This window comes from Ictidomys tridecemlineatus, unplaced genomic scaffold, assembly GCF_052094955.1.
Source record: "Ictidomys tridecemlineatus isolate mIctTri1 unplaced genomic scaffold, mIctTri1.hap1 Scaffold_237, whole genome shotgun sequence".
NCBI lineage: Eukaryota > Metazoa > Chordata > Mammalia > Rodentia > Sciuridae > Ictidomys > Ictidomys tridecemlineatus.
Window position 1 is genome coordinate 90,415 of NW_027522047.1, and position 72,089 is coordinate 162,503.

Below are 72,089 nucleotides of genomic sequence, written 5' to 3' on the forward strand. Positions count from 1 at the left end.
AAATTTAATAGATGTATGTTTGAATTTGGATTCTTGACCTATCAAGTAGGAGACAAATTCCTATATGTTTGGAAGGGTTCTGTACAAACCATATACTACCTGTGTACAGAAACACTTCTCAAAAACTCTCCTCTTCCTCCACTGAATTTCCTTTGTACCATTCTTCAAAATCATTGAACTCCCAATTTTTACCCCAAATGCAGATTGCAGAATCACATCGGTTACACAGCCACAATTTTACATAATGCCCTATTAGTAACTGTTGTATTCTGCTACCTTTCCTATCCCCTACTATCCCCCCTCCTCTTCCCTCACACCTTCTCTCTCTACCCCATCTACTGTAATTCATTTCTCTCCTTGTTTATTTTGCCATTCCCCTCACAACCTCTTATATGTAATTTTGTATAACAATGGGGGTCTCCCTTCATTTCCATGCAATTTCTCTTTTCTCTCCCTTTCCCTCCCATCTCATGTCTCTGTTTAATGTTAATCTTTTCTTCCTGCACTTCCTCCCTGCTCTGTTCATAGTTGCTCTCATTATATCAAATAAGACATTTGGTATTTGTTTTTTAGGGATTGGCTAGCTTCACTAAGCACAATCTGCTCTAGTGCCATCCATTTCCCTGCAAATTCCATGATTTTGTCATTTTTTAGTGCTGCATAATATTCTATTAACCAGCTTTTTAAAACATTATCACCAAAAGACCTGACAAGAAGGAGGAGGAAAAATTTATTTGCTTCACAGTTTCTTATGTCAGTCCTTAGACAGCTGACTCTATAACTCTGGGCCCAAGATGAGGCATAACATCATAGCAGAAGTATGTGGTGGAAGTATCCAGTTCAGAACATGGCCACCCGGTAGGAGAGAGAGCAAGCACCAGTCACAAAGTATAAGCCCCAAAGGCATGCCCTCAGTCACCTTCTTCTTCTAACCAACTTCTACCTGTCTAGAGTTACCCCTCAGTTTATCCATATTGGTGGATTAAGGAACTGTTTATGTTAAGGTTCTTACATCCCAATCTGTTTACACCAAAACTTTCTTTCATTGTCTCACACGTGAGCTTCTAGTGGACACCTCATTTTGAAATTATAACACCTGATACTGGACTTATTCAAATACAATTTGTCCTATGATGAGAAGGTTCCATGGAACCCAGACTGAGAGCAATGAGAATGGTCCGAGGAGTGGACCTAGAGGTGACTAATGGGATGTGGTTGGATAAAGTGTTTCATTTTTCAACTGATGGTTTGGTGTTTGAGTTTTGCTGAAGTCCCTGGTGATTGCACATCCAAACACAATGAGAGTTCAGCATCAATGTGTTTGATAATGAGGAAAAACTGGAAAAGACATAATTCTGACTTTGACACTCACATTGCCTCCTTCTACTGTGGATCAGAACAGGGACATGCTCTCCTAGGGGCCACACAGGGCATGGGAGCCTGGTGTCCTTGCTGCCTGCCACATCACTGCCACCACCACCAGGCTGTGACCTCTGCAGGACCCTTTACTGCAGTGACCTATCTGCTCCCCCTTCAGAGGACAAAAGTGAGGAAGTAGAATAAGGATGAGAGGTGAGGCCACAGGGCCTGAAATACAGGGAATAAATCCCAGCTCCTCAGGAATGATGGGAAAGGGAGGGATGGGTGTCTGTTTAGGTCACTGCCACAACATGTTCCCAACTGTTCAACAGTCAGCTACAGTGGTCCACAGGCTCGACTGACAGTCACCAATCACTCTGTCACACATCCAGGTAGTCAAGCCAGCTGTTGTCACCCCTCTAGATCCCTGGTATGGGTGGGTTATGGCAGTTGCTGCCACTCCTGCATCCCTGATAGGACTCTTGCCCACAACTTTGGAACTATGTCATCTATGAAAAGCTTGTCCCACCACAGTGCCAACTGCTGATTCTACTAGACCATGATTCAGTCCCTGCTGGTGTCTTGGTTTCCCTGAGGACTCTGCTTGACCACTGCAACTGTTAAGGGCACTAAGGTCGTTTGCTAGACCACAAGTGGCATGGTAAGTGTCCAGTACAGCACCAAGCACAATGAATGCACATAGTAGGTGTTCTATAACTGTTTCATTAGCTGAATTAAGGAAGGAAATGCACCCGTTAAAGGCTCAGTTCACGGTTGCTGGTAGGTCAAAAATAAAAACTGAGTTTCGAGAAAAATAAATATTAAAGGCCTCATTGGAGACATTCATAATCTATCTGTAGAAAGCGAATAATCCAACTTAGAAACATAAAACACAGAGTGACAAAGAGTTAGCCTAAGTACAAAATGAAGAGATGGACAAAGGAGCTTTAGGTGTGACTGGCATTGTTAGGGAAATCTTCAGGAAGCAAGGACCCAACAGGTGGCCTGAGTCAACTGGAAGGCAGCCAAACCAGGGGTTATTATTGATCCTCTGGTGCTTCTGCCTCCAGGCACAATTGTCACAGCTCCAGGGATTCTCCCCGCCCCCCTCCGCCCCCAACTGGAAGCCCATCCCAGGGACCTGTGGGGCCACACTCACTCACGCGCCCAACCGCCCAACCGCCGCCCCTACCCAGCTTGAGAGCGCCCCCTGGCGGTAGGCCGGCCTGGGTGGGCGGGGCACCCGGCTCCCCTCAGCCCGCACCACAGGGACCAACTGTCAGTTGGTCACAGTCGCCCCGCGCGCCATCCCCACCATCAGTGGGTCCGAATGGCGCCTCCAATAAGCAACTCTCCTGCCGCCCTCAGGATGGCCCGGAGCCCGCGCCGCGTCCCGGGAAGCCGGAGGAGAGCAAAGTTCTGTGGGCGGCGGCCAACTTCGTGGAAAGGGCGGCCTCAGCGCGTCTGCTTTTGCACAGCTGCCTGCCACGGGCTGAGCGCAGGGTCAGGCCCGCGGACGCCACGCCAGGGGGAGCCCGGGCACCACTAGAGCGCTACCTGAGTGGCGCCGCTCTCCCGCCAGGTACTGCCTCAAGCTCCCTCAGCGGGAGCGGGCGCTGCGGAGGAGCAGGGCGGACAGTAGGCTCCCTGCCGGCGGGATCTGCACCTGCATCTGGGGCCTTGGGTCTGTAGGCAATGCAGTGGGTCGCGTGCACGCCATCCAGCCAAAGAGAGCACAAGACACAGCACCTATTTCCTAATAGCTGACATTCTGACTGGAGTGAGAGGAAATCTTAGAGAAGTTTTGATTTGTATTTCTCCAGTTGCTAGAGATGATGAACATTTTTTTCATATATTTGTTCATTGATTGTATATCCTCTTCTGAGAAGTGTCTGTTCAGGTCTTTGGCCCATTTTTTTATTGGATTATTTGGGTTTTTTTTGGAGTTTAGCTTTTTTAAAAATACTTTTTTTTCAGTTTTTTTTAAGTGGACACAATATCTTTATTTTGTTTTTGATGTGGTGCTGAGAATCGAACCCAGTGGCTCACGCATGCTAGGTGAGCATGCTACAACTTGAGGTACATCCCCAGCCCTGGAGTGTAGCTTTTTGAGTTCTTTACATACCCGAGAGATTAGTGCTCTGATGTGTGAGGAGTAAAAATTTGCTCCCAGGATGTAGGCTCTCTGTTCACCTCACAAATTGTTTCTTTTGCTGAGAAGAAACTTTTTAGTTTGAATTCATCCCATTTATTGATTCTTGATTTTAATTCTTACATTATAGGAGTCTAATTAAGGAAGTTGGGGCCTCATCTCACATGATGGAGATTAAGGCTTACTTTTTCTTCTATGAGATGCGGTGTCTCTGGTTTTATTCCTAGGTCCTTAATCCATTTCAAGTTGACTTTTGTGCATGGTGAGAGCTAGAGGTTTAATTTCATTTAGTTGCATATGGATTACCTGTTTTCCCAGCACAATTTGTTGAAGAGGCTATCTTTTCTCCAATGTATGTTTTTGGCAACTTTGTCTAATATAAGGTAATTAGAATTTCATGGGATAGCCTTTGTGTTCTTTTATTCTGTACCATTGTTCTACCAGTCTGTTTTGGTGCCAATACCATGCTGTTTTGTTACTATTGCTCTGTAACATAGTTTAAGGTCTAGTATAGTGATGCCACCTTCTTCACTCGTCCTGCTAAGGATTGCTTTAGCTATTCTGAGTCTTATATATTTCCAGATGAATTTCATGACTGCTTTTTCTATTTCTATGCAGAATGGCATTGGGATTTTGATTGGAATTGTATTAAATCTGTATAGTGCTTTTGGTAGTATGGTCATTTTGATAATATTAATTCTGCCTGTCCAAAAGCAAGGTAGAGCTTTCCATCTTCTAAGGTCTTCTTTGATTTCTTTCTTGAGGGTTCTGTAGTTTTCATTATATAGATCTTTCATCTCTTTTGTTAAGTTGATTCCCAAATATTTTTTAAGGCTATTGTAAATGAGATAGTTTTCCCCATTTCCCTTTCTGAGGATTTGTCACTGATATACAGAAAAGCATTTGATTTATGGGTGTTGATTTTATATCCTGCTATATTGCTGAATTCATTTACTGATTGTAGAATTTTCTAGTGGATTTTTTTTGGGTCTTCTAGGTATAGAATCATATCATAAGCAAATAATGCTAATTTTAGTTCTTCTTTCCCTATGTTTATCCCTTTAATTTCTTTCATCTAATTGCTTTGGCCAGTGTTTCAAGAACTATGTTAAGTGGAAATGGTGAAAGAGGGCATCCCTGTCTTTTTCCAGGTTTTAGAGAGAATGCCTTCAATTTTTCTCCATTTAGAATGATGTAGGCCTGGGGCTTAACATAAATAGCTTTTATGGTGATAAGGTATTTCTGTTATCCCTAATTTTTCTAGTGTTTTGAGCATGAAGGGGTGGTGTATTTTGTCAAATGCTTTTTGTGCATCTATCAAGGTGATCATATGATTCTTATCTTTAAGTTTATTGATGTGATGAATTAGATTTATTGATTTCTGTATGTTGACCCAACCTAGCATTTCTAGGATGAATCCCCATGAAATTTTGGTGCATGACTTTTTGTTATGTTTTTGTAATCGATTTGCCAGAATTTTATTGAGAATTTTTGCATCTATGTTCATTAGAGATGTTGGTCTGAAGTTTTCTTTTCTTTTTCTTTTTACTTTTTCTTTCTTTCTTTTTTTTTTTCTGATGTGTCTTTGCCTGGTTTTGGAATCAGGGTGATATTGGTCTCATAGAATGAGTTTGGAAGTGCTGCCTCTTCTTCTATTTTCTGAAATAAATTGAAGAATATTGGTGATAGTTCTTCTTTAAATGTCTTGTAGAACTCGGCGGTGTACCCATCCAGTCTGGGGTTTTTCTTGGATTGTAGACTTCTGATGTTCTCTTCTATCTTGAAATTGATCTGTTTAAATTGTGTATATCATCCTGATTCAATTTGGGCAAATCATACGACTCAAAAATTTGTCAATGCCTTTGATATTTTCTATTTTATTGGAGTACAAGTTTTCAAAATAATTTCTAATTTTCGTCTGTATTTCTGTAATGTCTGTTGTGATATTTCTTTTTCATGCTGTTTATTGGTAATTTAAGTTTATTCTCTCCTTCTCTTTGTTAGCATGGTTAGGGGTCTGTCAATTTTATTTATTTTTTCAAAGAATCAACTTTTTGTTCTGTCAATTTTTTCAATTGTTCCTTTTCTTTCAATTTCATTGATGTCAGCTCTGAGTTTAATTATTTCCTATCTTCTACTGCTTTGGGTGTAGATTTGTTCTTCTTTTTCTAGGGCTTTGAGATGTAATGTTAAGTCATTTATATGTTGGCTTTTTCTTCTTTTTTAAATATTTATTTTTGAGTTGGATATAATATTTTTCTTTTTATTTATTTTTGTGTGCTGAGGATAGAACCCAGGGCCTCGCACTCCTAGGCAAGTGCTCTACTACTGAGCCAAAACCCCAGCCCCCGCAGGAGGAGTGGTAACATGCTGCCATCAAATTCTACAGTGCATTTATTAAGTTTTAACCAATTGGTAAATTCACCATCCCATGTTGCAGGGCTTTAGGTAGAGAAGCCGAGGCTCTGCTTCTCATGCACTACTGATCCATGCCTTTACCTTTCTTTGTCCACCATAGATCATGTCCCAGCAGCAGCTCTATCTCTGGCTATTTTTCAACCACCTCCAACCACTCCAGCCCTGTGTCCATACACTGCTGCCTGAGAAATCTTCAGCCAGACCCATGTACTGACGCTTACTCTATGTTCTTTTAGAACATCCTGTGGATTCCGCTGAAGAGCTTCCAAATTAGAGGCATACATTCCAGAAACTCCAAGTGGAAGAGGCTTTGTTCTGATTGCACTGTCTTGTTGGAAGGCCTCCAATTGCACAGAACCCAGTCAGAGCCTGGCAACAGAAGTCAGAGCAAGAAGATGCTGTCCACACAGCATGGACTCAGAGGTAGGAGCAATGTCAGAGCCACTCTGTAGCCACCCTGTGTTTATGTCTCTGTTTTGTATGGTTGGATCCCGAAAAGCATCTTTGTTTTCAGAGTGAATTGGATGACCCACTAGACAGTCACACTGAAGGTAGGACACTATAGAAGCAGGTCTGTATAACAGCTGGAGGACACTGCTGCTTTTGAACCTGGGGATGGAGTCTGAGTGGAAGGATCTTTATATTTTTCATATCTTAATGACCTTGTGTCAAGAGATCTGATGCCATGACTTGGAGTGTGCTGTGTTTGTAACCACGTTTTCTAGCCTTACATGGAAAGTTGACCATTGTCAGGAGAAGAGCTCATTCTCTCCTTATCACCTAAACATCCTGTGACTTGATGTGACATAGTGAAGAAGAAATCTCATCATCAGACAGAAAGCCAGACAAAAACCAGGGTTTTTCTGTGCTCAGAGTGTCCTTCTGAGGTCACTCTCGCAATGACCTTAGGCCTCCCTCTTGGCCTCACCTCTTACAGGATCCACCCCTTCTCAATCCTGCCCCCTGAGGATCCCAACACATGGACCTAGGAAGACAACCACATCCAAACCTCAGAAGGGACTGCTGTGGTGGTCTCAAACATTCACTCCACCCCCAAATCAGCGTGACAGTGCTGTTCTCCTTGTTTGGGTCAGTTTGAGATTGGAAGTGGGACCTAGTTCTGAGGGTTGAGATGAAAGGGAAAGTCTGCTGGGGAAATCTCTGATAAAGGTATAGTCACAGGAGCTGAACCAAAAGTGAAATATGGCAGATTGAGAAAATCTTCACATCCAACCACAACTCCTTTAACATGCTAGGAAAAGGAATTTTGTTTTTCTTTCTTCTTTCTCTCTTCTTAAAAAAATTCATTTGTTTTTTTAGCTATACATGGCAGTAGAACCTATTTGATGTATTTGTACAATCACAGAATATATTGCATTTTAATCCCAGTCTTGTGGATGTACATGATGCTGAGATTCACTGTGGTATATTCACATATGTACAAGGAAAGTTATGTCAGATTCATTCCACTGTCTTTCCTATTCCTATCCCCTCTCCCTGCCTTTCATTCTCCTTTGTCTAATCCACTGAACTTTCATGGCCCACCCCCACCTACAACATTGTGTGTTAGCATCCACATGTTAGAATATTCAACCTCTGGTTTTTTGGGTTTGGCTTTTTTGAGTTAGTATGATAGTCTCCAGATCCATTCATTTACCAGCAAATGTTATAAAGTCATTCTTCTTTGTGCTGAGTAATATTCCATTGTGTATATATAACACATTTTCTTTATCCATTCATCTGTTGATGGATACCTAGGTTGGTTCCATAGCTTAGCTATTGTGAATTGAGCTTCTGTGAACATTGATGTGGTTATGTCACTGTAGTAGACTGATTTTATCCTGTGGATATACACTAAGGAGTGGGATAACTGGGTCAAATAGTGTTTCCATTCCTAGTTTTTAAAGAAATCTTCAATTGGTCCAGTGTAGTTGCATCAATTTGCAGTCCCATTTATTGTCACTTGTATTCATACACACACACACACACATATCTTGGAATTATATATATATATATATATATATAATATATATATATATTATATATATATATATAATTTAAAACATATCTGAAAATATTGATACATAAGTTTATCTGCTCCCAAATTTTAAAATGTATTTATCTTGTTTGTATCCACTCACTTCTAGAAATGTACCTGAGATGATGGGTGAGCTAAGATTTGCGTGAATCTGTTATGAGAAAGCAAGATGAGGTGGTACTCAGAGGCCTACACAGTTTGCCAAGAAAACTAGGAAAAATGAAACCATCTGATAAGCTGAGGAACCTTTTAGGTTATTGTGTAACCAATATGGTCCTAAATTTCCAAACAGAAGCTAAAAGAGTTCAGCTAAAAGTGCCTTAACCACATTCATATTAATGTGAAATTGCAAAAAACCCAGCAGTGTTATGAGCGAAATCACATAATGCAAGGAGGAAAGGCATAGGAAGTCACATCACACTGCATTTTAAATGTCCCCTCTCTTCTCTTGAATGCAGTAAGGAAAATATTTCACATTGGCCAAGAGAGATGTCTAGGAAGAGCTGAGAATCTTTTTAATGTAGTTTCTTGTTTATAAAAAGAAATGAAATGGAGTAATAATATAATCTTTACATAATAAAATCTCAGGGAATGCTATTTTTTGAATAATGCATCTCCTCATCTGTTTTTTAAATCTCTTTCATTAGAGTTAATCACACAAAAATCTTTGAGGCTGCTGCTGCTAATTTAAATCTAGAGATTGCAAGTTTAATTTTTATTGTTATTTTGTTTTTTGTTAGCCTTCTATGTGCCTATATTAGCAGCTATACAGTAGAGGAATGCAAGACTCATTGCAAAACAAGTTATTTGTGATTCACATGTATGAACAATATTTAGTAACATGCTAGTTATCATTAGTATCTTTCAATAGCACTAAGAATGAGGCACATTTAAATCTTGCTCACAGCCTTACAGCAAGGAGACCCATTTATATTCTGGACCTTAACTTCAGTTGTAGGAGAACTCTAACCAACATACTTAGGGACCTCCAATCAGGAAGGTGCCTCCTTGAATTTTCTAATTTTCCTTAAACAGAGTTGCCAAAAGAAGGGGCCTCTATGATATCCTTTCCTGCTGTTGAACATAAGTTGCAATGCAGAGGATATTTGGTGAGTTTGGTTGTCAACCTGAACATGCCCTAGTTATTGTGCCTTGTCTTAGTTTGACGTATCACTTTCTCTGCTGCTGCCTTCCCTTCAGGCTCTCTAGCCCATGATGACAAAGACACAGGCAACCCCTACTCTTCACAATGCCACATCACATCAACAACACTTAGCAGAATGCCTTGCACAGAGCAGCAACACACTAAACAGATCATACACATATGTATAAATGAAGAGGATTAAAAATTCCTAGTAAAAACACCAGGCTGTAAATCTTGTTGTCTGGTGTAGATCATCATGGCTTAATGATCTACTTCCAGATCCAAAGAAAAGGAATGTGAATGAAGCTATCTGAAAAGGGGCTATTAGGCAGCACATCAAGTCTTTTTTCTTTCAAGTCAGCTTTATTCCCTGGGCTTAGATTGAAACATTATTTATGATACTCCAAAACTCAACCAGAATCTACAGGATAATTGGAGCTTTAAACTATTTTTTCCTCTTCTTCAATCAGAAATTAGATTATTATTATTATCTGTCAAACATACTTCCTTCCTCCTACCCAAACATGCAAATTGTATGCAGAGTCTGAAGACAGTCAATCAAGGCAAGGGTTGTAGAGGGAGGTGGTATTGTTGGCAAGTTATATTATGAAGAATGAGAGGCACTGTGGGAAAGTTTTATGCCTATGGTTCTTAAAGAAGTATTCATTTTCAGTATGTCATTCACTAGTTAACTCTGATCAAAGAAAAATATATTCCCCCACAAATCCACCTGCTACTCTGACAGCCATTTGTTTAATATGACAACAGAACCACCTGTCTGAGTTTCCTGTTTTATATTTTGCATAATGTACATGATTTCTAGCATGTGCCATATGGCAATTTGGGATGGATGGCATTAGAGCAATCTGATTTCTATGTGTTGCTTTCTTTGTCCCCAGGGCATATTTTGCATTTATATCCTGCAAATAACAGGAGATATGTTTCAACTCCCCACATTTATTTTTCCCCAAACACATTCATAGACTCTTGTTCAGTGCTCCTTGTCAAGAACTTTGAAAATTCCCCTTTCACAGAGTAGGTGTGTGGGAATCATTGACAGAGCTATCAGAGTTCTTTGTTTTCAACTTGGGTCTTTGTTAAGTCAGAGGGGGAGGAAAAGAAAGCTCTTTGGGTTCGTTATGATTTAATCTCCTCACTCTCTTTAATGAAATAAATATAGCTGATGAGTGGGTTGGTCTTGGCATTCCTTCAATATGTGTAGAAGATACACTTGTACATACACACACACACACACACATAAATACACATTATAAAATGACAAAGGGAAGAGAAGGGAGGAGTACTTGCCAACCTATTCAATTCATAACTACTGAGACAATGCCAATCATAAACTAGGACGAGGACATAAGGTGAAAGCACAATGATTCAATGCATGACTTTGTATGAGTTATGATGTGTGTATCTTGTTCTTTGAGAGAGTAGGGGATGTGTCTTTTACATTTCTTCATTCAGAACACACCCTTGTAACTTATTAAACCTTACGGGGAGAGTACTTGGTAAATATGGTTGACTGATTCACTCTACATTGAGTCATCAAAAGAAGAGTGACATCCTATGCAAACATTTATACAGTGATGCCCACACATATTTCAACCAAGATCCTTTCACGTCCTAAAATGCTAACCAAGAAAGGTATGAAGGATTGGAATTTTATCCAAATATAATCATTAGGGTGGCATTAGAGGGTTATTTAAAAGAAGTAAAACAGATTTTGAAATGATGTTTAAAGAAAGTAATTAATTTGGGAGAGAATGAACAAGTCAACATTCATCAACTTAAGAAAAAGTTGAGTTTCACGTTAGTAAACTGTTAGAGAGTTCAGTTGGCTAGAACAATAATATTGGACTAGTCCTATTACAGATTTTATTTTATGAGATAAAATTTTAGTTAGCTTTACTTTAGAGAGAAACCTGCCACAGCCTTGAATCTGTGCTAATCTAACGATGCTTGCAGATCCAATGGTCCCATCCCTCTCAGGCAAACACCCTGTGATTCAGCACACTACCCAATTCTCATTGCTTAGGACTCAGGGGACAAAGTGAAATTCTGCTACCCACTTAAGTCCCAGGCTGCAACTCCAAAAACTAATCCACAGTTAGGATGTCATTTTAAAAGTGAGAAGAGCTGGGCACCTTATGTGTTCTGCAAATCATCAAGAAAATCTCCTCTCTTCCAACCCAAAGAAAGAAAGAAAATACTTGGAACTTAATTATGCTTACAACACAGCCCAGTAACTGAAGTGGTAATTCAAAGGAGCAGCTTTGCAATGACTATTCATCATTGCTCATCATGAAGGAACACCCTTAGCAAGGTCTATGAACACTGAGTGTGTTTATTAGGTCATTTACTGATGAAATGAGACTGTCATTGCATGAAATTATCTACTAGCATATAAGCCATGCAAAGCTATAAACATGGTACTTGTTGTGGTCATGCCAAAGAATGATTTTGGGGCTACCTGATCATGCCCTAGGTAACATATTTCAAAGGGGCTTAAACCCAGGGGACTACCTAGACAGTTTCAGCTAATATGGCTACCAACTGTAACAGGCATTTAAAGCTTTCTGAGATAATAATCACAAAGCCTAATCTTAGCCTTGGTCCTGGTGTGCTGTGTAAATCCAATAGACCGGTAGAGTGGTGGCATTTCTGTTCTGACAAAGGAATGATAAACATCCTAAAATGACTTTGACAGGATATAATTATATGAAGTATTTAAACAAACTCTGGAAAGTACACAGGCACACACTTACCACCCACCTGTATTTGGCATTACTAAGTACCCTCCTAAATGGCCAAAGACACCAGTTGTCCTTAGTTCTGTCCTTGTGGGGAGTGATGCCAGATTTTGGATGTATGGCGTTTTATTTTGGGGATGCATTGTACTAAAGCTGCGATTGTTTCCATGGGGAAATGTCCCAGAGTGATTCTTGCCGTGGCACTCGGCTCTCTCAGACACTCCCAAAGAAACCATGATTGAGCTCTGCACTTTGACTTTGATGTCCGACAAAGGGTTGAAGAGGGAGGACTGTGTCAGGAGTTCCTTGTCCAGCAGGTCCTGTAGACAGATGGGACCACTGTATGTTCGGCTCACTGTCAGGTCTGGTTGCATGGCAGAATTCAGGAGTAGGGAGTTACCTGGGTAAAAAATATATATATAGTGATCTGTCACTCAGAAACTATGACACCTCCATTACCCTTTTACAGCTGCCTTCTCTAACTGCAGGCCCACCCTGAGAAATCAGAGTGGCCACAACAGGTTGGTTCTTAGTGACCAACACCTTGAAACTCTGGCCCTCCTTCCAGTCCATTCTTTCAATGCTGCCAGACTAAATCCTTCACCTTCTGAGATCCTTACATGCTTGATTTGGAGAACAAATATTTCTGGCACTCTGGCAAGTAGCTCAGGTATTGTTGTTCATGGGATTTTAACTGGCAAAAAAGAGCTAAAAAAAATTAGATGTTTTGCAATCCAGTTCAGAGCAAAAATAACACCTGTTCATTTTAAATGGCAAGAGATGACACAGCTTGGTGACTAGGTAGTGCCATTTATAATGAAGCTGCTTGGTTTCAGCATATTTTTTGTGGATTTCTGGGCACTTTCTGGATCTGCAGGAGGACATGATGTGTCCTCAGAGCAAATGGTTCAGGGGACCTCATGAATCACTTTATGTCTCAGTAGCCAATTCACTTGAACATTGCATATGTCACCGAGAGGAAAACAATACTCCATATGGAAACAAAAAGCAACTCAGATTCTATGTGGGGAGCAGCTCAGAAGAGTCTCTTTTCTGTCTGAAAACAAATGAAAAAAAACAAAAAACAATCTTTACAATAGCATGAGAAATTGGACTTTGTCATCTGTTGGGAAGCACCAATTTTTCTAAGCCAAATATTAAAATGAAATGCTGTGATATATTTTTGTGATGAAGTAATCTCATTTATTAGTAAATAACAAAATAACCCTCAGTCCCAAACCTCCCACCCATATCAGTCCATCAATGTGACATCTCAAATTGAAACCCAAACCATATTAAACAATTTTCCTTTGGGGCCTGACAGAAATGTTTAAAGTATGGTATTTTTGAAAATGTTACCATTCTAGGCCATATTGTATGAGCCTCTATTGTTTTTCCATTTTCATAATCTGTAACAATGCCAGCAGGAAATCTATAACCCTGACTTTTGCCACCTCTTATTCAGATGCTCTAAGATTGCAAAATCACAGAGAAAATGTACAAATGGGATGAAATAATGCTGCAAGATCTAATGTCTCATTGTGGTGTATTTCTTCCAAGCTTGGAGCTACTGTGCCAAGACAAAGGCCAATCAAGTCTCTGTGTTTTGTAACAGAACCACATTGAGTTCTATAGCTTAGGAACCATGTTCTTGTTTATGGTCTTCAGGCAAGAAGTGGGAATGCAGAATGATACCATGTCTGCAAAGAGTTGGGAACTGATGTTTCCTTGGAGACTTCAAGAATTATATGCCCAAGTCTACCAAGCCCTCACCTATTGAAACTTAAGTTTTGGTTATTCTTGAAAGACTCTCTGAGCTCATGTGAAGCAATGAAATGAAAAGTATTTCCTAGAATTAGGTAGCACAGATGTGGAGAATGCTTGATAATAAAAGTACGTACAGGGCAGGGGATGTAGCTCAGTGACAGAGTGCTTGCCTAGCATGCATGAGGTCTTGGGTTCCATCCCCAGTCCTGGGGGGGGGAAAAGTATATACATATGACATAGTCCACAGTTGAAGAATGGGCACAGTTGAAGAAGGAAGTTGGGGTGGGCAGGGGTGAGTGATTGGCCCTGATCAGACTTCCATCTACTCTTTGAAAATATATTTTCAAGTTCTTAGTCCACAATAAGAATAACATTCTATTTCATGGGGCTGGGAACTGAAACCTGGGCCTTGTGCAAGGCAGGCAGGTGCTCTACCACTGAGCTGCACCCCAGGGCATTAACAGTCTCATTGTTTCCCTTTCTGCAGCACCAGATATATTGTTCAAGAACAGATATGCCTAAGACACTGCAGGTGAAAGCCACATAGTATGCATATGAGGTGTATCATCACGAGGAATATAGGGATAGTAGCAGCTACCAAAGGATTCTTTTCTACATCATTAGTTTCATGAGATCCTTGATCAAAAGTAAACAAGGTGGTCAGACAATTTGTCAAGGTAATGTATTCATTTAGAGAATGACAATACAAAATTCTCTTTCCTCCCCAAATGTGCACAGACTAGGCAAGGACATTTTCACTTGGTGGTCATGAAGCAGGATGGCAGCCTGTACTGAAAGTATCATCTTCCAGAACCATGGTCACTCCATTTATGAGCACTTGCCATCCATGCACCAAGGGATTATATGGGTTGCCTTTCCTATCCTCTACTATCCCCACTTCCCTCCCCTCCCATCTTCTCTCTCCAACCCATCTACTGTAATTCATTTCTCTTCCTTGTTTTCTTTTCAATTCCCCCTCACTTCCTCTTATATGTAATTTTGTATAACAATGAGGGTCTCCTTCCATTTCCATGCAATTTCCCTTTTCTCCCCCTTTCCCTGCCCCCTCTCATCCCTATTTAATGGTGGTCTTCTTCTCATGCACTTCCTCCCTGTTCTATTCTTTGTTGCCCTCCTTATATCAAAGAAGACATTTGGCATATACACCTGACTTGTTTAGTTCTTGATGTCAGATGGAGAGACACTTCTCTTTCACAGCAGTCGGCCACTGCAGGACTTGTGTGGTCCCCATATGGAACAAGTGTCCACCTTGAATCCTTTGGTACTTTGGGTAAGTTTTAGTTCCCTGATGGGCCAGTCCAGGTGGTGAGTTCAGTCCTATGGCAAAGGAGGTGGGGCCTGCAAATGAGAAGGAGTAGAAAAATCAGAGAAAGACACTTCCAGGAAAAAGAACATTGGTTCATATTATTCTCTGTTGGGAGCTTCCATCTTGCCCTCTGTCATAGCTAGCTGCTCAGGTATATTTATTCATAGTTCAAAGCTAGTTCAGGGCAAGTATCAACAAAATTCAACAAACCTTTGCCTAATTAAAAATGGTTAGCTAGTTAAAATCCTTCAAGGAAATGATGAGAGGGACAAAAACCAAGTTCATCATCTTATTAAACTCTTCTTTCTTTCAGACCTTTAAAAAATTGAATTTAATATTTTTCAGTAATTTGGGGGGGCATTGAACTTCACTGAACTTCCTTTAATGAAGGGACAGGGTTAATGCTGAAGATGAAATCAGAAATGGAAGGCACAGGGTTAGTGTTTAAGAGGAAATCAAATATTTTGAAATATCTGATGCCTAATGGAGCTCTGGTTTGAATAACATTCACAATAATAAATTTAAGTTTATCCTCAGAGAAGTCATAGTATTTGGAAACAGTGTTGATTTAGTTTTTTGCTAAGCACAAATAGGACTCAAATATCGCATTTTGAATATTATTACAGTTTGTTAGTTCCTTTTAAAATGTACTTTTCATACTAATTTTAAATAATCGGTAACAATATCTCTTCTTTGCATTTCTTGCTCTGTATTTATTCCATGATTAATTTCAACAAGTTATTTCATTGTCATGGTCCTACAAGACATTTGGCACACATGGTTACTGAATGGATGGTAGCATATTTTGAATGCCTAATTACAAACTCTGCATAAAGCAGTTTATAAGCCTCTTTTCAGCAAGTCCATGTTGTAAAGTTTGTTGAGTATACAGGTTAATCATTATGGATTTGGAATCAGATTTGTAATCACCTCTGCTCTTTCTTACCACTGAGTGTCTTTGGAAGAAAAGTAATGAAGCTTCCCTCCGTAAAGCTCATTTTATGAACATGTAAAATGGGACTCATAATGTCTAGTTCAGAGAATTGTGAAATTTACATGAAATGATGTGATGTTTTGCACAGAGTGTATGACACTATAAAGGTTCAATGTAATAGAAAAACTCAAAGCAAAATATTTTATGCTACAATTGGTATGCATTGCTCTTGAGAGAACAAATAACTGGACATTACCATTGGAAGAACAATCATTCCTACTTAAGTACTCTGATTGAAAATGAAAACTGTTGGAGAGTGGATGTAAAAGAGCAGCGTCCTTATTCCCTTGGTGCTGCAGTGCTCTACTTTCAACCTGTGATGGGCTGAGTTCTCTGATGCTTGGTACTTACCCTGAATACTGATCCTCTTCAAGGACAACTGCTATATTTGATAACAAACACCCCACCTGAGGATCAGAAGGCCAAACCCAATGTGACTACTCATGTCCCACATGTTAGAAAGGTCTTCCTCCAATTGAAATTAAATGGAATGTTTTTGAGAAATAGAAAGCTGCTCTACTCCAGGTTCTTCAATGTAGAGAATGTGAAGCAAAGCAAAGCATAGTGTACAGAGTCATGGAAACGGGCACCTCAGGGTTCTCATTAGAGCACGCATCATGGAACAGTTTCATGGTCAAAGTCATAGTGCTATCAAACTCTTGACAACTTACATAACTTCATTGCTGCCCTGTTTCTGGACTGGTCACATTTCCTCCTGTAAAGCCCAATTCTACTTTCATTCATTCTTACATTAGTTCGAATCCACAGTTATTTATTATTTATACTAAATTTAGATGTTTTTTATTCTGTAGGATTTTTAAACTTTAGAAATGTCATAAGACTCTTAAGAGAATCCCGATATGGCCTTTCTTATTGATCTAACAAATCTTGTTGACCAATTTTGTTGAGCAAACAGCTTTTTAAGATTTTAACACATCATTAATGAGAGAGAGAGATCTATATTATAATAGTTGAAATATTCATAGACACATGTGAAATATTGAAGTCAGTATATTTGCAAATGAATGCAAAATTTTCTTCCTAGTCGGGGAGGGAAGAAGACTGAAATTGCCTGGACAAACTTTATTTCCTGCCTCTCCATGACAGTTATTTGGAATGTCTAGGAGGAGTCACAGACTTTTCACATTTTGCCACAAAACATAAAATAGAATTTGAAGAGATAAATTTCTTTTCCCTCACACTTTGAAATGGAAGAGAAAGACATTACCATAAAAATAAACATAACTTTGACAGATTTTATTATAGCAATCTAAAAATATTATTTCCTTATATATTTAGATCAAAATCATAGGGAAGCACCCAAATATATAGTAGTAAATAAACTAAAATGAAATTTACAATCCACAATTAATTCCTAAGTACTGATTTGACAGATGAACTGATGAAATCTTATTAATCTGTTTTTTATTCAGTTTAGTAGTATTATCTTAAGTTTATTGAGCAGTTATTCTTGTTTTCAGACTGGAATTAAAGAGATGAAGCTAATAAGATGTAAGATCTATGAATTAGTTTATAAAACACACCCATATTTATTAAAAGTGAAGAATGTTAACTTTTCTCATTTGCAAGTTCTGCTTTAGTTCCCCAGATATAAAAAAAAAATCATAAAGGGAATAAATGACTCATGGCGAAAACATCTAATAAAAATTGTGATCATTCTTTCAAGAATTCTTTTTCCTGACACATGAATTTTTCATGTGGTAGTACTCTTTTTGTGCACTTTACAGTGGAATGGAATTTGAGCATGATCATTCTTTCAAGAATTCTTTTTCCTGACACATGAATTTTTCATGTGGTAGTACTCTTTTTGTGCACTTTACAGTGGAATGGAATTTGAGCATGAGTATCTTTTCTTCTATTCCGCAGTGACCAGTAGTCTCTTCAGAAGACAATGAATGATATCGAGGGTCTCACTGAGACAATAAAACTACCGTTCCTCCTTTGGTTGAAGCTAATGCAAAAAATAAACAGTGTGGACCAGTTCTCACGCCAGTGTGTCTGATTTTCTTTTCCCCTTCCTCCACTTGGGTGGTCTCCATATGGAACACCTCTCCACCTTGAATGCTTTGTTTCTTTGGGGAAGTTTGAGTTTCCTGATGGGCCAGTCCAGGTGGTGAGTTCAGTTTTATGGCCAAGGAGGTGGGGCCTGCACATGGGAAGGAGTAGAAAAATCAGAGTAAGAAAGACACTTCCAGGGAAAAGAACATTGGTTCATAGTATTCTCTACTGGGTGCTTCCATCTTGCCCTCTGTTGGAGCCAGCTGCTCAGATATACTTATTCATAGTTCAAAGCTAGTTGAGGGCAAGTATCAACAAATATTCAACAAGCCTTAGCCTAATTCACCAATGGTTAGCTGAGTCAAGAACCTCATTCCCTTGGTGCTGCAGTGCTCTGCTTTCAACCTGTGATGGGCTGAGTTCTCTGCTGCTTGGTACTGACCCTGAATACTGATCCTCCCCACAAGGTCAACTGCTATATTTGATGATAAATACGCCACCTAAGGATCACAAGGCCAGGCCCAATGTGACTACTCATGTCCCACATGTTAGAAAGGTCTTCCTTTAATTGAGATTAAATTTAATCTTTTTGAGAAAATAGAAAGCTGCTTTACTCCAGCTTTTTCAATATAGAGAATGTGAAGCAAAGCAAAGCATAGTGTACAGAGTCATGGAAACGGGCACCTCAGGGTTCTCATGAGGACACACGTCATGGAACAGTTTTATGATCAACATCATGGTGCTATCAAACTCTTGACAACTTACGTAACTTCATTGCTGCCCTGTTTCTGGCCTGCTCACATTTCCTCCTGTAAAGCCCAATTCTGTTTTTCTATGTAAACGCAATCTGCAGTCATTGTTACATCAGTTCCAATCCATTGTTATTTACTCTTTATAGTAATTTTAGATATTTTTTACTCTGCAGGATTTTCAAACTTTAGAAATACTGTTAAGAGAATTCCATATGGGAATTCTTTCCTAATTGATCTAATCAATCTTGTTGAACTAATCTTGTTGAGCAAACAGCTTTTACAGATTTTTAACACATCATTAATGAGGGAGACAGGTCTATATTATAATAGTTGAAAGATTCATCTATACATGTGAAATATTGAAGTGTGTTTGCAAATGAATGCCAAACTTTTCTTCCTAGTGGGGGAGGGAAGACCACTGAAACTGCCTGGACAAACTTTATTTCCTGTCTCTCCATGAGAGTTCTTTGGAATGTCTAGGAGGAGTCACAGACTTTTCACATTTTGCCACATGTACTTTATCTTGCCTCTTTCCCTAATTCAACCTTTCTGAACAGTTTGAGAAGAGTATTTGTGTCTCCTACCCCTGTGCACTTAATGCCTTTATGTGCTGTGAATTGTCCAGGACAGCACATTCTCTCCCATAACCCTGGAAAATTCCTACATTCAGGAAACTAACATTGACACAATACTTTCCTCTAGTCTATAGCCCAATTTCTTAGTTGTCCTGTTGTCATCCTCCATGCTTGATTTAAGTCCAGGCTCCCACAGTTCATACACTTATCACATCTCTTTAGTCTCCTTTATAGTTTCAGAAAATTTTCAAGTTTGCCTACTTCTGAAACTTAGAGACAAACACTGTGGTATTTCTGTGTATGTGTGTGTGTGAGTGTGTGTGTGTGTGCGCGTACACATATGCACTGCTTCATTGGTGATTATGTCTTCAGCTATTATGTGAAAAGCCAACAAATCGCAAATATGTGGCACCAGGCCTACAATATACAAATAGCTGTCAACGTGTCTGCCCTGCTTACCAAATTGAGTCAGTCTAAGAACTTGGCAGGCAGGAGGTGACTAGAACTTGACAGCCTTCGAAGGAGGGGTTGTATCCATGGGCTCTTCACTGGTAGCCTGAGAGGTTGGTGGTGCTGATGCCCTCTGTGCCAGAGTGGAGGCCGGTGAGTGGTCCTGCACTGGCAGCGTGGTAAGCGTGGGGGCATTCGGAAGAGAGGCTCTTTGCTGTTCAGCAGGGTTCCTAGAAGCAGGCTGAGGGGTGGGTGGTGGGACAATGGAATGGGCCAGATTGGGGTTGGGTTGGGAGAACTGAACGGTTGGGGGGCTGGGGAGGACTGGTCCCTTTGCTGGCTGCCTGTGCTGCCTATGGCCATGGACATTGCTGTCACTGGATGTAGGAGAAGACAAAATGACCGCCATGGAAGGGGGAGTGGTGTCCATGGCCATGTCCTCAGGCAGCACAGCGGGATTTTGGGAAAGGTGAGCCGATGACATGGCTATTTGGGTGGGAGGGACACTCCTAGTGGAGTGCCGGCGCTGGGTATTGGAGTTTGGGGTGGAAGGGACAGGAGTGGGTCTTGGGAAGGAATGAGGAGGAGGAGGAAGAGGAGCAGCAGGGCTGGGGAGGACTGGTACCTTTGCTGGCTGCCTGTGCTGCCTATGGCCATGGACATTGCTGTCACTGGATGCAGGAGAGGACAAAATGACGGCCATGGAAGGGGGAGTGGTGTCCATGGCCGTGTCCTCAGGCAGCACAGCGGGATTTTGGGAAAGGTGAGTCGATGACATGGCTCTTAGGGTGGGAGGGACACTCCTAGTGGAGTGCTGGCCCTGGGTATTGGGGTTTGGGGTGGAAGGGACAGGAGTGGGTCTTGGGAAGGAATGAGGAGAAGGAGGAAGAGGAGCAGCAGGGCTGTGGAGGACTGGTCCCTTTGTTGGCTGCCTGTGCTGCCTATGGCCATGGACATTGCTGTCATTGGATGCAGGAGAGGACAAAATGACCGCCATGGAAGGGGGAGTGGTGTCCAAGGCCATGTCCTCAGGCAGCACAGCGGGATTCTGGGGAAGGTGAGCCGATGTAATGGCTATTAGGGTGGGAGGGACACTCCTAGTGGAGTGCTGGCCCTGGGTATTGGGGTTTGGGGTGGAAGGGACAGGAGTGGGTCTTGGGAAGGAATGAGGAGGAGGAGGAAGAGGAGCAGCAGGAGGAGCAGCCAAAGGAGAGGGAACACTAGGAGGAGGAGCAGGAAGGGGAGGAGGAGGAGGAGGAATAGGAGCAGAAGGAAGTGGAAATGGAGAAGGGGGAGAGGGAAAAGGAGGAGGAGGAGGAGGAGGAGGAGAAGGAGGAGGAAAAGGAGAAGGAGAAGGGGAATGAGGAGGAAGAGAGGGAGTAGGACAAGGAGAAGGAGGAGGGGGAGGAGGAGGGGGGGAGGAGGAGCAGGAGAAAAAAGTGAAGGAAGAGGAGAAGGAAATGGAAGAGGAGGAGGAGGAGGACAAGGAGAAGGAGGGGGAGGGGGAGGAAGAGGAAAAGGAGAAGGAGGAGGAGGAGGAGGATCTATGCACATGGGGGTTGGGGATTCCATTCTGGAAGAGGTAGGATTGGAGGGGAAAGGGACCTGGGTAGGAGGTGTGGGAAGGTGAAACACATTAGGGGTAATTCCAACATGGGGACTGGGGCTGAAGGGAGAAGGAGGTTTCCTGGGAAGAGGCAGTGGAATATTAGATGAGGGGGAAGGTGGAGGGATGGGTAGGTTCAGGGGCTCAGCAGGCTCCAATTCCATTGAGATGGGGGAGGGGTCAGTGGGTGGGGGGAGGGGGCCTGCATTCCAGGTAGGGCCTGCAGGTGGGGAGGATGAATGGACAGTGGTGGTGCAGTCCTCCAGAGCCTCTCTTCCGCCCTGGGCGACCTGTGTCTCAGGCTTCACGTGGTTACTTCTGGCACTCTGAACCCACCTCAGGGTGCCTTTTGAACATAAAAGTGGCCGCTTTGCAGGTGGGGGCAGCCCATCCTGATGCCAGGCAATCAGTGATGGCAGGGCCACTGTCATGAGCAGCTTTCTTTTATGCGGCCTCCTGGAAGCAGCAGTTAGTGAGGGCCAACCCTGGGATAGAACACAGGTGGGCTTCAGGCCCTGCTCTCCCTGGATGGATGGGGAGGCAGACAGGCAGATCCACTTCTTGGGTGACACGGGGGGCCTCTCGAGAACACTATTTCCCTCTGGGGGCCTAGAACTGGCCTCCAGGGCACTGAGGTCTCCCCGAGTGACCTCCTCCGTCTTCTTCTCCTCCTCGTCCTTCTCCTCCTCCTTCAGCTCCTCCTCCTCCTCCTCCTCCTCCTCCTTCTCCTCCTCCTCCTCCTCCTTCTCCTCTTCCTCCTCGTCCTTCTCCTTCTCCAGCTTCTCTTCTTTCTCCTCCAGCTTCTCCTCGTCCCCCTCCTCCTCCTTCTCCTCCTCCTCCTCCTGCTCCTCCTCCTGATGGATCTTGCTGTTTTCTGGATGTTCCTGGGCCCTGAGCTCAGCTTCTTTAGCTGCACCAAGAGGGCAGCGAGCAGCTGTCATGGGCCCCTCAGCTTGATGGATGAGCTGAGGAACTGGAGGCAGGAGGAGTGGCCAGCGCCCAGGAGGGGGGATCCTTACTGCTGTCCAGGGGCCGAACATCCGGGAGTTGTTCCTCGATAGCACCGGCTTTTTGGGGAACAGCCCCCAGGACGCGGGCAGCAGGATCCCCCGACAGAGGAGCAGGCCTCTGTCCCTGCCAGCAGCAGGAGGCCCCCGAGGTCGGGGATCCTGGAGGAAGCGCCTGCTGGCAGGGCTGGGGGGAGCGGTAGGTGCAGCGGGGTGGTCCCTGTGAGGAGAGGGAGCCTCCCGGGCGAGGCGTAGGGGAGTTTGACGGGCCACCAGGGCCCTGCAGCGCAGCCTGCGACCGCGCTTGGTGAGAAGACTGCCCATGGAGGGCACGGGGCTCGTCACTAGGCAGAAGTCCACACTAGTCCGACGCTGGTCAGCACAGAGCAGCTTGGCTGAGAAGCCAGCTCCTCCTTGGACCAAAGGCTGAACTGGAGTTTAGCCTTTGTGACGTGTGGATGGAACCTGTGACGCAGAAAGGACTTGGGCCAAGGCGGTTGGTCAAAGGGAGGCTCCAGGGTGAAGAGACCCCCACCCCCACTTGGACTGAGCTCAGGCTCCTCCTGACTCTGCGCTGCTTCTTCTCCCACACCCACCGCACAGTTATTCTCACCCTCCAGAGGGTCATTCTGAGGCTGCTTTCCTCTGGGTTACTTAGGCAGTCATTCCACTTGGCTCCAAAAATCTCTCCACGGTTCTACTGGACATGACTGTACCCATCCAGAGTCGATTAGTTTTATATGACAGTAGATGGTATTTGGATACATCATACATAAATGGAGTATAACTTCTCATTCTTCCAGCTGTACGTGTTGTAGAATTACACTGGTCATGTAATCATATATGCACATAAGCTCATAATGTCTGATTCATTCTACTATCCCTCCTACTCCCATGCCACCTCCCTTCCCTTTGTCTAATCCAAAGCCCTTCTATTCTTCCTTAGGCACCCTCCCCCGTTTTTGTGAATTAGCATCCACAAATCAGAGAAAACATTCAGCCTCTGGTTCTTTGGGATTAGCTTATTTTGCCAATGTCATAACTTTGTTCTTTTTTATGTCTGAGTAATAGTCCATTGTGTATATATACCACATTTTCTTTTCCATTTCATCTGCTAAAGAGCACCTAGGTTTCTTCCATAGTTTAGCTATTGTGAGTTGAGCTGCTATAAACATTAATGTGGCTGTGTCACATTAAGTCATTCAGGCATAACTCAAGGAGTGGGATAGGTGTGTTTCATTTTGCAATTGATGGTTTTGTGTTTGCTGTTCTCTCCTGGTCACTCCATATGCAAACATAAAGCAAGTCCAACATCCTTGTGTTTTCTAATTAAGAAACAGTGGGAAAAGTGGGAAAGGCACAATTGTGACTTTGACACTCACAGTGGCTGCTTCCACTGTGGACCAGTGTAGGGACATGCTCTTCTAGGTGCCCCATGGTGCATGGTAGTCTGCTGTCCCTGCTGCCTATTGCATCACTGTGACCACACCCAGCTGTGACCTCTGCTGGACCCTGCACTGCAAAGACCCATATTGCTGAGAGCCATAGCTGAGTGGGAATGATGAGTGGCACTTTTGCCAGTAGGGAGTGGTTGAGAGGTGATTCCAGCAAGCCATTGAGATGATAATGTTTATGTTAAGCTGTGTATTCAATTGTATATTAGACCCCTGCTGTCTGCCTTGGCCTGGTACTTTGGAGTTCTAAGCCTGCTAGTTTGGAGGTCTTGCTGGGATTCCCAGAGAGTTCCCATTGGTTGGGGAAGTGTGGGAGGAGGGATTTCCAGAGGAGGGTTTTCTGGTTGGGGTGGTGTGTCCCAGGAGAAGGCTGTGTGCTTGGCATTCTTGGGAGTGTGTAGAATAAAAGAGTTCCTGTTTTGAACCTACAATGCTGTGTGGCAGCTTGGTTATTCTGTGCCTAGCCAGACTGCGACACAACCTGAGAAGCCGCAGGAACATATTGACACAGTCCAAAGTCCTGCCGCCAATACCCCTCAGCAAGCTCAAGGAGAACAAGGAGGCCCCTGTGGGTGCCAACAAGAGCCAGGATTCCCTTCTGAAGCTCAAGTAAGAGGAGCCTGAGTATGTCATCCCCACCTTTGGCTTTGACTCTGAACCAGAGCTGAGTGAGGAGCACACAGAGGACAGAGGCTCAGGAGACCATAAGCCTGCCCAGCCCCATAGACCCTCACATGCCTCCTCCCTGCAGTGGCCCGCTTCAAGGTGGGTGAGCCTTCAGAAAACTTGGCCCTAGAAGAGGAGACCAGGGATGAGAATGAGGGCTTCTGGCCATATGGAGAGGACACCCTGTCGACCAGAGGCTCCTCTGGGGACAGTGACTCCACAGGGGGCTCCTCATTGTTCCTTGCCAAGAAAAACTCCCCCAAGTGAGGCTTCCCCAAGTCATCATCACTCCTAAAGCTCAAGACAGAAAAGAATGCCAGGCCAAACCGGAGAAGAACCACTCCTTGGCCTCCTTTTCTTCATCCATCACCATCAACACCACCTGCTCCTCATCCTCCTCCTCTTCCTCCTTTTCAAAGAACAGTGGTGGTCTGAAGCCATGCTTTGCCTAGGATGCAGGCATTCGTGGCACTCCCAATGTCAGGGCCAGGGGAAGGACACTGATATGAGGGCTGGGATCACCTCCTGTGTCCAGGCCAAGCCATCTGTCCAGCCTAAGCCCTTCCTGAACTTGCAGAGTCACAGAGTCAAGAGAAGATGGACATCAGCACTTTAGGATGCCAACTGAGACCCACAGGCCAGCTCCAGGAGGAAGGGCCCTAAGGACCCTAGGAATGAGGATTCAGAGCTTACCCCACACATAGCCTCTGAAGGGCCCAATGAAGGGGGACCAGGAGAGGCTCAGCCGACATCATTATCCTCCCAGCCACTGCTCTCCCATGTATCCCTAAGAAGGAGTAGGAAGGGCCAGCCACCTCCTATGTAACATGTAGCACCTCCCAGAAGATCCAGGACTCAGAGATCAGTTTCCCTGCTGGAGTGGAGGTGCAGGTGCTGGAAAATCAGGAGAGTGGCTAGTGGTATGTGAGGTTTGGGGAGCTAGAGGGCTGGGCCCCTTCCCACTACTTGGTACATGATGAGAATGAGCAGCCTAACACCCCTGGAAAAGAGCAGGATGTGTTAAAGAGCAGGCAGAATGAGGCAAGTCAGACAGCCTGGAGAAGATCGAGAGATGGGTGTAGGTGCTCAACACCGTCAACCAGAGGGGAAGGACAATATTAAACCCTACAGATGCGGGACCTGAAAGATGGCCCACCTTCCAGCTATTGCCTGGAAGGTAGGATACATTGAATAGGGAAGGGAATGACCTGGAATCCAGACATGAGAAAGCTGGGACCTATGGTGCACCATGGTTTCTTCATTGATGGACTACATGTCATTTGGGACAGGCCATCTTGGAAACCCCAATTGTGCCTTTGCTACAAATCTGGAAGAGATGTGGTCATAGGGGGGCCTCCAGCATCCTGCTCGTTTGGCTGTTTTGGTGGCTACCATGTTGTCACCAGAGGTAGCCCTTATATTGTCCTTATCCATGTTTGCGGATCATGTTCTTTCTCAGGAATTGCCACCATCCACCATGGCTGGGTGCATATGAAGACCCCACAGTCCCTGGGACTTGGAGTTGTCTCATGAGCTCACATCTCTCCCTGGGCCAGGCCACTGTCTGTGCCTGGGAGTTAAAGAAAACACAGTTCCCAGGTGCCAGCAAGAACTACCTTCTTAGCTGTTATTGCCCTGGCCTTGAGAAGAGAGTTTGCTCTCCTTGGGGTACTGCATGGAAAATACAATTCTCCAGTTTAGAAGGTAGGGGAAACCATCATGCTCTGGATCATCATCACAGACTATTTGGGATATTTCTGAGTAAGCAGTTCCTTTGCATGTTTCAGGAAGGGTTTGTTGGTTTGGATTTACAATTCAGGTTTTTGGTTTGGGTTTTATTTTAGGGGTTGCTTGGGCTCCCTGGGGGGTCAGCCTCACATGGGAACAGAAGGAGTGTTGGGTGAGCTTTTCTGTTGTTCTCTGTGGAGGGGTGTTTTGTTTTGTATTTGGCTTCCCATTCTCCCCCTCCATGAGCATGTCATTTTGTTTGGTTTCCACTGTGTGGACTTTGCCCTCATGACACTTGACAAAAGGGATTTGGGGTTGAGTAAGCCCATGTCCCAGTCTTGGCAAAACAGAGAAACTGTTCTTCTGGTTCCTGCCCAACCTTGGTAGGGCAAAAACCCTCCCGGGAGGGAAGAGGTTGTTGTTAGGAGCCAGACCTTAGGAGGTAAGGCAGCATGCAGGCTGCTGGGTGGTTGCCATTTTGTGTATGTTCTCCCATGGGGCAGGGCTGAAAGCCTTACAGAGAACTGTGGAGAAGTAGCCATGGCCTCCACCCTGGGTGGAGGGGACCCCAGCTGGGCCTCCTGGAGCAGATACCACCAGCCACTCCTCTGGACTACTAACAATGCCATGGTTGCTCGCAAAGAAGGAGGACCCCTGTGCTTGGAACCAGTCTGGCCTTCCCGGAGGCAGTGTCCCAGTAAAGGGAGAAGCAAGAGAGTGACATTTCCTGCAGGTCTTCTGTCAATTTTGGGTTGTTTTTCCATTGTTGATATCTCAGAGAAACTCTCCAGAAAGAAGCCCAGCCAGCTTCTCCAAGGACTCACCCTATGTTGGGAGTAGATTTCTGCATATGCCTTTGATTTCAGACAGATGAGGCTTTACAGCCACTGAATAAGCTGCCAGAATCACAAGACCAAGGGCTGTCATTTCCTAAATTGGAGGGAGGCCCTGCCCTCACCTGCTCCTCCCTAGCAGGCCTTCACCCTCTCACCTGACCCTCCAGGATCCCAGAAGCCTTTCCTGGGATCCCAGCACCCTTGTCCCTCACCACACCCTGATCCCGGCAGCTGTAGCAAACCTTTGTCAGAGGTCCATGGTGAGATTGTTTTGTTTCCTTTTTTTTGTTTGTGAGTGTGTTTAAAATCAAAATTAGATATTTTCTTCTGCTGGATAGTATTAAATAGAGCAGGATGTTAAGTTAATCTGCCAGATTGCAGTACTAATGGTAGTGGATTAGTGTCTTCATGTTAATATTATTTTTACTTTTTTGAACAATAATGATAAAGAAGTGGTTCATTATTTTTTAATTAATGCACTTTAAGGTGGAATGGAAAGAAACCCAGAGAGCAAAGTTCATTACTTAAAGATGCAGTATATACATTTATTATTTTTATTAAATTTTTAATAATTAATAAATATTCTTATTTTATTAAATTTTAATATTTTTATTAAAATTTTAATATTTATTAAAATAAAAAAGTAATTTATGGTTATTAAAAAAATTATTTGTTGCTACTCAGTTCTAGATACTAGTAGAGCTAAATTCCAATTGATATATGAAAATAGGGCCCTGTATAATAACTTTGATCTGCAGTCTGGTATCAGTAATCATAAGGTCTATAAACCACTGCACTGAAGTTTAGTAATTCCTATTTATTCCATGCTGGCCATTATACAAAGTGCTTAATTCCATTTATCTTATTTATTTTTATAACAACTATGTGTTACGAAGTAGGTATTATTAATCCTATAGCCTAACAGGCTGATTTAGTTTAATAATGTGCTCCAAATTGTACTCCCAATGAATTGTTCAGTCAGAATTTGAACCCAGCTAGCTTCCATTTATTTTACTGTCACAAGATCTAGGGCTCATAATGAGGAATATTAAAAAAGATAAATTAAAATTTTTAATTTTGACTGCTTATTATATGCCAGGTATTTCTAAGCCCATTCCTTAGTAGATCATCAACACCACATGACAATATAGATCCATATAGGAGTCTGTCTTGACAGAGGAAGGCAGGTAGGTCTAGAGCAATGGACTTGCCCAGGGTAGAACTCGAGCAGGAGCTGAACAAGCACCCAGGCAGCTGATTGCAGAGCCTGCACTCTTCATGGTGTTAGAAGTTCTGCAGGACTGTATAAATGCTCTGGTGGTTACCATCCAACCACCATGGCTCAGCTCCCTTCTATCAATGTGGAAAAGGGACCAGGACAGCAAATCACAGGAGCACTGCATGGGAAACAAGGAAGAGAGATCAGCAGCCCCAGGTGAAGAAGGAGGTCAGATGAGATGATGAACCTGCAAGTGATGCTGGTGTGCACCTATCTGCAAACCACTGCCCAAGGATGTTGGAGAAGGACCAGGTGGCAGGGAAGAGGATTGTGGGCTGTGAACATGGCTAGTGGCAAAACTGTCAGACAAGTATCAAGGTGCACTGTTCCACTATCCCAAGATATACAGTACACAATAAGAAATGTTGATATTAACAAGGTAATGATAAAGTGCACTGAGAATTTATTAGGTCAGATACTATCCTAAGCACTTTTCATCTCACTCAACAAACTCCAACAAACTTTGTTGATCTACAAGGTTATGCATGTACGAAATCAAAATTGGATATTTAATTAAATGCCATTCAAGTTTGGTTTGTAAAAGTAATTGGCACACACCAGGTACAGTGACAAACATTTGTAATCCCAGTGAAGTAGGGGAATCTCAAGTTCAAGGGCAGCATGGGCAATTTAGGGAGAACTCAAAATAAAAAGGTTTGGGGATGTAGGTCTGTGGTAAATCACCCCTGGGTTCAGTTCATAGTACAGAAAGAAAGAAAGAGAGAGAGGGCGGGGGGCACTTGTCTCTTTTGTCAGGAAACATTAAGTTCTTGCCCTTGAACCAAAGTCCTCTTGAAAAAAAGAATTCAATACATCTCTAGATCTTGCTCAGTTTCAAATTCTTGAACTGCTTTCTGAGTGCAGAAAATATTGTGGCCCAAACAGGCCATGATGTTCTCTAAGCCTCTTGAGCTCATTATGCACATCACTACATTTTGTGTTTTGGAACTTATAAAGACAGTGTGATGATTTAAAGTTCCATTGATTTTTCATTCCCATAATGAGAAACCAGTCTCTTTTAGTTCATCTTCAACAAAATACAGTTGTCAAACTGATAGAATTAGCCAGAAGCTACTTCATTTTCTAGACTGGAGCTAAGTGCTTAAGTATAGATATAGTATTTCTAACCACAATTGTTAAAATAAAATCTTTACCATATAAATTATATGGTTGTAAAAAAAAAGCTTGACTTAAAAAAAAGTTGTCCTCTATTAAGCATAGCTTTTGTTTTCCAAATGACAATTGACAGCTTCATTTTCTAATATTTTTCCATATCAGCCAAAGGTTTCCAACTATATTTACATATTCTTGTACTAAGATTTTTGTTTTTGCCAGTTTTTACCAGTGACCATCATCAGGATGCACTTAAAGTTCTTTCTGAATATTATTTTTAGTTGCATTTCATTATTTAGCTTTTTAAATATGTCCATAGTCTTTCAGGACATGAGTTTCAACAAGACAATTATACATTTCCAATAAAATTCAATGCTGAAAATTTGAACATTTTATGTAATGGTGAACAAAATTCAGAATGATGTTGAAGATTAAAAAAAATCAAAGTAACAGAGCAACAGAGCAGAAATATTTGCAGAGTGATGAACTATTACTGGTTTTAACACAAGTAACATGACTTCTTTAAACCTCACAAATCAAAGACCAGATTAATTGTATTTCTTTTATTGTAAAAAGGATGATTTAGAAAACTTCTAACTTCTAAAAATTTGGTACAATACAGTTTTTATTTTTTTAACAGATAAAGTTTGTTTATAGTCCAAGGAGTATTTATGTTATCACCAAGGCCACTATATACAAACACAAGAGGGGAGCTTTATTTCTTGGTCTATTCCTCCTTGGACAGAGTCTGTATGATGTCCACCTCCTTGGCCTGGAGCACTCCTCCTAGCACTTATGTGCTTCCTTGTTCTTATACCTGCAGGTCTCAGCCTGGTCAGCCAGAAGCTTCTTGTCAGCCTTATCTGCCTTCAGCTTGTGGATATCCTCCATGAGGATCCACTTGTTTTTGTACACATTGCCCTTTACCTTCAGGTAGAGGCTGTGATATATGTGGTCGTCAATGTTAGATTCACGGTATCTCTGAGCAGCCTACACAGAATCTGCATCCTCTGCATGAAGGTGACCTTCTCCTGCATTGGAGCATTAGCTGTACTCTTCTGCTTAACTATGCCCACATGTCTGTGCCTCTGGGGAGCCAAGGTATTTTTCTGACATGCAGCCCCATAATGGATAGTCACTGTTTTGTGGATGATCAGCCATTTTTGATCAGCTTCCAGATCTGATCCAGATCTGATAGTTGGCCTTGGACATTACATTGGTCTCACTGGGATCCAACCAGATCTTCTTTTAGCCACAGCAGAGGACACTAGAGGCAAGCCTCTTCTGAAGCCTCAGCTTCCTTCTGGCTGCAGCTGTAGCTGTGAAAGGAAAGAGCCCAATATAGTTTGAAGCTTTTTATAATATGTATAAGATTTAAACATTAAATACTTGTAACATATTACATGAATATAACATACCAATATATTCACACAATCATCTTCATTTGTTAACAGTTCACACACACACATATATATTTAATAAAGGTAACACAAAACTCACAGGCTATATCTGGCCTGCCACTTATTTTTGTTTGTTTGTTTGTTTGTTCCAATAGGGGATACTGGTGATTAAACTTTGGGGCACTGAGCCACATCCGCAGCCCTATTTTGTATTTTATTTAGAGACAGTGTCTCAGTGAGTTTCTTAGCACCTTGCTTTTGCTGAAGCTGGCTTTGAGAATCATGAGGTCTTCCAGCCTTAGCATCACAAGCCAATATAAACAATATTGTATGGTAACACAATCACACTAATTTATTTTATAAGTTGTCTGTAATCGCTTTCTTGCTAAAACACCAGAGTTGAGTAGTTGGGACAGAGAACTACCAGTCTGAAAATTCTAAAGGATTTACTATCCTGTTACCAAAAAAAAAAAAAAGTGTGCTGACCCATGGGCTTCATGAATGTGTCATATTGTAAGCTAAATATTTCACTTGCTATTCCAATAAGTGTCCTTTTTATGTTTGAAATTTTCCTCTTCTAGATTTTGACTAATGTGTTTAAAATAGAATACAATATGAAAAAAGCCTAAATGTCTATATTAGTATATGCATATTATATTCACTAGTACTGAATATTGCTTTGCATGATCATTTTATAGCTGATTATATATATATATATATATATATATATATATATATATATATATATATATATATATATGCTGAGGGCCATTACCAAGTAGGAATGACGCATCGAAATTTCCTTGCCAAGCATACCCCATGCTGCTTAGAGGACATTTGATGGAACATTGCATACATGCTTTAATAAGGTGACCTTGCTCAAGGACCAAGGCGGATCCGGGTTTAGAGCTGATCAGGTTTGAGGAAGTAACCGGTTCCTTGAGTTTAAGGCATTGCCAGTTTAAGATAATGGGTTTTAGGGAAGTTAGAGGTTGAAGATTATTGCTGGGATTAGGGTGTTCCTGCTGCTTGTTCCCGTTGAGTTCTCGAGAGATTAAAATGGGATTTGGAGATAGCCTCGTGGGGTAGGTTTGTGCGGGCAGACAGCAGAATGGGTTTGCCCCTGGACCTGTGTGGAGGCGGTGTGAGAGCGGGAATAAAGAATTGCTGTTTGAACCTACAAAGGTGTGTGGTGGCTTGTGATTCTGGTGCCAAGCCGAGACCTTGGCATATATATATAATTTTTTTTAAATGTGTAATTTTTGTAAACAATCTATTTTAAAGACTCATGTCTCATCTGAATTTGTGGTCACTTAGACTTTATTCAAGGCCAAGAGGCATACACTTTTCAACATTATGAATCACACCTCCCTTGGCTTTGAGCCAAAATGTATTTTATAGGAAGTTGTATTACAGTTCTCAACATCATTAAAAACTACAGGGATATAAATAGCTCTTTTCTCTGCCCCAAGGCCTTGGATCCCCCCCCCACATTGTGTGAAGTATAAAAAGAGTCACATTATTTATAGAAACCTAAAGAGAAAATAATGGTAGCTGACATTTGTTGAGCTTCCATGGTACTTCCATGTACATTTTCTCATTTCATCTACACAAGCACCTTAAGAAGGAGGGTGGTGTATTATTGCTGCTTTACACATATGAAAATGAAGGCTTAATTAATATACTGGCTCAAGATCACACAACCTATAACTGACAGAGCTGGAGCTCACACATAGAGTTGTTAGATTATCAAGGAAAGGCTCTTAACCACTATTAAATAATAGGGGTGCGTATTTATACACTTTGAAATACCTTCACACAAGGTGACATATGTTAATTATCTTGATTTAATTATTTGTAAAATCATTAACATCACTTTACACCCCATCATGCATATAATAATAAATTTAATTTAAGTATAACTTATTATAACAGTTTCTAAATAAAAAATACTTTCACCTGCCTTTAAACATGGTAAGATAACCAGGCTCAAGAATATAACAGAGTTTCCTGGTAAACTAATATCTTCATTTCCTTCACTGGCAGACCTCAGTGGGAATGTCATTTTTTTTTTTTTTTTTTTTGCTGCCATTCCTCTCTTGTTGCCTAGTCTCTCCTCCATTCCCCACACACCTGTATACCTTGGAGTGAGTTGAGATCATGCCTTTGTGGGGTCTCTGGCTTCTCACTCTATTTATAATCCTCAGCCTGTAGACATGTCTCAGTTTCTATCTATCTATCTATCTATCTATCTATCTATCTATCTATCTATCTATCTGTTTGTTTATTTATTTATTTATTTATTTTATTGGTCGTTCAAAACATTACAAAGATTGCAGAATCACTAGCTCTGAGACCCAGCAGCATTTTCATCCCCCGCCCCGGGCCAGGGTGGAGTGGAGTGGGTTAAGGCGGGGTGAAGAGGTTGGGGCAGGCGAAGGGACTGGAGCATCCTCATTGGCTGGCGGTTAGTGTCCGACCTGAGTCCGGAACCCGCGTCCCCATTCACTGTCTTCACCCCTCATCCCAATCCAATCTCCCATCCCCCACCCCCGCCACCCGGGCCCTACTTACCTCCTGTCTCCTCGCCTGTCCCCTTTCCTTCCCAGCACCGTCACCCTTGGGGCTGGCAGGGGCTGCTCTCTGATACGCGAGAGAAGTCCCCAGGTTGGAACTTAACTCCGCACTCGTGATAGGGAGCCAGGGGGAGGCAGAAAGAGATAGGGGGAAGGGCGGAGAGGCGAGGAGAGCATAGAGGAGGCAGGAGAGAAGTGAGGCGAGAGAAAGAGAGAGAGAGAGAGAGAGATCCCTGCGGATCCTGAGCCAGAGGGCGGGCAGAGGGAGGGGAAGGAGTCGCCAGAGCCATCGGGGAGCAGAGGCAGCGGCTCCGTGGAGGCGGCAGTGACAGCCCGGCGGCCGCTTAGCTGCCTGCTGGGAGCTCGGCGCTTCGCGGGTCCTTGCCCTGGGCAGCTGCTCCCTGGCCGAGCGGAGCCGGGGCACCCGGACACAGTCTTCTCTTCCTCTCCTAAACCTGACCTCCTCGCAGCTCGGGGGCGGCTCCGGGGCTGAGATAGGACAGGGCTCTGAGGTCCTGCCGGGCAGCTCGAGAGCAGGCGGAGACACGCTCCGGCGAGGGGGTGGGAGGACGGGCATCCTGGTAGCCCCTTCCCTCTTTCCGCCGGAGTTGAATCTGTGCTGGCCATGTCCAGGTGCTGGGCTTCCGGACCGATATCCACTCCCCATTCCCGCCCTAGGCCGCCTTTTCTTGCTGCCCAAAGTGGAGGCGGAAGCCCTGGGACTGGCTCGATCCCATGGGGAACAGGGGCAGATGAGGAAAACATGCAAGGCAGGGAGGCGCGGCATAGCTCCAGGGCTCCGGTGGCTTCTCCACCCTCAGGCTACGTTTGTGGGCTTCAGCTTCCCGCCCGGCCCTGGAGCAGCGGGGCTAGGGACCCTGTAGCCACAGGCTGCGGGGCGGCGCGCAGGCAGCAGGATCCCTCCTCAGGTGCAGACATAAAAGCTTATGGCTCTTGAACAACGGGGGCAGAGCTTTGCCAATCGATGTCTAATTGGACGCTTCTGATTAAGAGGATTCGAGCTCTAAGGTAACTCGAGCGGCGGGCATCTGGAGGCTGAGGGTACTTTAGAATAATAAGATCTTTCTGAGAAATGGAATGTGTCATTGGACATTCTAGCAGATTCTCCTTGCGGTGTACTTTGATAATCCATCTGGAGGGAGAAGACTGCAGAAAGAGAAGGCGATCGCGGAAAAGCTGTGCAAGCGGTGTCTGTGAGCACCCCCTGCCAAGCCCAGGCTGACCCCAAGGGCGGCTTGGGTTTGGACAACTTCAAAACCTTTGGCAGAACTTAAGAAAATCAAAGTTACACCATCCTTCCCTGGTAGGGTAATACCGAGCTGAGGGGAGTATGGTTTGTTGCTTGCCCCCTCATCCATTCAAGAGCTGAGATTATACATATCCCATTTATTTTTCGAGCTCTTGATTGCTAAAAATAACAGAAAAACAAAAGAAAAAAAAAAGACATGTCTCAGTTTCTGAGTCTAGTAAACAAGAAAAGGAGCTGCTGTCTCTCCTGCACAAATCACTGGTCTGGAAGGTGACCTACTGCAAATCGCAGAGAGAGCTGACCCACGGGAAGGGGCAACAGGGTTGAGTTCCCCTGGGTCCCCTACCCTTCAAAGTCTTCATGGCTGGTAGACTGAGTGTAGTGGGTAGTGAGACTCTCTGAGGGTTGAAATCTCTAGTCATCTGGCTTTGACACTTAAATACTCAGTTACAAATCTGTAAGAACATTTGAAAATGCTTCTTACAGGGCATATATCTCAAAATTTATAAATACAGAGAGAGACAAGGTGTGTTTACTGTGGTGATTTTTCAGTCTAGAAATTAGTTTATTCATTTATTTACTTCATAAAAGGTACTGCGGCATTTATTAGGCCCAGCCAGGCTCGTGCTCTTTTCTTTGCCCCAAGGCCTTTGGTTCCCCCAACCTCATTGTGTGAAATATAAAAGAATCATATTATTTATATAAACCTAAAGAGAAAATAATGGTAGCTGACATTTGTTGAGCTTCCATGGTACTGTCAATTCTGCAGTTTATTCCAGGAATGCCTGAGTGGTCCTGTCACATAAAACCTGATACTGTCACTTGATCTGGGGACTGAGAGGGATGGCAACCTTCATCATTCTTCAACCTTCGTCATTTTCATTGGGTAAACAACACAGTGATGCCCAGATGTAGATCAACACAACAAGAATGTGGCTGTCGCTGCTGTTTACTATTTAACCCTGCACTAGAAATATCACCTGACACATTGAAACCAAGGCCACAGGTTTGATCCCTTGCACCAAAAAATTAAAATCTAAAAATAAATCAAAAATAGACCAGAAAGGATGTAAAAACCTTGGAAGAAAGAGATCAAATAAATATCACTATGAAATATAATTGCAAATGTAAACACCCAAACTACAAACAACAAAAGAATCTGGGGAGCTGCTGGCAAATACCAAAATGATCCTAAGTTAACAGGCAGCACCTAAAAGCTGCCTTGAATCATTGTCACTGAGCCACCTGTTGAGAATTGTCTCAGGTGAAGGCTAACCACAGGATCCTTTCGACCATCTGATTTCAAAATGTTTATCCTACCAATTCTGAAAATTCTCTTCCAGACCATGTCCTTAAATTACCCAGATGAATCTTCCTGAAGTGATACAAAGAATATACAAAGCTGATTAAGCACTTTCCTAAGCAGCCGATTTAAAAAACAAAACAAAACAAAACAAAACAACAAAAAACAAACAAACAAACAAACAAAAAATCCCAAATCCCTCAACAGAGTTTTTGGCATATTTACCATCTGAGGACCACCAGCTGCACTCAATTTGTCCCCTATGCTGAAATAGAGGTAGTCCTGGGACTTTTCGACCAAGATGAATCAGGGTTTCTGAGCATGATCAAAAGATAAAAAAAAAAAAGCAATTTCCAGAGAAAGTTTATCATAGACCTTTCAATAATCATTGTCCCTGGGTCTCCTATAGTAATACTTGAAATCAAATGGTTCTGACCCAGTGAGAGGCCAGGATTAAAGAAATATGATTAGAATTGAATTGAGTCCACCAGAGCTACTGCCAAGAGAAATGCATTCCACAGAGTGCTCCTCAGAGAACCTCTCCTTACCAGACTGTAAATCTTTGACTTCTTTTCACTTGATATGTGACCACTTGGAATTCATTTAAATATGACTGTGAATATATGCTTATACATGTTCAGAGCATATTACTTATACTTCAATTTTTGCTGGACAACATATGCAGTCTTATGTAGGACTTTGTTATTCACAACTCTGGGATAAGAATGAAATGTTGTATAGCTTTAAAATAAATTGCATGCATTCTAGATAATTTCTTTGTATAATTTTATATGGTTTTAAATACATCACAATAATGAAAGAGTTAAAACATTACCTTTCAAAGTAGAACTAGCTGAAGCCCTTATTTACAACTTTAAAATATGAACAGCAGAATCTTTTCTCCTATCAACCAGATGCAATAAAACCAAGATGCCTTTTCTCATCCCTGACAATTTATGTTTATTTTTTCATCTTTGCATTTGTTTCTCATGCCATCCTTGATGTTATCTATGGCTATTGTGTTTGGTCTAGAACCTTCTCTTACTACATGTCCTCATGCAGATGTGTTTGCATTAAGATTATCTATTTGAGTCTGAAACTCTGAAGTGGAGGACTCTATAGGATTGAACTCAGTTGTTTTTCAACTTGACTCTCATTTTGAACACCTGAGAGACTTTACAAATTCAGCCTGGGTGCTAATCCCAAGACTCTCATTCCATAAGTGTGAGGTAAGGCCCATACTCAGTATTTCTTGCAAGCCGGTCCACACACATGTGTCTACCGGAGGGGGGGGGCCTGCACTTCCCCCGGAACACCCTCCTACCATCCTTCCCCAACCAATGGGAACTCTCCGGGAGTCCAATTTCCATATGAATGTAATACTTTTGCTGTGGCTCCTAGCACTAGAGATTGTCACAAACTCCACCAAGAGACTTGGTATAGCAGCAGGGGGATTAGTGAAGTAATTTGGTGGAAGTGTACTGTTTGATTCCAAAATGCACACCAATAGGAAAACTATCAGTTGTTGGGAAACCTGTCCTCCTTTTATGAAGGCTTCTTAAGAAAACATAGAAAAAAAACATCTATATTTAGAAATATGAACTGCCCTTAAAATGTTTCTTTTCTTTCAGAGACAAATAATCAACATGCATGTGGCCACATTTGCTATCCTATTTTTTAAACTAGACTAGTATGCAAAATGTCAATCAGCTCTGACCCAGGGTGTAGACGCTTTCATCAAGGGCCATATTCTTGCTGTGTAGGCCATGGTCTGCACTGCCAGGACACAACCTACCTTATTCTCTGGCCCCAAATTCATGCACACATACAAGAAGGGTCCACAATCATGTCACGATCATTCCACAAACATCCCCCTTCCTCCTACGGCCTCCTGTGTAAAAGACTGTAGTTATACAGTGAGTACAGGCCTAAGTACCAGAAAAGAAAATTTATAGAATTAATCCTCAGAACGGACAACTCACCCTTGGAAAATGTTGCATAATGTAAAAAAGAAAACTACAGCATGATGCAAAATAGAGGGAATGGAGCCTCAGTTTCTTTGTATATAAAATGAGCTTGGTATTAATACCTAGTTTGGAAGAGTCAGGAAACTATATTGAGAAATATAATTAAACATGCTCAACTCAGCAGTTTCTGGCACATTGATAGCAGAAACTATAAATAGTTTCCTCTTCTTCATATGAAGATTCTGTCACTCTCTGAGCAGTGGAGGCAGATTAGAGTTGATTCATCCAGGTATTTAATCACAAGTTTCTCCAGTGACAACTGCCCTCCACTCAGTCTCTATGTTCACTGCATCAATTAATGAGCTTTCTCTGGGAGAAGTTGCCAACATGGAGATTGTTCCTTCAGAATTCTAGGCTTAGGCTTAAACACTATCCACACTCAGCTTGCAGAACAAGACCTCCCAACACTAAGCCATGTGCTGGCTTTGAAAATAGGAGGTCATCTTACTGGTGGAGCTGTCCCACAACTTGTTTCACTATGTTCTAAGTATTCTTTGTAGAGTTGCCAAGACCTGCAAGGGTTCAGAACTAGGAAATACATATTGGCTTCTATAATCACTAACACCCAGGAAGGAGAGACAAATAAAGAGGCCTGACCCCATTCAGGACCCATTCCAGATATTTTTTTAAAAGCCAGTTGCCCACAATACAGGTCACACCGGTTGAACAAGCTGTGATTGTAGCCTATTAAGATCCACAGAGAAACTAAATAGTAACAGATAAGTAATCTAAAAGAGCTTAAAAATTCTGTTCTGAATAGAAAAGAATCCCATGTAGGGGCAAGATGGCATGAGAAATTGTAGGTTAATGGCCTTTCACTTTAGAATATAATGAAACACTTATAGTCCCAGCCTGGAATAAAATATACTTTAGGACACTAATGCATATGATAACAGTTTATAAATAAGTTGTGTTAGCACTGATTGAAAAAAATTGCCTTGTTTTAATATGATGTTGTAATTAATATATGATTGGCTTGCTGCCTGTTTCTTGCCTAATTTGGCAGCAAATAATTTTTTTTTTCAGTGACAGTAGTTGGGAATGAACCTAAACTACTTTTACTAATATTCTTCTTGTTGGATGAACATCTATTAGAAAAACAGATCACAAGTTGGATAAATCTGTGCCCTCTTAGGTAACAAATATTGTCATTTCTGACTCAAAATTCTCCCCTAAAAATGTTTCCAATGTATAAAACATTTTTCTAAATTAAAACCCTAAATAAACACTTTACCTTCAATTGCTATTAGTTGATTTAAAAGGCACTAATTTGGGAGGTCACATTGCTGGTCACATGCATTATTGGTCTTTACCAGCTTTGCCTAGCTCACACCTTGATGGGTTATGATAATGATTACCTGGGCTACTCTTCAGGGACCTAAAGGCTACTTTTCCTGATTACACTACTGAGTCTTCACTTGGGCCTACAGATATCTAATCAGTAACTGGAATAGGATGAAAAGTCTGAAAATCTCAGTCTTTATTCTGTGTCTGTCTCCTTTGTTACCTTAACCTTTTGCCAGACTCTACCAAGTTCTGCATCTAGACACGTGGATCATTTTGAAAATGTTTTGCCTAAAATTAATATAGAGTTAACATGACTCAGACTGCACAGGGTTCTGTGTCTGTCTCTCTCTCACTCCTCCCTCAAATACCAGCCATGATGAACACAAAAAACAAACCATGAAGGACTGAAAAAAGGTGGCATAGGAATTCCTGCAAGCTCTCTGCCAATTCCCAGAGAAGACTTGATTATTCCTCTCCTTCCCTTCATTATCCTATCCATCTCTCTCATCACTCCTGTCCTGTATCTGTAACTCACCAATTTCCTGCTGACTGGTAAGCAAGGCTCCCTCTTCTTTCTTCCACCACTCAGTAAAGTCTTTCTTTCTCCCCAGCACTCAGCCCTCAGACATTGAGTTTCCTGTGGGATGATCTTCTGATCTGAAGTTGTTGGTAACACAATTTCCCCTTCCATCTGTTCTATACCACTGGGTACATGCTGTACTCTTGGAGAATACCACTGCAGCTGGGAGCACAGCTGTAGCTACAATGCCCTTACCCCCCCAGCTGCCCCCCACCACACACACACATACACACACACACACACACACACACACACACACACACACACACACACTGTTCAGTCTAGTCAGATCTCCTTCCTCCGGGTAGCTGTGTGTAGTTCCATTCTAGCACTACACCTATAAAAACATAAGTATCTTCACATGACCCTCTTCATCCTAGTCCTAAGTAGGCATGCATGACTCACTTGGTGTTTCCTGAACGCATACTCTTTTCGGCATTGGATTAGAACCTAACTGCATATGGAGGAAACAGAAATTCACAATCGTCTCTGCCTTTAAGTGTTTCAATTTAGAGAAACAGCATTGTACAAACCACTTCAATTTGGCACAATGACATTAGCTTTCCATCATGTTAAAAGAAAAGAGTGCCTTGAAAGCAAATGGAAGTAGCAGCTAATTGGTTGGAAAATGATGGGAAAGATCATGGAGGTGGCTTTTCTTTGCCTGGGAATTAAAGGAAAGACTGCCAGAAAGTCTTCCTATGTATATTCAGACATAAATTAAAATACATCCTTTCAATGTATGATCCCATGAAAAAAAACAAATCCATCATTCCTGAACAGCAAATAGCATTATCTCTTCAGAAAAAAAAAACACAAAAAGCAAACATTATAAATCTTGGATTGAGAAGAGAGGAAGGAAGGAGAGGAAGGAAGAACTGCAAGATGAAAGAGAATTTAACACACATGGTAGAAGGTGAACAGAAGAATATCACTATCAAACAGCATTCACACAAATCTTGTCTCCATTTTACGGGCTAAGTGCCTACTGAAACAGTCATATCTTTATATCACCCAGATGTTTTAAAAACTCTTTCAAGTAAATGACTAACAACAGGTAATTAAACTCTAGCTTTCCTTTTCTATACTGAATGAAAGAGATTAAGTCTGCATAGAGATGGAGGCTGTAGGTTCAAGCAAAAAGCCAACAGCTTAATCAGCTGCCCATTTTTCTCATACAAAGCTCATTTGCATGGCTTAAAATGTTAAGATCTGGCTTCTTTAATAGTAGCATAGTACTTGGTCCTCAAAGAAAGCCTTTAAAATCAAAAGATGTTTCAGGCATGACAGTTTTAGTTAAAAAGATATTTTATTAATTTAGCATGGTGTAGGATGAAGATGTCCTTATAGTTTATCAACTATAAATGACTCAAGGCTTGAAGAAAATTAGAATTTCTCATTGTCTCTCTCTTGCCAGATATCAGCCAGGATGCTCACTCTGTAAGGACAACTTTATGAGTTAGGGGCTTTTGTTATCCAGGCTCCAATCTAAAGAAATCTCAATACCTTGGGCTCATCCTGACTCAATGAGGACAGCTTTCCACAGAATAGGCTCTAACACTTTCTCAGAAGCTGCTAGAGAAATTCCTTCTGGTTTTGTAGTTCCATTTCAGTGCAGAGTCCTGGGGAAAACTAGAGCAGGGCAAAGGTCATAAGGAGCTGGATACATGATGGGAACCACCTGGGGGTCCTGAAGATACAAAGATTTTCACCATTTCAGGTCAACATTGTGTTTCCCACTTCCCCTAATAAAATGGCAGTGTTGAAATGACAACAGCTACAACTCATGAGGATGTGCTATGCACCAGGCATTGTACCAAGTGCTAAACCTAATTTATCATTCACAACCACTCTGTGAAATAAATTTTATTACCATTAACCTCATTTCAATATTTTTATTAGTTATACATAGAAGTGGAGTTCAACATTTTATAAATACATATAATATTTTTTCCATTTAAATCCCCAGTACCTCTTTTTTCCCTCCCACCTTCACTCTCTGGATCACCTTTCTCTATTCTATTGATCTCCCTTCTATTCATTTACTGTTTTTATAATTGAGGCATTATATATAAAAAAGCAGAATTGATAGTGATTTATTCATAAATGCACTTAGCACAATTTGGTCAATTTCATTCTGCAGTTCTTTCCCCTTCCCATTCCTCCTCCCTTCCCTAGATTCATTTCCTTTACCCCATAATTCTCCCTTCTATTTTTATGAGATCTTCTTTCATTTTTAATTCCTAATTTCTTTCTAGCTTCCACACATGAAGGAAAACATTCAACCTCTGACTCTCTGAGTCTGGCTTATTTCACTAAGCATGAACTAACATTATATTTTTTGGTGGATAAGGAAAATTAGGCCCAAAAAGTCAGAACTATTTACAGAAAGCTACATGGATAAGGGATAATGGTGCTAGAATTGAAATCCAGTTTAAAATGAAGTAGATTACTTACCTATCATGTCATAACCTATGATTACTCTTCAAACAAACTCAGGTTAATGGAGAACAGAGAAATATGATGACCTGATTTATTTCTTGGGCACAAGAAAAAATGAGTCCCTATTTATTGGTAAGATTAGGGGTCATCCTTCACCTATTCCAGAACTTATCCACACATTTCCCATGGGCCAGATTTCTTTCTGTCAGAGGAAATGGCATATTTTAAAATCAAATTATTTTGTATATAGGGGAATGTGTGTAGGAGGTAGAATCTATCAAGAGAGGCATCCTATTCAGCTTTGGAGATGAAGATAGGATAAAAACAACACAGCAGGGAAGAAATCCAGATTTCTTGTTCTTGACAGAGATGTCAGAATAATGAAGGGAGAATGTCTCTAGGTATTTTTTCTATTTCTTTCTGGGAGGAAAATAGATTCTTTAGGGATAAAAGTCAAGCTGCATCAATTTTAAATGCAGAAAAAATATTTATTTATTCCTAACTCATTTAGTAGCCTTCACTATGGATTGGAATAGTAAAATGACAATAATAGTGTTATCGGAGTTGAAAACCAGGGGCCCTACTTGGGAGGGACCAAGAAACAAGTTCTGGCAAAGTCCCCCCCCCCAAAAAAAAAAACAAAAGTAGAAAGAAGAATGATGATAAAAAATAAAGGGATTTTTTAATATTTATCTTTTAGTTGTACACAATATATTTTGTTTACTTATTTTTATGTGGTGCTGAGGATTGAACCCAGGGACTTCCCTGTGAGACCACTCACCTGAGTGGTCTACTGCTGAGCCACAACCTCAGCCAATATTAGGAAGACAAGTGAGATGAAGCATCTCTGCCCTGTATTCAGGATACTGACATGTTCCAGACTTCCAGATTATATACATAAGGGGACCAGAAATATGCATACTGAATCCATTTTGATCAGAGTGGTCTGGTTGATCATTATCTCAGTCAGACAGGGTCTTTCCTTAAATAAAGCTGCTGTTGACTGAGGGATAATTTCCTCTCATTACAAGACATTTAGGATTAGACATAATGTTCCTGGAATGCAAGGTGAATCAGAGCGAAAGAGACAGATATGTCAATATTTTAACCTGTTGGACATTTGTAATCCCAAGGAAAGAGTCAATACTTTTAACAAAGGCAGCCTCTAAATTCTTGTTACACTAGCACTTATTTGGGTTTTACAATGTTATACAGTGCTTTAGTGTTTATTATCCTCACAATACAACTAAGTGAAAAAGTAGGATGGAGATTATTAACCTCATTCTCTAGTGAGAAAACTAATTTTTAAAAAGTGAGAAGAAAGAACTATTAACTGGTCACACCTGATTGATAATTAAAAGTATACAGTTCCAAATGTCTCTTTGTTGAAATTCAGGAACTAGTTCAAATGCAGAGTAAAGTTCTCAGAGGGCAGGTTAGTGAAGTCCTCAACACTGATACTACTTTGTTTGCACCATTTGCTGTTCTTATTGCTTTAGAATAAGAGGTAGGTATATGTCTGTGCATCAGAGTGCATCAACTGATTCTCAAAGACATTTCTCATACATAGCCATATTTTAGATGGAACTGAACTTAAATAGTAAGTGCCAACAGAATAAGTATATAATAGCTTTATTTGTGCTTCCAACTAAGAAAACACTAAATACATGTGTTCTATTTTTCTTGCCCATTGTGCTAGAAAATCTAAACAAATCAAAATCAAGGAAAGAAAACTACAGACCAGTAATCCTGATAAACCCAGATGCAAAAATCTTTAATGAAGTATTAGCAAATTATATTCAATAATGTATTGAGAAGATTGTATATCATGAGCAAGTTGGTTTTATTTCTAGGTTTCAAGAATGGTTTAACATACATGAATCATTAAATGGAATTCACCCCTGAATTGAGGGGGAAGAAAACCCTTAATCATCTCAGTAGATTAAGAGGAAGTCATTAAAAAAACTCCAGCAGTCATTCATGATAGAAACACTGAGGAAATTAGGAATTAAAGAAACTTGTCTCAACATAATAAAGGCTATCTATGAGAAAGCCAAAGCCAACATCATAGTAAATGGGTATTTATTTGAAAGTATTTTCTTTAAATTCTGAAACAACAGAGAGTGTCCCTCTCACCACTCCTATTCAGTATAGTACTAGAGATTCTAGCCAAGAATTAGGCAAGGAAAAAATAAAAGAGATAAAAATAGGAAAAACAACATCAAGTCATCACTGTTTACAGAGAATATATCCTACACTTAGAAGATCCAAAAGACTCCACCAGAAGATTGCTAGATCTAATAAACAAATTTATCAAAGTAGCAGATTATAAAATCATCATATGAAAATCAAGAGCTTTCCTATATACCAATAATGACTCTGCTTAGAAAAAAAAAACAGAAAAATTATCCCATTCACATCACCTAAAACAAAAATAAACAAAAAAGGAATAAAACAATAAAAGAGGCAAAAACCTCTACAATGAAGACTATATAAAACTGAAGAAGTTACAAAGACAGAAGACTATGAAAAGCCTCCCATGTTCATGGATAGGAAGAATTAAAACTGTTAAAATGGCCATACTACCAACATCAATACATAGATACAGTGAAATATCCAACAAAATGTCAATGACATTCTTCATAGAACTAGATACAATAGTCTTAAAATTCATCTGGAAGAGTAAAAGACCAGAACAGTCAGAGGAATTCTAAGTAAAATACAAACAAACAAACAAACAAATAAGCAAGTAATGCTGGAGGTATCATAATACCTGACGACTTCAATTTATACTGCAGAGTGATAGTAACAGCAATTGCATGTCACCAGCATTAAAAAAAAAAGACAGACATATAGAAGACAAGGAAACAAATCCACACATCTATAGTCATCTGATCCTTGACAAAGATGCCCAAAAACCTATACTAGAAAAGAGATAGAAGTTTTAACAAATATTGATGGGAAAACTGATTATCCATAAGTAGGATGATGAGACTAGATACTTATCTCTTACCCTAAGCAGAAGTCAACACAAAATGGATTAAAGATCTAGGGATTAGACCAGAAACTGTGCAATTCCTAGAAGGAAATGTAGGGTCAACACTCCAAGATATAGGTGCAGGAAAAAATTTTCTCAATAGGACACTTAAAGCTCAGTAAAAATACCAAGAATTAATAAAGTGGAGAAACCATCAAATTAAACTGTTTCTGCACATCAAAGAAAACAATTAAGGACGAGAAGAAAGAATCTATAGAATTTGAGACAATCTTTGCCACTACTCTTCTGATGAAGAATTAACATCCAGAAAATGTAAAAAACTCAAAAACTTAATACCAAAAATTACCCAATCAATAAATGGGCAAATGATCTAAACAAATACTTTTTGAAAGGAAAAAATACAAATGACCAAAAAAATGAAAAAAAGTTCAAAATATTTAGCAACTAGGGAAATGTAAATCATATCTACACTAAGAGTTAATCTCTAGCTGGAGGGGCAACTATAAAGAATATAAACAATAATAAACACTGGAGAGGGTGTGGAGAATAACAAACACTTCTACTCTATTTGTAGCATTGTAAATTAATATGAACACTATAGAAATTAGTATGGAGGTTCCTCAAAAGAGTAGTAATGGAATCTCCATTTGATCGAGCTTTCCCACTCCTCAGTCTTCATCCCAAAGCATTAGAGTTTTCATAGTATAATGACACATACATAACTATAGTTTTAGCCTCACAATTCATAAGAGCCACATTATGAAGACTGTAGAGATGTGCATCAATTAATACATGGATAAAGAAATGTGCATATGTACACAGTGCATGTTTATTTTGGCACAAAGAAGATAGGATTATGACACTGCAGGGAAATGAATGAAATTCAAGAACATTTTCTTAAGAAAAATAAGCCAAACTCAAAGACAGACAAGCATCATATATTTCTCTCATAAGTGGAAGCTAGGGAGAAAAAAGGAAAAAGGGTAGAAGGTGGATTTCATGAAAATGAAGAGAGACCAGTAGAGCAGATGAAAGGGAGAAAGGAGGAAATGGAAAAGGGAAATTGTAGTGAATGATATTGGTCAAATTATGCTGTTATATGATTGGCATGTACAAATATGAAACAAGATAACCAACCATTATGTATAAGTATGATGTACCAATAAAACACATAAAAAATCTAATTAGAGAGATATCACTCAGGGACCACAGAAAGGTGGTTCCTCCTGAACAGAAGAGTCAACCATCATAAGGCATTAACAGTGTTCAGTCATTTATAAATGTAACAGAATACTTGGGAAAATTGACCTGCAGAGCCAAGCTCACTTAGGACACACTGATACCTTGGGTTATGTGTTGCTCTCATTATAATAAACTTCATATTATTATCTATAAAAAGAAAATAATGATATTAGCACCATATAAAATTTTACAAAGACTAAATGGGATAATGCAGAAAAAAGAATAAAGCAGGTTCTACCATTTTATAAAATCTCAAAATTGGTAGCTATCACAAGTAGCAGCAAAAATAGCAGTATAAGTAGTAGGGAAAAGATGCCAAATGGATATGGTTAAATGAGACTCAAGAATGGGGATGGGAGAGAGCATGTCAAGGAACACATCAGACCTGAAAGGATCACTTGAAACCCAATAGACTAGTCAGTAGGAGATCTACCACCAAGGGGAGCAGATAAAGGAAGAACTTGAAACAGAGATTTAAGAACCAGAGTGAGGAGCAAATTCACAGCTGACATGCAAGAATGAGACCCCTCTATTATTTAGGTCTCCAACACCAGGCTGTAGACAGTGTGGTGTAGACAACAGGACCACATTGCTATCCACTCTCTCCTAACTCATCCCCAGCTGATTGGCCCAAGGGGAACATCTAAATAGGAACTGTCCATCTAGGGACCAGCTGGTTTTCCACTAAAAATACAGAACACTTCCTTTCTATTGGGAATTCGAAGAGAGTAAAGATGCTAACTCCCAGTAGAAAAGAAGTGTTCAAATATCAATAATTAGACTTATGAGAAATAATACGTAGCCAAAGAAAGGAGGGATTTCAACATTACCCCCACAACAGTCCTACTGCGTTGGCCTTGGAGCCTGACAAGGACTCCTGAAGCAGAGACGGCTACTGCAGCAGTGGTGTTGGTAGCTCCTGTGACAGCGTTAGCTGGGACCCCAGATTGGCGTTGATAGCCATGGTGTCTCCGGTTCCTGTGGTGGATCCTAGGGCATGGGCCTTAGTGACTCCTGCAGCAGCAGTGCTCCACTGGGGGCATTGGGCTTGGTGGCAGCTACAGCGTTGATGGCTGTGCCGGCTTCTAAGGCTCCGGTGGTAGCAGCAAGGCAAGGTAGACCTTGGCTCCTGCTTCTGTGGCTGCTCCTTTGTCCTGACGCTGAGCTGGAGGCGAAGGCTTCTGTGCTAATTGTGGTTTGGAAATGGACACACACTATTGGTTAGCTCCGATGCTCCACCTTCACCTCGGGTTTCCGCTGGGGGCTTACTGGCACAGCCCTTTAATAAATTTGGACCAATAATGTGGATACTTTTTCTGAACCCTTATTAGCATAAAATTGAACCAATGAGATTGACCCAAGAGGTATATATACCACTAGCTGCACGCACCAGTGCAAGGTGCTGTGGTTTCTTGAAGGTTGGACTTCTTCCTTGGGATTGGGAACCCTCGAAACCTGCAAAAGAAGGTTGGTGGTGAGCTTTTGCGGTCTACTGGAAGTTGGGTGAGCAGAGCCTGCTGTCAAGAGCTGCTTGGCTGCAGAGGCTTACCACTTTAGAGAAACCTACCCACCACTATAAGCAGGGAAATCTTTCACCACAGGGACCTTTTTTAGGAAGGTATGTGTACTTATTCATATACATTAATACAAATGAGATTACATTTTCTTTACATATGTTATTTCACACATTATTTATTCAATATAAGAAATTGGTTTAAAAATTAGACACAGGCAATACATGCTGGTACATACCTGTAATCCCAGTTATTAGGAGACTGAAGAAGAAGCGTTTCTAGTTCAAGTTTCCTTTTCATTTTAAATGACTAATAGAAAATCTGTTTCCAGGAATTGTCTGTTTTACATAAATTGTCAAATTTTAAGATCAAGAGTTATATTGCATCATACCATTTTCCTGATAATAAGTATGGGTCATTCAAGGTGCCTCTTCTTTAATTCCTGATAATTGAAAAGTTTTACTCCCCTCTTAAATCAGTATGATTTAGAATTTATCAATTTTATGTTTTGTTTTAATATTCAGGTTCATATTTAATTTTCTTTACTCATTTTCTTTTATCTGTTTTACTGATTCTGAGTTTCATATTTGTTATATTGTGCCATGGATTGAAAATTTTATTTTTTAATGTGAATGCTCAGGTTAATTATTTTAAAACTATCTTATTTTTAATAGAAACTTTTAATGCTACACATGTTCCCGTCAACCTTATATAAATGCACTCTGTAGATTTTACTTACATCTTCAATATAGTCTTAAGTTTTAAAAAATTTTTATTTGTATCTTTTTGATTCATGGATTACTGAGATTTATGCTCTTTGATTGTCAAATATTAGTGATGTTATACATTTTCTGTCTTTGTGTGTGTGTGTGTGTGTGTGTATGTGTGTGTGAATGTGTGTCAGTGTGTATACATGTTGCCCAGGAATGGATGCAGTGTTTTAAGTATGCAATGTGAGTCCTGTACCATTCGACTGTTTACCCCAGCCCCATTATTACTGAACACATACTTTGTATGATATCAATAATGACACATTTTAATGTTTGTTTTACCTGTGCATGGATTGTTAAATATTCTTTGTGCATTTGAGAAGTGCCCTTTTTCTGGTGGTGAGATCTTGTTCTGTAAATGTCAATTAGTACTAATTCTCTGATGATTTCATAAAGATCATCTATGAAATGTTGAATTGTTTTGTGTAAATTTTTTATTAATTGTTGAACTAGCACTAATGGAATCTCCATCTTTGTCAATGGGTTTAAATATGTTGCTTATAAGTCTATCATTTAATGGGTTCACGTACTTTAAAACTTTTTTGGAGAACATGCAAATTTAGGATTTTAAGACTTATGGAATTGTTCTGTTCATCAGGTAATGTGCCTTCTATCTCACATACTAGTTTTTTTTATCTTATTAGATCTACTTGAGCATTCTTTGGGTTAGTGATTTCATGATACAGATTTCCTTTCCATTGCTCAAAAGATGATAAATGATTTTAATTAAATGCCTGCCAATACCAAAATATCCTTAATGTAGGAGGTTTTATTTTGTCCTACAGTATCATGGAAAATATTTTATAGCTTTTTAATTTTGAATTCTGTAAATACAGTATTAACATTTATGACTATGCTTTTTAATACAGTGTGAATTGTCTGTAGATGTAAACATTTCAAATCTTAGTCGAGCAAAATTTTTCTCCTGGTGCCCAATCATGCTGACATTAAATTTGCCTTTCTGTATTTTGCTATTTGACTTACAGTGAAGCAAATGTGTCAGGAATGAAGAATGTTTTAAAATTAAGTGTTAAAATAAAATAAAAATTTATGATTTTTACATTTGTTTGTGAATGCTAAAAATCTGCTATTTAAGATGAATATAGTAGTAAAAAGGATAATGCTATATTGTTAAGCTAACACAATTTAAAAATAAATCAAAAGATTATGCAGGCATATTGGAATTGGAAAGTCAAATAGATGAAAGGAGATGGCAGTCATGTTCATGGAGTAAAATTTTGTTCTGCCTTTTCAATTTTTCTCTAAATCTTTGAAAATTTACCTATATGGTATACACCCAAACTCTTCCATTCATTCATTAAAGAGAAAGGAGAGTTCTAGAATGTACTTTATACTAAGAACAAAATTTTAACTGAGAAAAAAGAAACTAAAAGTAGTAAAAATGTGAAAACTATATTTTTGAAGGGAGAGAACAAACAAAATTTTTTAAATATATTTTTAGTTGTTAATGGGCCATGACTTTTATTTATTCATTTATATGTGGTGCTGAGAATCAAACCTAGTGCCTCACAGGTGCATGGCAAGCATTCTACCACTGAGCCACAACCCCTACTCTTATAAAAGTATTTTAAGAAAAATATCAAGGTTGCAGGAAGGCTTAGGGAGGTGAGCCATTGTGGAGTTGCTTTTCACTTAGGGACACATGTTGACTCTGGAGAAGGGTATTTAAAAACAGAGAAAGCACTTTATTTTTGGCAGATAAAGTTTAAAAAATCATTGCTAAGCTGTTGGTTGAGACCCAAATGGCTATAAGCTAAAGAAAGTGGGCAATCAGAAATTGATAGGCCCTTACAGAAGCTGGAATTAAGGTTGTAATCTTTTCATTCTTTGAAATTGGAGTGTTGTATTTTCAAATCCTAGAACTCCAAGTCACAATGACATAATAAAATATATATGTTTTTAAGGGAAATTGTGAACTAGCTGTGTGTGCAATGATTCCTATACTTAGCACTCACAAGTTCCTGCATTCACTTGCACATTCAAACAGACATGTACACACACAAAACACAGAACCAAGACATGGAGGATATAAAACATTATTGGAAAACCAATAGAAAAAGTAGAAAAATAAGCATTCCTACAGTTATTGGGTTCTAAGACACATTTTATAGAGCTTTAAAAATATACTTTAAAAGTAAAATGTATATTTTTAGAATGATTGCAAACTTAAAATAATAAAAAAAGCCTAAATGGAAATGGTGTATCTAGCCAAAAGGTAATTAAAACATTTTTGGTGTCAGAGGTAAGTTTTATCTTAAATTTAAATACCACTTAAGTGTGAATTAATGTTCATGGGTTGGGGAATATGGTTGAGAGATGGAGAAGATAGAATTAAACAGAATAGTACACATTTAATTGGAGTACTAAACTAAAGTTAGCAAAAAATAGCAAAAATGGCATGTTAATGACTGAGTGAATGAATGAATGAGGGACTATATATATATATATATATATATATATATATATATATATTAAATTACCATTCATCAGTTATTTGTTAAGCATTACTTTTTCTCTGCTTAGTGAATAATCCCATCATATATAATGCTATTCTTTAGTCACAATGTTTTATTTAAATTGAGGCTGGGGATGTTGCCCACTTAAGGTGTTCCTACTTAACTTGCCTGAGTCCAGAGTTGGATTCCTAGCACTGAAAACAAAGAAAAAAGTAACATTGTTTAAAACAAAACAAACTCAAAAGCTACTATTGTTTGAGAGGTGATTGTGGGCAATACAGGAATGTATTAAATAAGAGTCTTGGATAGATTTATAAAATGTCTACTTTTATGTTTCGCATATGAACAGTATATCTAGTCCTAATACTCTTTATGTAGTCTCAATTTATGCCAGTACCTTGATTTTTATCAACAGATTTATGGAGCCCAAAAGGAAGGTATTGATCTCTCCATTCATTAGATATAAAAATATTACATAAATAAGAGAGTAGCTCAACTTTATACTTGAGAGTTTTTAAACTAATCATTACTATATAAATCAAGTGACGAAAATCATTGAATTTATCATAGAAATGTTAACAGCTCATTAAGAAAAACTTTTACTAGTTGACATTTTTTATAACTAAATGTCTGAATGAAATTCATGAATGATGGTTTTAATTAGACTTCATCTCCTAATGTAACATATTATTTTTACCCATCTTCTGAATCAATAGGATATTGTGTCACTTCAATACAGTGCTTAATTTGTGGTGAGCAGTAATGTCATATTGCAGTAAAGCTCATACTGAAAATTTCCTGCATTTTCCCTATGTCTAGGTCTTTTCTAAGGTATTTCATATGCAAAGAAAGACAACAAAATGCTAGCATGTTTCTGAAAACTCCATTATTATAGAAGAAAGGAAAAATAAATTGGTCTGACAATTTTTTTCTCTTCCTGTCAACAAGAGTTGAGTCTTCCTGCCTGAGTATAAATCAGTGTATGAAATTAACTCTTCCTATTTAATTCTCTCTCCTTCAGAAAATGAAATGAGTTATCGAAATGGAAGCAAGCTTACATTCTTCCTCTTATTTCTTCCCTATCTTTTAGGAAAAACTTACTGCAAATCTATTTTTTATGGATGGGATCTACCACTGTATTGAATCTTCATTTTGAAATTAGCATCAAACACTGCTTGAAGGTACTTGACTTGTGTTCAGGCAGTAACATTAGCAATTCACTACCAATTGTGGAAGACTCCACAAGTTCTAGGCATATACTGCTGCTGTTTTAGATACACTTAATTACATAAATATCTTCTAATTTTACTGCAATGCCCTAAAAATATTTGAGTGTTTTAAAACCATTTTTTCCAGTGGAGAATCATTTCACCAAATGCAGAATAATAACTGCAAGGTGGTAGAACAAAGAATTGAGAAATGATATATAGTACTAAAAGAGAGCTTACAAACCAGCGCAATTCCCTTATTTTTACAAAAGTGAAAGATAAGGCTCAGAAGGTAAAATGAAATAATCAAAGAACTTTTAAAAAGTAAAATGAGTTTCTGTATGATATTCATATACAAAATCCTGAATTATGCTAATCTCTTCCCCCATTGGGTTCTTTCTCTTTCTAGACAGACTTTTCATTGATTTCTACCTTCATTCTTCATTCCACCTAACATTTAGGAGTACCTGTTCTGTGTCATATACTGTTCTAGTCTTTGTGAATAAAAAAGTGGGGGGAAATTAAGATTATCACTATCATATGGGGTTTATAATCTGGTAAAGAAGATGTTCTGTAGCACAATGAATAAATTAACTATATAAAAGAGGCAAATGAACCATGGAGTTAACAAAGCCCAGTTTTCAGGAAAATCTGCTGATAGCAATTTCTAAGACTTTAATACATTTTATTTACTTACCATGTAGTAGAATATACCTACCTCTTCAAATTATTCCTCCTATGTAATTAGAAATTGTGTCCTTTCACCAATAACTAGCTAATTTTTCCACTCTGTATTCCCAGGCCTTGGGAACTACCATTCTGTTCTCTTCTTCTAAGTTCATTTTTTTAGTTTTCACATGTAAATAAGATTATAAATATGTCTTTCTGTGCAAGCCTTGCTTCACATCAGAAATGGCTTCCTGATCCATCCAGGTTGTCACAAATAACAAGACTTGTATGAAAACAAAATTAAAAAGTCAAATAGAAATATATTCTGTATATGTACCATGTTTTCTTAATTCATTTTTCAATTGGTGGATAATTTGATTTGTCCCAGTTTTGAGTATTTTGCATTATGCTGTAGTAAATATGGAAATACACATTATCTCTTTAAAATACATGAGCTCTAGGTAGATAGATAGGTAAGTAGATTGATTCATTCATTCCATGGAGTATCGCTGGATCATATATGATCATATAGATTCTTTATTATTAATTTTACAAGGGGTCTCCATAGTGTTTTCATATGACTGTACTTATGTCCCAATCAATAGCATGTAAGAGTTCACTTTTTTCCATTTCCTCTCTGAAAATTGTTATCTTTTATCTTTTTTATAACAATGTTTTTAATTGGATAAGTAGATGTTTTCTAGTTTTTATTGTCATTACTTTTGTGATTAGGGATATTGATCATTTTATTCACAGAAAATTTTACATTTTTATTTCTTCTTTGGAGAAGCATCTATTCAAATTATTTGCCCTATTTTAAATAATTTGGTTTTTTTAATTGAGTTGTTAGATTTTCTTATGTATTTTATTTTTTAGCACCTTATCAGACATATTTTCTTCAGACATTGTCTTCTATTCTATTGGGTTTCTCTTCACTCTGTTAGTTATTTTCATTCCAGAGCAGAAGCTTCTTAGTTTTATATAATCTCATTTAACTTCTTTTACATCTGCTTCCATGCACTTCAATGTCCTGAAGTGTTTCCCCTATGTTTTCTTCTAGTAGTATCATAGTTCTAGGTCTTGTCAAAAAGTTATTGCCGGGGCTGGGGATGTGACTCAAGCGGTAACACACTCGCCTGGCATGCGTGAGACCCGGGTTCAATCCTCAGCACCACATACAAACAAAGATGTTGTGTCCACCGAAAACTAAAAAATAAATATTAAAATAATTCTCTCTCTCTCTCTCTCTCTCTCTCTCTCTCTCTCTCTCTCTCTTAAAAAAAGTTATTGCCAAAATCAGCATCATGGAAAATTTCCACTGTGTTATCTTTCAGTAGTTTTATATAATTTATTTAAATTTCTAAACTATTGTGAAATCTTTTGGTTCATTTTGGTAGACAAGGCCTAAATTCATTCGTCTCTATATTGCTATCTAGTTATCCCAACACCATTTATTGAAGAGACTGTTCTTTCCCCCATTGTATTTTTGGTACTTTTACTGAAAATCAAATGACAGTAAATAACTGGATGTATTCCTGGGCTTTCTGTTCCATTTGTGTTTGTATCTGTTTTTAGGCAAATACCATCCTGTTCTGGTTACTATATCACTGCAGTTCATTTTGAAGTCAGGCAGTATGATGCCTACAGCTTTATTCTTTTTGTTCAAGACAGTTTAGGTTACTTGTGGTCACGTTTCATATACATTTTAAGATTGAATTTTCTGTTCTTCTAAAAATTGTCATTTTACTTTTGCCAGAAATTGCATTGACTCTTTTTTAAAGTATTTTTAATTGTAGATGAATACAAAACCTTTACTTTGTTTATTTTTGAGTGTGTGGTGCAAAGAATTGAACTCAGTGCCTCACAGGTGCTAGGCAAGCACTCTAACCACTGAGCCACAACCCCAGCTCCTGCATTGACTCTTTAGAGCATTTTATGAAGTATAGCTCTTTATAAATATTACCAGTTCTTATAATTCTTGCCCACAGGATGTTTTCCATTTTTGTATCTTCCTATAATTACCTACTAAATGTTTCAAACTTTTCAGTGCACAGACATTTCACCACCTTGATTAATTTTATTGCTAATGACTATTACTATTATTTTGGTATTCTAAGTTGGGTTGTTTTTTTATTTTTTCTGATACTTTTTAGGATATAGAAATGCTATCAATTATTATATCCTACAGCTTTACTGAGTTCATTTAATATTTCTATCTGTTTTGTTGGTAAAGTTTGTGTTTTGTCTATACAAGATGATGTTTTCCACCAAGGGATAATTTATCTTCTTTCTTCTTTTTTGGTGTAGGTCTCCTTTATTTCTTCCTCTTGAATTGTTACTTAGATTTATTGTAATTAAATAGAAGTGGTGAGAATGGATATATTTTATTTTGTTTCTAACCTTAGAAAAATTCAATCCCTCCCAACTTAAAATTTGATATTTGCTATGGATTTTTCATATATGGCTTTTATCATGTGGAGACGCTTTTCTTTTACACTTATAATAACTTTTCTAAAGAAATGATGTTGAATGTTGTTTAATGCTTTCTCTGTGTTTTTCAAGATGTGATTGCACATATTTGCCAATAATTATTTTAACCTGATATATTACATTTTTTGATTTGCATATGTTGATCTTTTTTCATATTCCTGGGGAAAAATCCCTCAGGATCATAAAGAATGATTCCATCAATATAGTGTCTAATTTGGTTTGCTAATATCTTGTTAAAAATTTTTGTCTGTGTTTGGGAGGGATATTGAAATTTAATTTTTATTTCTGGTTTTGTCATTGTCTTTGGCATCAGGGTAATTCTAGCTTCTTCAAATGAGTTTTGAAATCTGTTCTTTTCTTCAGTTATTGAAAGAGTTTGCAATCATTAAAATTATTTCTTCCTAGAGTGTTTAGTAGAGGTGAGCAATGGCAGTAATACCTTGGGCTTTTTTTTTAATGGGACAATATCTATTACTGAAGCAATTTCCTCACTAATTATTGGCCTACTCATGATTTTATTTATTTATAAACTCAATTCTGTTACATTATATGTGTTAGGGATTTTATCAATTTGTTCTTGGTGTTCAAGTCAGTTTGTGTATAATATTTATAGAAGTATCTTCTGATTCTTTTTTATGTCTGTAGTATTGGTTGTAAAGTCTCCCTTTTCCCTTATAATTTCATTTATTTATGCTCTTTCTTTTGTAGATTTTTCCAAAACTTTGTCAATTTTTACAAAATAATTTCAATTTCATTTACATTATTTATTTTTTCTAGTTTTTATCATTAATTTCTACTCTCATATTTGGCAATTTCTTTTGTATTGTTCCTTGGAGTATATCAATAGAGTATATCAATTATTTGGGAGTTTCCTTTTTTCTCTGTTACAAGGGATTGAACTTAGGGACATTTAGCTAGTGAGTGACATCCCCAACCACTTTTACATTTTTTTTGAATCAAAATATCACTAAATTGCATAAGGATTGCTTTGAACCTGTGATTCTCCTGCCTCAGCCTCCTGCATAATATTTTGTTTAACTTTTATGACCAACTTGAATAGTAATAGAGGAGGAGGAAAGCAGCTACCTAGTATCATAATTAGCTTTTATCATTTTCCAGTTACTTTCCTCATGCTATTCAACATCTGATTTGCCTTTGTGTCAAAAAACTATTGAGAGAAACAACATACCAACATCTAGATTACAAGCATAAATAGTTGTTTTTCAAATTTCAAATATGGTCTTGAATCCCACGGTAAATACCGCTCTTTAAAAAAAAAAATCCCAGTACGAAGAACGTATTATGTATATGTTAAATGGGAAATAAGTCAAAATGTAAGAAATTTTTAAAAATATATCAGTACATAAAATGTCTGTAATAGGACAGGGAATCGAAACCATTAAATGCAAATGAAAATTCAAAGTTTATAAAATCAGAAATATTATTTGGAGGTAAGTAACACTATTAAAGATGATTGGTTGAGCAAGTTGAAAAGTAAAGGATTGGTAGCAAATAACTCAAATACCACATGAACAAATTGTATTGATGTCATCAATTGGGAGAGGGGATTAAAATTATGTATAAGATTCATACTCAGTGGGCAACATGTAAATTAAAAATTAGAAAACAAAGTAGCACTGCCTAAAAGTAGGATTTAAATGTCAATAATGCAGTGCATATGGATAGAGAAAATACATTGTAATTTCAGATTAATTAAAATCAAATAGAATACACTTCATATATAATATATAATATAATCATACAGAATATAATTATTCTTCAAACCTAGAAGTACCTCTTCACAGTCGTCTAGTCCAGAGGAATCAGACAACTTGTCTTAAGTCATTGAGGCTATTACAAGATAACATGGATTGGGAGACTTATAAATAACAGAAATATATTTTTTATGGTTCTGAAAGCTGAGAAGCACAGTCTAAGACATTAGTAGATATAGTGAGTTGTTACGGGTCCACTTCTCAGAGACTGCACCTTCAACATTTCCTTGTATTTGTATAGTGTACCCTCACTTTTAAAATGAGCAAATTTCATTGAAAAAAATGTTGTTTTGTATTATTCAAAGCAAGATACCTAGTAAATGGAGACAGGAACTCACATCCATCTCTTCCCACTTTGATACATTTTTTAAAAAAATTGTTTTAGTTGAACACACTACCTTTATTTTATTTTATGTAATGCTGAGGATCAAACCCAGTGCTCTGCATATGCTAGGCAAGTGCTCTACTGCTGAACCATAACCCCAGCCCCCACTTTAATATATTTTTTTGTTCCTTCCCAGTTAATTATATATAATCTTCAGTATATTAACTCCAGTTTAGTGATTAACATTTCAAAGAATACTTAAGATATAAAACTCCAGAGCTTTATGGGTTTGACTTTTCCACTGACCTTTTCCAGCAGATTGTAGTGTACATGAAAAGTTCCTTTGTAACCAGAGCTGCTGGTGGGCAATCAACCTCTGAGCAATGTTTGTCAAGGACCATTGTGGTATTATGTCTCATGTTCAACTTTCTTGTGATGTACTTCTTCCCCAGGTTGAAATTTTCTCTAAAAGTTATTTTAATACATTTTGTAGTATTATTTTTATGTTGTTAAGAGATACAAGTCTGTTATACAATGTAGCAATTGCATTTACATACGTTTGTTCAGAAAATTACATACCTAAAACATTTTTTACCAGTAACTCAGGGGATATTTCTGTCAATTTGTGGAGCTAATGATAGGATTTGCTTGTTTTAAATTTGCAGCACTATAAACCAATTAGAGAAGTATAATTTATAGTAATCTAGGTAGAAAGAAATCCTATACATTTAATTCACCTAATAGTACTAAAGATATGAATTAGACTCTTTTGAAAATTGGGATAAAAAGCAGTCTGTGAATGAAAGACAGTTAAAATTTGTATCAATCCAAAGCAAATTTCTAGAATAGTGCATTTTTTAAGCATGTATGTGAATTTAAAACAAAATGCAATAATCACAGAAGGCAGCCTTGGTTTTAGGAGCACATCATGATAACTAGTTACAGATTACTTTTTGAAATAATTAGTTAACTGGCAAACCTGAATTGCAATGGCTAAATATATCTTGCTGTCAGTAAAACTTTTAAAGGTTTCTCATAATATTCTCTTCTAAAAATAAAATGTGAATTTATGATAATGCATTAGGTGATTTTAATTACTTGAGCAAGCATATTAAAAACTAGTCACTGAAGTTTCAGACATCAATCTAAGGCTAATAAATTAAATATATTTAATACATTTATACATATTAGTGTTACACATTAGTACTTTAGAATTCTGTTATACACTGCCTATTCTGCATGTGCTCCCTTCAAGCTCTAGGGTGCAAAGTATTATTCTTCCAACATAATTTCAGATGTGATTAACAGGGGAGGGAAGAAAGAAAAGTCGAGGAAAAGGTTAGTTTTGTAACTGATCATTACCCTGTGATCAGAAGATAGAAGAGGGCAATATTTATCTCCTTGTCCCTATCCTCTTTAGCCAAGTGTTAATGTTGCTCTTTAGCTCTACAAGATTAATACCTGTATCAATACTTATCAGCTTGATAAGCATCCAAACATATGCCACAGAAAGAATCCAGGGTAGAGTAAAAGGGACACAGTGACACTAAGGCATTATCTTCCCATTATACTTGTTCAAATCGATGTTGCAGCGATGACTAGTAGTGAGCATAGAGACAGGTCCAAGTAGTATCTTAAGTTAGTGTACTTTTCATGACATAATCCTAATAATGTAATTCTATGATTAAAAATCTGCATGGTTTTCTAACTGTTACAGTAAAGACTAAGCTCCTCAATATAGCACCAAAGACTTCACTGGGAACCTGATTCTGGCCCTTCAAATGTAAGTCAAGTCAGGTTTTATTTTAAAGGATACTGTGCCTCCTGCCATATATAACAAAGGCACATGTAAGAGGTTCTCATCATCAAAGGATGCTCACAACAGGAAAGAGATACTTAAATTGTTTAAAAATAGAATAAAACTTCATACAGAATTCTCCTGGTTGAGGAAGCAAAGTGGTATGGGGGTGCTAATAGAAACTTTTTATATCAATAAATGTGAGAAAGGAGCTTATTTTGTTATTTATAACAAGGCAGCATATAGAATAATGCATCCTAATTTATACATATATGTTAAAATGTCACTTTTTGCATAGAATTCTTCTGACAACATTTTATCATTATGTGAAACTATATTCTTTTTTACAATTTGAATTTTTAAAAAGAATCCTGAAAATTACATTTTTTTTGTTAAAATATATGAAGAAGGGACCAATTTTCCCAGAGGGTTACCTTAAATATTGATTTTGTTAATTTTTTTATTTTTGATCTATTTATTTGTTTTCTTCTTTTTTTCCTTTTTTTTGGTTGTTCAAAACATTACAAAGCTCATGACATATCATCTTTCATACATTTGATTCAAGTGGGTTATGAACTCCCATTTTTACCCCAAATGCAAATTTCAGAATCACATCGGTTACACATTTACATTTTTACAACAGTCACTAATATGGCATTATATAAAAATGTGATTTTGTTAAATTTTAAAAATATGTTTAATTTTTTAAAAATACTTTTAGTTGTAGATGGACACAACACCTTTATTTTCTTTCTTTATTTATATGGGATGCTGAGGATCAAATGCAGTGCCTCATGCATGCTAGGCAGGTGCTCTATGACTGAACCACAACCCCAGCATAAAAATAAATTTTTCATCAATATTTATTTCTTTAGTTATTAACTGCTCAAGCATTCTTACTTCACAGAAGCTTTGTGTGTAACTAGAGTAGTACACAAACACAATTTTATTGAGATAATGAAAATATGATTCTTGCAAGATATACACTTTCAGTTTTTAATTAATTTTCATGGTATTTGCATTGCATTGTTTAATGTTTATAGAACACCACAGGAAGGGAATAGAGATTAATAATGAACTTTAGGAAAGGAGCAGGGATACTGATAATGTTAATTGGCTGGCAAGGGAGAGAGGGGGGTATTTCACTATAGAATAATTTTATAAACTATTTTTTTTCTTTTTTTTTTTTCTTTTATGATATCTATGTTTTCAAGTGGGAAAAATCTTCCTGAGGCAGGTCACCCCAACCTGGAAATGCAACCTCATCTTCCCAGCCCTCTTCTTGAGGAGCTTCTCAGAAAATGAATAGAATTCCAGTTGGAAATTCATCCAGGAGATTTTAGAAAAGAGTTCTGTGATGTGCCCATAAAGGCCCACTGCTGGTTGTTGCTGGGACCTGCCACTTGTCAAGATTCAGTTACTTAGCTGGGTTCACTAGTGGCCCTGTCCCTACAGGGCTAGAGGAACTTCAGCAGTGGTGCAGGCCTAGGGTGGTGATGGTGGGGGACATCTGGAGGGTCCAAGTCAGTGGTTTCAGCATCTTTCCTGCAGAAGCTGGTCTATGTAGACAGGATACTTCAGGAATGATAACAAAAAAGATTCCAGGTTTCACTTGATGAAATTTCTAAAATTTTCTAAAGAAATTTTCATAGGTGATGCTGTATTTTTTTCTTTGAGTCAGATAATGGAGACCAGGATGGCCTAAAAAGGTTGGAGCTTCTGGAGCCCATATGCCAGAGGGACAGATCCATGAAGCAAGCAGTTGAAAAGTATGGTTTGGAGCCCCTTATCTTACAGCATCCTTCAAATTGGAGAAAACAATCAACCCTTACTTTCTGGGTCTGGATTATTTCTTAGATTGCTCTTCCAGGGGAGGTTCTGGGTGGACTTGCGTAGAAAGGGTGGGGGCGGGTCATGCAGTCCAGCCCATCTGCAGGTGTAGGTCAGGGCCCAGGGGAGTCCAGGACACTGACCTGTCCTGCCACCATGTCCCCTAAGGGAAAATGGAAATGAGGGCAAAGCCAACATTTCAGACTCAAGTGCTAACCAATAATGTGTACATTTCCAAACCTTCATGAGCATAGATTTGGACCAATAACAGTTGCTACATTTTCCAAACCTTGATTAGCATAAATGTGGACCAACAGTGGTGACCCAAGGAATGTGTGTGGGTGGGTGTATCCCTAGCTATACACTCTCCAAAAGTAAACTTCTGTGGAGTTTTTGGAGTTAAAAATCAATGTTTGGATTTAGAACACTCAAACCCTGGAAAAAAAAAAAAAAACTGTGAGCATCTTCTGTCTGCTAGAGTCAAGAGGAGCTTGGCTGCAGAATCTTGTGATTACATGAGACCCACCAACTCACCAGTACAAGGAGGGAACTCTACTTTCAGTACAGCATAGCAAGTTATGTGTATGTATTCATATGCACCAATACAAATGACATTTGTTGATATGGAAGACGAGTGCTCTACCACTGAGCCACAACCACAGCCCTAATTTTTTTTTTTTTTGTATCAGGGCACTGTGTGTGTCATTTCAGGTGGTGGTGTGGTTATTTAGCTCATCAGTGATTATTCACAGGACCCACTTCAGCTTGAGGTGAGAAGGAAATGTCAAACAGGAAAGGACCAGGATGATTTTTTAAAGAGTGAACATCAGGGAATTTATACTAGAGAGAAATACTAAATTGTCACTTCTCCTTCAGCATTTCACCTTTATTTCCATTTGGCATGTATAGAGAGCCTGACATTTGGTTTCTCTGTGTGCACTTGAGCAGGGAGTATGGAATTAGAAGCCATTGATAGACTATAACTTTTCAGTAGCATTTGGTCATGAACGAAAGCTCACACGTTTGGAAGTCAGCTGCCAAATAATTGGGTCTATCTGCAGCCTGCCCTGCCCTGGTTCAGAAGTGGGGATGAGGATCTGGTTCAGTGAGGCTACAGGGAGCCTCAGCTATACTCTCAGGTGAAAGCTAATTCTAATGACTCAGAAGATCTATGTGTGTCACCTTGAGAGCTTTCTTAGCATACTGGGCTTCCCTTGGAATACACTATGGTCTTTACAGAATCCTTAGAATTCACCTCTTAAGGTCATTTAGGTAGTCCTGTGCAGAGAACCCACTGAGTCCCTGATAGCAGCTCTTTCCTCAGCCCCCAGCTGCGTTATACCTTTCAAGGATGAACAGCACGATGAAGGACTTAGGCCACCATTCAGGTAGGCAGCATCTAGACCTCTGTCTTCTACTATCAGACTGGGTCTACAGTCACTCCTGGTGTCATAGAAAGTAAGGACTATTTTTTCTATAAATTTGACCCTAGAGGGAATCTTCTGTCACAGTTCAAGGTACAGATTTTAAAATGGCTTAGAACAGTAATAATGTGCTTGACTCATTCCTGTTCACTCTTGAGTGGCAAATCTGCTTTTGGTTTTGATTGGTTGATACCAGTCTGATGGGTTTTAGGGGAGATGTCCCAATCCTTGCTTTAAACCCTCCCTTGTGGAAGTGAGCATAAGTGATATTGGTCCCATTGCCTTTCTCAGTGGGCCATGCCTGCCCTGAATGAGATAGGAGTGATCACATAGCTCTGGTGTTACATGGTGTCTGCATTTACATTATGCCTAACTGATATAGAAATCATTGCTACTCTGATACTGTGGTGATACACAATTAACAAAGCTTTGGGAATGAAAAATGAAATGGAATGGAGTATGGTGTGAATGGAGAATGGTAGAAAAGTAGAAGGAATTGAAGAAGTGTGTACTGAGGAAAAAAGTGTGGTGACTTTTAAAAAGCTTTTTCTGTAAAATATTTGTTTCCACTCTGATCAACTCACTATTTTTTTCTTCATGTTTGTCACAAGCAGCATTATTAATATTTACTCAGAGGTGTATTGTTTTAAATGCAAGCATATATTCAATCACACCAATCATCAAATACAAACAATGCAAAAGTGTTGGGTGTGCTAAAGCACCCCAACTAGCATTCAGTGCACATTAATTAAGCACTATAAGCAAGTCACACAATCCTAGGACAACCACAATCCCCAAAATACCTCCAATGCCATGTGACTTCTCTTAGCCAAAGTGCAGTCATTGTCCTTGTCTGGTAGTTGTCTCCAGCCAATGAGTGGATGTCAAGGAATGGTGGAATCAGTCCATGAAAGGACAGTAAAGCAGCCAGTCTCATCGATGTCCTTGGAGCAAAATTCAGCAACTTAGTGAATGCTTTGGCAGATACTTCTTACATGGTATCACCCCATCTAGGTTCTAGAGTTTTCAGTGAATAAAAATTGGCTCCAGTGTTTCAGATCAGAACTGTTGGCCAGTGCATGTTCTCATCCCTCATCATTCCAGTTGCAGTCCCTAATCCAGGCTGACACATTAGAGTAAAAGTAACACAAAAATTTGGCACTTCATTTGGCAAGTTTTGTGATGTTGGGCACAATATCTGATGTACTATTAACTAAAATCTGGGGAGTTTATCTCCCATAACCACTGTCTAATACTGGATGGTCTCGTGCTACTTTGTTACCCTTCTGAGCCTCAATTTCTTCTCAGGAAAATGGGCAAACAGTATATATTTCACAGGAGGTTGTAGAGATTAAACAATTTTATGTCTGAAAAGGCATCCAGGGTAATAACTGATAACTAATATTTGTTTTGTTTCTTCCACACAAACCACCCCATAAAACCACCCTGAAGATTGAATAAAAATTAAAAGGTGTGCAGGCAGCATGAATGATTCAGATTAAGTATAATAAATGATTCCTTGTCATATATAACTAAAATAAATATAAAAATAGAAATAATTTCTTGCCCATGAATGGTGCCTTTTTTGAGAGAAGGTTTTAATATTGAATGAATTCCCATTTATTTTAATATGATTTTATTGGAAATGAGGATGGACTACGTAACTGTTCAAGATCCCCCCAAGCCATGTAGTTTTATGATTCTTTGTTGTTTTTGCAAGACAAATATAATAAGCCTTTCTGGGTATTAAGTTCTGATTTCTACACAGAAAAAGTATTTGAAAAAGAGAGTGAATTTCATAAGAATTATATTTTGTTTTTGTAACCGGACCATTAATGTTTGTCTGATGAGTTTATTTGCCAACCCTCAAAGTTGCTTTGCCTTGGGCTCTGTGAGCAAGCACAGGCAGAACAGAACTATAAGAGGTCATGACAGACACTGAGCAACCCAGCCTCCTTTGTTCCCTGACAAGAGTGGGGGTGAGGTAAAGGGAGGACAGGAGGGCCTGGGAATGAAATGGTTCTGGGTTTGGGGATTCAGTAGTCCCATGCATTGTATAAGGAGTTTTAGGGTGTGATTATTAGCATTTTGGAATAGTTTTTTTCCCTTGGAATTTTTATTTTGGAGTCTAGCTTTGACAGTCTTATTAATTAGAACTTTTATTGGCTATAGCATGCCATATTCCTTTGTGGTTTTAAATATTAGTGACTATTGTGGTTTTTCTTTGTAATCTAAATTCGTTTGATATTAAGACCAGCTGGTTAAAGTTATTTATTTTGATACAGAAAGGTGTTATGACTAAATCATGCTAAATGAGACCTGTCAGGGAGGCAGCATGCTGCAGTGGGAAGAGCAGGGGCTTTGAAGTCATATCTGAGAAGACAATTATACTGATGAATGAAAGATTCTTGTGCCTGTTGGCAGGCTCTAAGTAGGCTATAAGAAAACTATGTCTTTGAATCTTAGTAGAGCTATTAGGAAAATAAATGCAAATTGTCATGAGAAGGGATTTGCTCCTCAACATCATCTCTTGACTTATGAGAAGAAAGAGACTGTTTCAATTTGTAATACTCCTGAGACCTCCAGATGTTGTCTGTAGTGCTGAAATAAACCATTCTTTTCTATAAGCATAGAAAATCAGAAAATGGTTTATGCATAGATTAATCCATTTAGTTAGGAGAACAGTCATATAAATAATTTTAGAAAAGGAAAACAGAGAAAATGGAAAACCTGAGTCCCTGGAACAGAACATTTGGGATTAAAGTGCCTGCAAATAATATGTGCAAAGCAGAAACGTTTGTTAGGACAACTGTAATGGCCCAAGAGGAAGATAGCATGAATTTGACCCTCTCTTTACCTTATTTTTGTGAAATAAAAGCCCATTTTCTTGTCATGTCTCATAGAGGAAAGCAATTTTAGCTTGTGATTGAGAGAAAGCCCTGTCATGCAAGGGTTATAGATATGTAATGGGGATGATAATGTACATTACTGAACACGTGTCAGCAGTATGCCATGACTGTAGAAGTGCATCAGATCCTGGTGTGTACACTGACTGAGAAATGGCAGACCTCAACCGGACTCACTGACTCAGATTCTGTTTATTAAGTTTCTGTGCTTTACTTATTTTTCTCTTATATATCTCTATGCATATATTACATACATGAATATATACAATTTGTAGGAGTCATTGGGGGTGAGTCAAATGCCAGCAGGAAACAAACAGAAGGCAGCATGCTGTAGGTGAAGAACATAGATGTTGGAATTCATCTGTGCTGAGATTCAATTCTAGCTGTGCAACTTGAGCAAGTTTCTTTAACTCTCTGAACTCAGCCCCATGTTTGAAAACAGAAACCTCTCTAAAGACTGTCTTCCAAGGTGGTTGTAGGAACTAAACAGCCATCTCATGCCATCCTTTCCCTGTGTGCTCTCTTTCTCTTCATTCCTTAGAAACTCCATTCCATTTGCAGTCTCAAACCTTTACACCCCTTCCTGTAGTGCTGTTTTCTTGGTTGGCTTCTTACCACCCTCGCCCTCAGCTTAGATGGGAACTTTTCTGAACATCTTCTAAATAAAGTATGTCTACTTCATAATTATGCATGTTTTGTTTCATTATTGATTTTTTATAATTTATTTTTTGGTAGGGTGGGGGTTTTGTATCTGTTTACTGCTTGTTTCTTGATCCCAGATGAACACTAGGTAGCCTAGGGACACAAGCATGTCTAACTTCTATTCCTTGAATATTCATTGTGATGTCTAGCACAGAACTTTCTTGTAGGTGTTTATTAAAGACTGAGTAAAGTCTTTAAAACACCTCAAGAGGGTTGGAGAACTAGGAGGCACTTTTAATGACAAGTCAATGTGTGGATAGTTTTAATCACTGAACTGCTAGTTACAGCTGCTTCCTGTATTGGACTCTGAGAGAGGCCATGGACGTCTGGCCCTGCACAGTGGCCACTTCACTGGGAGTCTGAACAAGGGGAGAGTGGTTTTCCATGCCTCTGTTTAAAGCATGGAGTTAATTCTTGTCATGCTTGGTGGTTATATTCTTTCTACAAAACTGAGTTAGTAAATGTTGAACGACTGCTCCTAGGGGAAAAGCAGTGTGAAGTTCTTGTAATACTCAGGTCACATTTCATTTTTATTAACTGATACAAAACCAAGGTTCTTTGTTGTTTTGTTGTTGATTTGTTTGTTTGTTTTTTGTGTGTATATGCAATACTGAAAACTAAACTTGGGGCATTTTACCACTTAACTACATCCCAGCCATTTTTACTTTTTATTTTCAAGGTCTGCAATCTAAATTTCCTAGTCTGACCTCAACATTGCAATCCTCCTTCATCTACCTCCACAGTCATTGAGATTACTGCATGCACTACCACACCTGGCCTACAAAATCTTATTTTAATGTGTGCTTCTATTTAACATTATCTGTTTTAATATGAGCTGTTGGTTCATTAACATTGAACTCATGACCAAGAGTACTATAACTCATATTTAAAAAAAAAACACTTATCTTTCATGCAGTTTATGAGACCCACCACAGCCTTCTTTTGTTTAAGAACTCCTGAGAGCATTTCATTGTTGATATTGGGCCCAGTGAAAATCACCACAAAAGGACACAGATTTGAAGTGTGAGTTGAAACAAGAAGGAAGAATATCATCTCATTTGTCCTCAGCTAGGAATATGTGGAGACTAAGACTCAAATTCTCCATGATTGATTTTATATTGATTAAAAAATAGACAGCAGAATGCATTACAATTCTTATTACATGTATACAGCACAATTTTTCATATCTCTGATTATATATAGAGTATGTTGACACCAATTCTTGTCTTCTTATATGTACTTTAGATGATGATGTCCGTCACATTCCACCATCCTTGCTTTAAATTTTAGTATTTAGAGAAATTCACAAATATAGAATCTGTGAATAATGAGATTTATACATATATTTTATCCATTATTAATAATTAATACTCTCATACTTTAATTACTTTGCTTTGAATAATATACATTTATATTAAAATGATGTTCATATAAACAATGATTATCCACCATGGATTTGTTATTTATATTAAACAAAGCACTTTTTTGTAGTCTTTTCACTGAATGCCCAAAATACTATTTTGTTTTTTAAAACACCTTTAATTAAAAAACAAACAAATGCACACACACAAATACATACACACACACACACAAAAAAAAAAAAAAACCACCACACATGACTAAATGGTTCTTTATAGATTTATCCTACGGCTTTATCTGGGTTGTATTTGACTCAGTTTGGAGAAATTTGCAACATCTTATTTGAAAAATACCAACATCTTATTTGAAAAATAAAAAGTTAAAGCTAACTGCCAAGAAATCAGTTTGGAAAGCTCTAAGGAGGTGTCTTGACCTTGCTGTCACAGAGCTTCCAGTACTTCCAAGGATACATGTGAGGAGGAGGTGTCTTTCTTTGTTCTTAGTCTTCCATTGTAATAAACATACACCTCTCAATTGACTCATTTGGTAAAAATAGCAAGTTCCCAGGCCAGTGCCATGAAAAAAATACATATAACACAGAGTTTACCATTTTCACACGATTCAGTGGCATTATTTAAATTCACAAAGTTGGAAAACTGTCACTACTATTTATGAGATCTTCCCAAATTGACTTTTGTGTGTACAGGTCTTTGAATTTTAATGCATTTCTTTATTCATTCAGCTACCACTAGAATTAAGGTACAGAAGAGTTCCAATAGCCCATAACTTCCTTTATAATTGGAAATTCCCTTTCAACTCCAGCAACCTCTGAGTGCTGTGTGTGTGTGTATTTAAATATTTTTAATGGTAGATGGACACAATACCTATATTTATTTTTCATTGGTACTGAGGATAAAACACAATGTCACACACATGCTAGGCAAACACTCTACCACTGAGCTACAACCCCTGCCCTGAGTATTATACTTTGACTTTCCAAAATATCATATAAATGGAATAATACAACATATCTCCTTTTGAGATCACACCATCATACCTTTGAGTTATTGCAGACATCAATAGCTTATTCCTTCTTGTGGCTGAGTACTATTCCATTATATGGATAAAGCATGTTTGTCCATTCACCCACTGAATGACATTTGAAGGAAAAAAATATGAGTAGGGCTGATGTAAACATGTAGGTAGAGATTTTGCATAAACATAGTTGTTATTTTTCTAGGTTAAATATGTAGGAGTGGGAGTGCTAGACCATAGATAAGTCTAAATTTCACATAATAAGAAGCTCCAAATTTTTTTCTAAAAAGTTGCAGTCCACTAGAAATACATGAGTTCCAGTTACTCTGTATTCTCACCAATACTTGATATTATCAATTGTTTCTCCTTTTGTTTGTTTGCTATTCTAATAGACACATTGTGCTAACATTACATTGTCTTCTATTTACATTTCGTTTTTTTTATTTTATTAATGTTTTCATGTGGTGTTGAGGATTAAACCCTGTGCCTCACTAATCCTAGGCAAGTGTTATATCACAGAGTCATAATCCAAGCCCTGCATTTTCTTAATTGCTAAGAATGTTGAACAGTGTCTCATGTACTTATTTGCCATCCAAGTGTCATCTATGTTGAAATTTCCATTGTAATTTCTTTGCCCATTTACAAAGAAAAGGATTTTTGTAACCATTAAGTTTTCAGACTTCTTTGTATATAATGGATATTCATCCTCTTTCAAGCACATGCTTTGCAAATATCTTCTAATCTGTAGCTTGATGCTTCTTTTCTTAACAAATCTTTCACAGATCAAAACATTTTAATTTTGGGAAAGTTGAATTTATCAATTTTTTTATGAGTTGTGTTTTGTCCTATTTTTTAACGTGTTGACGTTCTTATAACACACAGTTTACTCTTTTACCATGAACAATACAGTGGCTTTGGTACATTCACAATATTGTGCAAATGCCTTCTGCATTAGTCTACTCTCTGTTACTGTGACAAGATAATAAACTTAAAAGAAAAAAAAATATTATGGCTTACAGGTTAAGAGTTTTCAGTCCATGGCAATTTTGTCCTGTTGCTTTGGGTCTGTGGTAGCACAATATATCATGGTTGGAGCATGTGGCAGAGGAGGCTGTTCATCTCTTGGTGGGAGGGAAGCAAAAGAGGAGGAGGATGTGAAGGAGTTGGGGTTCTGGTGTCCCTTTAAAATGCATGCCCCCCACAGTGACCTAACTTTCTTTCACTACCACAACCTCCTAACAGTTTTACTACTTCCTTTAATGCATGGGCCTTTGGGGACATGGACATTCAGGACCCAAATTATACTACCAGGTCTGTCTAGTTTCAAAGATTTCATCACCTCAGAAGAGTAAGCTCTGTACCCATTGAGTTTCCAATTTATCTGTCTAATCCCTGGCAACTACCAGTTGGATGCACCTAACTCTAATAATTTCCTATGTTTGTTACCTTTTGTGTCTGAGTTCTTTAATTTATACAGCTTGTAACAGTAATTTATTCATTTTTTTGTAGCTAAATAGTATTTACCTTTGCTATATCCTGCATTTTATTTATTCTTCCACCTGGATATTTGTAACAATTCCACCATTTGAATATTGTGAATAATGTTGCTATGAACATATATGTGAAAGTTTGGATTTCCTACATTCAGTATTTTAGGGGTATTCTTGGGGCCAGAATTGCTGGTTTGTAAGGTAATTCTTTGTTTATTTATTTGTTTTTGACCTGGATATCAAAAATACCATTCCACACACATGCTCTATCACCAATCTATACTCGATTCCTTCCATGGTTAATGTCTTAAGAAGTGTCATGCTATTTTGTACATGACTAAACAATTTTATGTTCCCACAGTAATGTATGGAGTTTCCAATTTCTCCAAACACTTGCCAACATTTTGGTCATTTTTCATTTAGAAAAATTTAACTCATTTCCATCTTTGTGGGTGTGAAATGGTATCTTTTTGTCAGTTTGATTTGCATTTCTCTCACGGGTACTGATTCTGAGTAACTTATGTGTTTTTGCCATTCATATACCTTTTTTACATGAAATCTATTCTGATCCTTAGTATTCATCTTTTTGTTGTTGAACTGTAAGAGTACTTGATATGTTTTGGATGTAGAACCTTATTTACAGACATGACTTAAAAGAATTTTATTTTATGTATTGTCATTTCACTTCCCTTTATGGTGGTATTGAGGGTTGAACCCAGGGGTATTCTACAATGAGCCACATCCCCAGCCCTTATTTATTTATTATTTGTTTGTTTGTTTGTTTGTTTTATTTTAATTTTTAAAATAAATGACAGTGGAATGCATTACATTTCTTATTACACATATATAGATTACAGTTTTTCATATCTTTGTATAGAGAGTATGTTCACACCAATTTATGCTTTTATACATGCACTTTGGTTTTTTAGTGGGGGTTTTTGCATTATAATTCTTATTACACATGTATATATACCACAATTTTTTATATCTGTTTATATAAAGTATGTTGACACCCAATTTGAGTCTTCATACATGTACTTTGGGTAATGATGTCCATCACATTCCACCACACTTGCTAATCCCCCAACCCCTCCCTTTCACTCCCATCCCTATTCCCTATCTAGAATTCATCTAATCATCCCATGCACCCCCTCCCTACCTCACTATGAGTCAGCCTCTTTATATCAGAGTAAACATTTGGCATTTTTTTGGGGGGGATGTTGGCTAACTTCGATTAGCACTATCTTCTCCAGCACCATCCATTTACCTGAAAATTCTCTTTTATTGCTGAGTAAAATTTCATTGTGTATATAAGCCACATTTTTATCCATTCATCTACTGAAGGACATCTAAGTTGGCTCTACAGGTTAGCTATTTTGAATTGTGCTGCTATAAACCTTGATGTGGCTGTGTCCCTGTGGTATGCTTTTTTCCTTTTTATTTTTTGAGACAGAGTTTCACAGAGTTTCCCAGGCTGCTTTGGAACTTGTGATTCTCCTGCCTCAGCTTTCCAAGTCACTGAGATTACAGGAGTACTCCACCATCCCTGACTACATGTATCTTTCTTAATACTTAGTTGTGTGTGGAAAGATCTTGTTTGATTTTCATTGCAATTGTGTTGAATCTACATGCATTACATTGATTTGGAGAGAATTGACATCATATTGACATTTCGTTCAGTTTATGAACATGCTATTTCCCAATTTATGTAGGTCTTCATTTTTTTAAAATGAGTATTTTATATTTTTC

At 38.9% G+C, this 72,089-nt stretch overlaps 2 pseudogenes; one reads left to right on the forward strand and one right to left on the reverse strand.

The window, feature by feature from the left end:
- Positions 1-24,251: 24,251 nt before the first annotated feature.
- On the forward strand, positions 24,252-25,668 carry LOC144373116 (SH3 and PX domain-containing protein 2A pseudogene; annotated as a pseudogene).
- A 4,490-nt stretch (positions 25,669-30,158) lies between these two features.
- On the reverse strand, positions 30,159-34,086 carry LOC144373117 (large ribosomal subunit protein eL19 pseudogene; annotated as a pseudogene).
- Positions 34,087-72,089: the final 38,003 nt, after the last annotated feature.